The 58,870-nt window shown below is 39.3% G+C and overlaps 3 protein-coding genes across 9 annotated transcripts; all 3 read left to right on the plus strand.

Annotated features, from left to right (window-relative positions):
- The first annotated feature begins 4,278 nt into the window (after positions 1-4,278).
- On the plus strand, positions 4,279-20,162 carry p4ha2 (procollagen-proline, 2-oxoglutarate 4-dioxygenase (proline 4-hydroxylase), alpha polypeptide 2). Of its 7 annotated transcripts, none has more exons than XM_076979952.1 (16): positions 4,279-4,432; positions 4,724-4,838; positions 8,345-8,440; positions 9,330-9,426; positions 9,601-9,752; positions 11,976-12,131; positions 12,669-12,908; positions 12,999-13,198; positions 13,381-13,557; positions 14,751-14,821; positions 15,025-15,124; positions 15,502-15,555; positions 16,519-16,584; positions 18,567-18,635; positions 18,742-18,838; positions 19,397-20,162. In XM_076979952.1, the coding sequence occupies exons 3-16, from the start codon at positions 8,362-8,364 to the stop codon at positions 19,465-19,467; spliced, it is 1,629 nt and encodes a 542-aa protein (XP_076836067.1). In that variant the 5' UTR covers positions 4,279-4,432; positions 4,724-4,838; positions 8,345-8,361; the 3' UTR covers positions 19,468-20,162. The 7 variants fall into 7 exon arrangements, with proteins under 7 accessions (XP_076836067.1, XP_076836068.1, XP_076836070.1 ...); XM_076979955.1 differs by lacking the exons at positions 4,279-4,432; positions 4,724-4,838 and adding exons at positions 5,327-6,173; positions 16,396-16,455 and having other exon boundaries at positions 11,976-12,113; XM_076979953.1 differs by lacking the exons at positions 4,279-4,432; positions 4,724-4,838 and adding an exon at positions 5,150-5,284.
- A 680-nt stretch (positions 20,163-20,842) lies between these two features.
- On the plus strand, positions 20,843-28,408 carry LOC143481496 (prolyl 4-hydroxylase subunit alpha-1). The gene is made up of 13 exons (XM_076979541.1): positions 20,843-20,867; positions 21,773-21,880; positions 22,852-22,971; positions 23,116-23,355; positions 23,574-23,746; positions 24,127-24,303; positions 26,287-26,357; positions 26,683-26,782; positions 26,878-26,928; positions 27,095-27,154; positions 27,259-27,327; positions 27,435-27,531; positions 27,915-28,408. The coding sequence occupies exons 1-13, from the start codon at positions 20,843-20,845 to the stop codon at positions 27,983-27,985; spliced, it is 1,362 nt and encodes a 453-aa protein (XP_076835656.1). The 3' UTR covers positions 27,986-28,408.
- Positions 28,409-29,241: 833 nt separating this feature from the next.
- jakmip2 (janus kinase and microtubule interacting protein 2) lies at positions 29,242-55,906 on the plus strand. The gene is made up of 22 exons (XM_076980311.1): positions 29,242-29,364; positions 41,225-41,463; positions 42,900-43,418; positions 44,299-44,508; positions 44,829-44,927; positions 45,140-45,286; positions 46,613-46,753; positions 47,026-47,079; positions 47,186-47,308; positions 47,645-47,773; positions 48,007-48,090; positions 48,432-48,494; positions 48,813-48,911; positions 51,672-51,770; positions 51,861-51,914; positions 52,008-52,073; positions 52,223-52,291; positions 52,538-52,615; positions 53,090-53,293; positions 53,668-53,733; positions 54,120-54,193; positions 55,184-55,906. Exons 2-21 carry the CDS (start codon positions 41,335-41,337, stop codon positions 54,168-54,170), a joined length of 2,484 nt encoding a protein of 827 aa, XP_076836426.1. The 5' UTR covers positions 29,242-29,364; positions 41,225-41,334; the 3' UTR covers positions 54,171-54,193; positions 55,184-55,906.
- Positions 55,907-58,870: the final 2,964 nt, after the last annotated feature.

Below are 58,870 nucleotides of genomic sequence, written 5' to 3' on the forward strand. Positions count from 1 at the left end.
GAGTGCACTGTTGGCTATAATCATATCCGCAAAAACACAGTGACAGATGATGCTGACAGCACCTTTGGTGGGTATGTGCCAATGCCAAAGTTTTGGGAATGACACTGAGATGACAAATAAGCAATTCTACAAAATATCCACCTGGGGGAGTACTGCTACTTGTTGACAGTATTTTTTTCCCAACCTCAGTTATGAACAAAAATACTGAACAATGTTTGTTGTTTGAACTTTTTATGTTCACTAGTAGCGATGTGGATACATATATGGATAAATGAAAATATAAATACACACACAAAATTCTGCACTCACCCTGCCCTGGGTGGTTCTTTTTCTTCAGGCTCGGGTCCTCTACCAGAGGTTTGAGAACTAGAGGGTCCTGTGCCATATCTTAGCTGTTCCTAGGACTGCACTCTTCTGGACGGAGATCTCAGATGTAGTTCCTGGGATCTGCTAGAGCTATTCTCACAGTTTGGATTCTCACAGCCCATAGTTTTCACATTACCATTTCTACCTCTTATTTCAGCCCTTGGTGTTTCTCAAGCTTTTGTGTTCCTTGGTCCTGCTATTGCTATCACATGGGATTGCTACAACTATCACTACAGCACTCTTCTGCTGTCCATGTCACTTCTGGTTGGTCAGCCATTACCATTTTGTTAGTCTGTATCTTGAAGTTCCACAGGATCCCACTTTGACCTTAGAACTCGACACAGATATCTATATATGTATATAAACAATATTCGGTCACAGCTGACTGAATATGTTATTTATGGTCTTAAAGGCATATTAGCTAATGGTTTATGCTCAAATTTGCTTCTAAGACAAATATAAATATTTAACGTCGATGGCCTATATATGAATTATTTTCAAAAACAACAGTATGTAATATGAAATTAATTTAAATGAATTAATGAAATTTTAAATGAATTTTAATTGCCTTCTAAATAAACTCACAAATTAAACAAATTTAATTGGTTAAATCTATTATTATTTTGATACCTTCACTGCATGCATCATTTTTTTTAGGTACAGCATCATGCAGTTTGTTGTAAGATACTCAGCTGGTACGGTGTTCCAAGCCTCTTGGACAATTTGGAGCAGATCATCCGAGGACTTTGATTGTCTCACATGCTTCTGTCTCTGGAAGAAATACCAGACCGACTCAATAATGTTGAGATCAGGGTTTGGAGTCAGGCAATCTGTTGTAGGACTCCCCGTTCTTCATATTGTTCATTGTAGTTCATTGTGACCTTGGCCATATGTTTTAGGTCATGATCATGGTGGAGAATGAATGGCAATGCCAAAGCTGGAGTGGCTAATCGGGAGATTCGGGAGGATTCCAGATGGGCCGGCTCATGTTCTAGTTTGGGCCGATTGGGAAGGAAAAATAATTTTGGCCCAGATTTGGGCATGAAACTCCCAGGGTGAAAAAGGAGCCCACTCCGGCCCTGGACAATGTTCTACATTTCGTAAATGCACTGCAAATTCAGAAACTTTGATAATCCAGCCACAACACAATGGAAATGTTTCTAGAGGAGGAATGTAGATCCCATTAAAATGCCAGTGATGGTTTACAAACTACACAGTTATACTTTGATGAAAGAATACAGCTTGTTTTGGCAATTCACAACACTGCATGTTTTTGTGCATGTCATATGACTGTGCTATGGGAGATGTTCAACTTCACTTTCATGTTCATCAAATCAATCTTTCACTGGTCTTCCTGTGTGTATTTGTGCATCATCATCCTGATACACGGCACCACCTTCAGGATACAATGTTTGAATCATTGGATGTACATGGTTCTCCAGAATGGTTCGGTAGTCCTTGGTAGTGACGCACCCATCTAGCACAAGTATTGGGCCAAGGGAATGTCATGATATGGCAGCCCAAACCATCACTGATCCACCCCCATGCTTCACTCTGGACATGCAACAGTCTGGGTGGTTCGCTTCTTTGGGGCTTCTCCACACCAACACCCGGATGTGGGGAAAACAGTAAAGGTGGAGAGAACAAGAACAATACATGTTTCATATTGTCCACAGCACAAGATTTGCGCTCCTTGCACCATTGAAACCGATGTTTAGCATTGGCACGAGTGACCAAAGGTTTGGCTATAGCAGCTCGGCCGTGTATATTGACCCTGTTGCGCTCTCGATGGACAATTTTAGTGGAGGTGCTGACATTACCCTGGATACCGTGGCTCTTGATAAATCACAAGACTTGCAATCTTGGTCACAGATGCACCATCAAGACGTGCACCAACAATTTGTCCTCTTTTGAACTCTGGTATGTCACCCATAATGTTCTGTGCATTGCAATATTTTGAGCAAAACTGTGCTTACCCAGCTAATTGAACCTTCACACTGCTATCACTGGTGCAATGTGCAATTAATGAAGATCGACCACCAGGCTGGTCCAATTTAGCCATAAAACCTCCCACATTAAAATGACAGGTGTTTCAGTTTTATTGTCCAAACCCTTTATAGTAACAAGCATTATTCTGCGCATGAGCAAAATTAATAAATCAACAAAAAATGTTCCTCCATGTTCCTATTACTATTTTTTAATGCTGAGTTCTGTTTCAAATGCCAATTTGAAAGATGCACATGCATAACACATCAAGATTATTTGGCAACATATGAATATAATGAGTATATATGGAATTGTTACTATTATCCTGTTTTAAAAATTGGGTTTTAAGCATTCCTTCTTCAAGAGTTTTGAACTATGCAGCTCAAGTTTAAACTTAAGGTTCATGGGATAGTTCAGATCCTGTGGATATTTCAAGCCAATAAGAAAAACACAAGCATTTTGCATGAAAGACAATTCACATGTCTAAAGGTCAATGCACTACATTACATGATTTGAGATTGTTGTGACGGGCAGGTGTGAGCAACAAAAAGGAAGCGATCACGCCAAGTCTCAGGGAAAAAGGGTGGTTTAATATAAAGTGTGCAAACCTAAAACCCGTGCAATAGATCCAAATTAAGGATATAATGACCAGCGGTCAACTGGTACAAAGACAAGGCATATATAGACAGACAAACGACCATCAGGTGGGAACGGATCACGGGCTCCGCCCACCTGAGGGGCGTACACGACGTCACAAAACAACAACAACACAGCCGCTGTGGACAGAGGCGGCCGGTAGGGGGCCGCCTCACCGTGACAATTGTACAACAAAACTCACTTGAAGGCTCACCACGTACAGAAAGTTTTACATACAAAAATCTAAAAACGGTTTGTTGCATTTTATAAATATGTAATATTTAATATAATAATATAATACAATAATACTTTAATATAATAATAATATAAATACACAATATGTACTAGTATGAGCACTAGGAGCTCTGTTCTAATTAAAAATCTATCCAGCCTGCCCAGAGGACATCCATCAACAACAACCTTGATCGAATCTCTTCTTCTTAACTTTATCTTTCACTTCTCTTTCATTACTCTCTTCAGTGGCTGTGAGACTTTAAACCTCATCTTAAACCCCACTGAAGAAGAACTGGCTTTGGTATTTGTGCTGTCATGAACACTTTAATTAGATAGCTGAAACCAAATTCTAAAGTGCAGGAGACTATAAATTATAACATTTGAACTCCAGAGGTGGTCCCAAATGCTGTTGAAGACTGCTAGATTAACCACAACTGTTATCTGATGAATGGTTTACTTTGGAGCACAGTTGTAAGTTGCGGAAAGTGTATTGCAGGGATAAAAAAGGGATCAAGAATTACTGTCCATTATGGACAAAGTCATTTATATTTCCTGGTGTGGCAGGATGCTTACAGAGTTTTGATTTTTGAGAACTCAAAGAAGCCTGTTTGAGTTGGTGCAGTTTGCTAGTTGTAGCCAGTAAACCACAACTTGCTGATTGGGTTCTACTATACTATAAATTGTTATAAATTGTAAAACCTTGCACATGATAAAAATAATATTTTGGAAAATTATTTTCCAGCATTTTCTTTTTCTGACACAAATAGTCTATTTAAAGTCTATTTTTATGCTAAACTCTATATGCTAAACTCTAAGCAAAATGAATATACAGTATCTACAAAACATGCTCTTCCAAGTTAGTGGGCTTTTACTGATTTTCTGCCTCAAATATCTGTATGATACATATGCATAAGACATCAGGGATGGGAAAAAAACACGAAACTTCTATCACTTATTTTAGGACTTGACCAGGACACTATTTGTGTGGTTTACCACTTAGAACGTAAAGAGATGCCACATGTTCTAACGTTTCAGTTACCCACTTGCGAACGTGCAGTGTGTCATGGTGTCATTTACCGTAAATGCACGTCAGCGGTAGACTAGTTCTATTGCTCGCGCACAGCGTCGCTACCAGTCTACACCAAGCCTGTGACGATTCTCGTTATTGGTTTAATAGAAGCCTGGGTGATATTTTACATGTGAAGCAAAGGTTAGTATTCATCTAGTGATGCCTTATTTTATTTTCTAAAACGACGTTAGACCAGTACACATTTTTGAATGTTTGAGCGACTGTTCTTTGGTGTCAATAAGCACTTTCGCTCTAACAGACTGTATGAATACTACGATGTAATATTAGAAATGCTGTGCAATTATTTTAACGATTTATGTAGCCCACAAACAATTGTTACTGTTCTATACATGGTCTTGTTTTTATGTTGCCATGCATGCCAGGAACGACATTGCGCGTTTTTTAGAGGGTTTATGTGTTTCAATCCAACAGGCTGCAATGTGAGTGGCTCCGGTACGTGGCAGCCGAACAATCTGTGCACATTGTGAATCGTAGCGGAAGAATCCAAGTCTTTTAAAGAGACTTTTTTATTTTAAAAAAGAGAAAGGTAACCTCTCTTATTTGGTCACATCTTGCATTTTACTGAAACAGTTTCCTACTAATAGTAAAACAACAAACGTTGTTCACAGCTAATCTGACAGTTTATTTTCCATAGAACGTCTGGATAACGTTAAATGTTATGCGAGTGTTATAGATGATTTGATACGAGTACTATATGTAGACTGTAGACAAATGTACACAATGTAGACACAGCTTCTAAAGCTTTAAACAAAATTATTCTTGTATGAAATGTTTTCCTGAATGGCACGTAAACTGGTATTTCTGCTGAATACTAGTCTACAGTGATCTGGTCAGTTCTAGAAACATCCCCAGTGTTGCTGACGCCGCCCAAGTTCTACAACTTTCTCGAAAGGCGGATCGATCCTTGAAGTCTAGATGTTCAATGATCTAGCATCAGATACATCAGTGCAGTGTTTGCGTTTTGCGGTGCAGGTACGGCTAATGGATTATTCAAGTGGCGCTGCACTTGCTCCGAGGGATTAGAGAGTACAAATCCGTAAACTTAGTTGTCGGTAGTTGCCTTAAACAAAAACATGTTGCAAATAGTGTTTCTGTGCTTAAAAGTTTGATCCTTCTATGAGTTATTAAGTGTTTTCTCCTTCGCTTTTATTTACTAATTTCATTTCTAGTGATTTTGTCCTAATTACTCATTAGTCATGAACGCACATGAAGTTTTTGCGATTTGCTGTTTGTTGCAGTAATATAAGGATGTAGTAGGCTTTGTGTTCATTGAATGGTAAAGATTGAATCGCTAACAACGACTCTGTCGCGCTGAGTCGAAGTCTTGACTCGGCCTGACTAGTGTTCTGATAGAAGTGAGACTCCTGGACAATAAACGACATATTTGTGTGGGTGTAAGTGTGTCTGGAAAGATTCTAGGGAACTGCAGTGTACTGCACTAAAGATGTGGAGAGTCCTGACCTGACGTCATGGCAAATGTGTGTAGAATTTTCCAGTTGCGTTTAATTAGATAGAGCAGTTTTCATGGATGCAGTGACTCATGATATTTTAATGTTGAGGTAATTAGGTGTGAGGTGTTCCCATCCTTCAGTTTAGTTAATTTCTACCCTTACTGCATTTTCATTTCTCATAGAACTATTCCATTTGTGATGATTACTAGAAATACTACAAATATACTACAAATTGATGTTTGGTGTTTTATTTCAGTTCAATAATGGAGTTCTCACATTCAATGTCAGACTCATTGATGTTGGCTCAGCAAATCTCTCTACTACTTTTACATTCCTATATTTCATGCAATGAGATTTTTGATTGAACACTCAAAATGCGAATCTCCCATTTCTCATCATTCCATAAATGGGTAGGTGGATGCTGTCCAAGAACTTGTATTGCTTAAACTCCCTGTTCCTTCTCTCCTATTGGTAGGGGCTTTTTGGGGTGAAAAACTACCAACAAAGCTGTCACTACCAACAAAGGCAGAGTTGTAATGGAAGACATTTGGACATCAGCAACACAGATATCTTTGAACATTTGTTGAAGCTTGTTGGTTATGAAGACCCTGAAATGAAACTCTGTGTTAGTCTTGTCAAAGCCTAATCAAAGCATTTGAAGTCTTGGAACAAGGCAGGGTTAGTAGGACTAAGCTAACATTTTGTGGTTTGGCAAGAAGTCCCAATTCAGAAATGTCATTTGTGGTTTTGCAGTGGTGGAAGGAGGTATTCAGGTCCATATGATCTGCATGCCTCATTCACAAACCAGCTCAATCCCTCCATGCTTTCCTCCTTACACACCTCCTTACTCACTTATCTCACTGTGCCCTTGAGTCTACTGGATCTTGGTGGTATTAATTACATATTGTATCTATTTTGTGGTGTGTTATAATACAACACATTATTCCCTGCTAATATGTAAGAGCCATGCCGTTACCACATAGCATTTTCTTTTTTGAAACTGCAGGGACTGTAAGATAGGTTAATGCTCAGATTGATTTGTAACACTTTTTAGGAGGAAAAAGCCTTTTTTCATGAATCCTCCTTTATTTCCCTGTCCGAGAATAGCATACATGTGAGAAAACACCTGAAACTGGGGCTAAGTTAAGTCAAAGGGGCTTTGGGATAACACAAGCTTCTTCTGCTTACAAAATGTTGCTGTACCATTTGACCAATGAGTGCCTGGTGCAATGCATGAGAGCTTGTGGTCAAGCATTTGCAGATGTATCTAGTTAAGTATGTCAACTGTTTACTTTTGCTATTGCCTGTACAAATGCCTGTCCTACTTGCCTTCTTTGGGCTGTCAGTCACACCTGCTTGCTAACGCAAGCTGGTTGTTTGCTCAGGACTGCGGGACGTTGTGATGTGTATGTTACTGAGTCAGCGTCTGTCATTTCTTCTAATGCCTGATCACATCCATAAATTTAAATACTGAAATGGAAGACAGCTGTATGCTGGTTGTTTGGGTGTTCATTTTGTGGATGTGCAGTTGAACATGTGTTCAGCTGGCTCGGGTTGGGTAAATGGTATTTGAGGTTGTTTTCATGGTGGACCCACTTTAATTATTAATGAGTGCTCCCAGTTCTAAACATTAATCAGTTACATTTGAGTGTTTTGTAACTCATCTGCTGCCTCACAGGGTTTACACTCATTTATTAATTACGTTTAGATAATAAGGGCAGTGTCAGTAAACTAGTCATGTATGACATGCAGGGTTTACTGTGTTTGCCTCTAACTTTGCTCAGTTTCTAGCATCAATATGAAGCAGATGATTACTGAAACTGCTCTAAGGAAACACATCAAAGGATCTTTAAGGACTGTTTCTTGAGCTGATTTCTTGCACATTTCCTAATAGATCAACCTAAACAGCAATTCATTGGAAGCATTGGTCCTAGTTATTACGCTCAATAACCTTTGAACAACTGCAAATCTTAACTACTTGTTCAAGCTTGTTCACCATTGGTTGGCATTATTTTTGAAGCTGCTTGAATTCTTCTAATGAATAATTTTTCTTGAATTTCATTCTACTTCTGATATATTTCATGTAAGACTCTATGTTGATGTAGGCTGCTTTGTTATAGAAACAAAGGCTTTCCTCTGACTTTTGGATTTATATGTGACATGGCAGCTGTGCTTCATCTGACCCACAGGATTATTGTGTTTATGTCCATCCTCTTCCTTTTTATGTTGTTTGTACTGTATACGTGTGTGATAGGCTATTTTATGTATACTGTAAAGCCTTAGTACATTTTTAATATACTGCATCAATGAAACACATTATTTATTATACAAAATGTTTATTAATAGTCATTAGTCTTTTAGCAATGACCACATGTACACTGTACATACCTAGTAGAGTGAATCTGCATTTAGTTCTAACTAAATCTAGTTCATTTAGTTCAAACATCTGTGGTCCTTCTGACCAGCCTCTGGAAACTCTGACTGATATTTCTAAGAGCAGGGAAGCCTGAAGCTTTTTGGTGAAGCTTATGTTATTGCATGGTACGCAGCCCCCTCTATATATGCATTTCTTTTTTATCAGGAACGTCTCTCAGAAAGATGCACTTTCTGGCTGTGTCCATCTGGACAGTGTGCTGCCTCTGCTGTGGCGTACAGGCAGAGATCTTCTCATCAATTGGTAAACCTAAACATTTGATTTGTTTTAATTCCATTGTTTTTTTGTCTAATTATATTATTCATTATATAACTTCATAGGCAATAATAATAAAAAACAGGGAAATCTTATTTGAATCTTATGATTTAAGATCCAAATTTGGTTTTCTGCTATTTGTGTTTTTCTAATAAATAATCAGCACATCAAGTGGTTTAACCCCTGATCCTCAGATTTTAATCTGCCATTATTCTTTGCCAAATGTTTTCTCTTTTTAACCCATGTGGTCATCTGTTGTTTTAGAGAACTCTGATACAATAAACACAAGTACACATGTGTGTACATCTGTGTGCTTGTGTCTCTTTTGGAGAAAGCGGAAAGTTTTCCCTTTCTCTCGTGTTTTGAGACCAACAGCTGGAATAGCGATTTCCCATCTCAAAAACTTGTTGCAGACCCACATTCAGTGTGTGGAGGTAATTGTATGTCACCCAAAACTAGAAGTTGCTGGGTGGAGACCCAACGCCCATTTTTAGACACCATTTCCAAATATAGAACACAGCAGTATGTGACCTTTTTTCCTACTTCACTGATCAAGGAAATGTTAATTCTATGAAGAATATTAGTTTTAAAAATGTTGTAAAAGAAGCAAAAGAAAAAAGTCCCTCTTAACATGCACAAATGACTAATAACCCAACAATTTGTGCTGGAACATCATGTTACAGTTGCTGTTGTGGTCTGCTTTCCTCCAGAGATCTGCACTTTAGTTCTGGCCCACTTAGTTCTGGTGTAATATTGATACAAAACACGTTGGCCTGACATCGTTTCAACATTTCTATGATATACACACACCGATTAATGTTTGTTGTTGTTTTCTTTGTCTATTTGTTTTAAACCATTGTTTACCCCCATTGCTTAGGCCAGATGACTGACCTGATCTTTACTGAGAGGGAGCTGGTTCAATCCCTGAAGGAGTACATCCAAGCGGAAGAGTCTAAACTCGCAGCGGTGAAAAAGTATGTCCTTCTCCAAACCATATGGGACACATGGAGCTTCCCTGTTTGGTTCCGTAATCATCAGTCACAGTTGTGATTTATTTGAAATGCTGTATGGAGGGGAAGAATGTGTTGCATGTTAACAGCTTGCTGGTTTGCATGCTAATGTTGCTATTGTTCTCAACCCTCACACAGCTGGGCAAACAAGCTTGACATGCTGACCCGTACCTCCACCTCGGACCCAGAGGGTTTTCTGGCTCACCCGGTCAATGCATACAAGCTGGTGAAAAGACTGAACACTGAATGGTCAGAACTGGAGAGCCTGGTGCTGCATGACCCTTCTGATGGTAAAGAATAGCCTTGCTTAGTTTGCTAATAATTAAAAGAGCTGATTAACACTTTCTATACATTCTGTATAACTATATAGTTTATATTATTTAAATTATATGTAATTATATACATTCATGTGTAAATGTTTCTTTCCTTTTTACCAATGGCTAGACTTGTTGGGGGAATTGTTCGTTTACTTGTTGCATGTTGCTAATTGTCTTTTTAATTTTTAATTTAATTTTATTTTAGATTTAATATTATTTGACAGGAACTAGATGCACTACTGTTTTAACCAGGCTAAAAAGTCATGAATGGACGCTATGGATTCAGACAGACATCAGTGGCCTGTGCTCTAATGAAACTGATTTTAAATCTCAAACATTTCAGGGCAACATGTCTGTAACGTTTAGCTCCACCCCCTTTCTGGATATCTTGCTTTCATTCCCTCCTTAGTTTTCCTTTGGTTGAATTGTCTTTGGTTTGTCACATCCCTTTTGTTGATTCCTGCCCAATGTTATTCATATCAGCTGTTAAGTTATTTGGGTTGTGATTAGTTTGTAATATAGTCTGTGTGAGATCATGCCTTCATATGCGGGTCTATTGTTTGGTTGATACATGTTGTAAGTGTTTTTACGCTCAGCCCTTTGCTTCCCTGATATTTCTGTTCCTGGGGTTTCCATGATCAATCGTGTTTTGAGTTGCAGAAGTTTGTCTGTGCTCTTAGCTTGGTTATTTCTGTGTTATCTTTAGCTTACAGTCCTGTCTTTCAGTCCTGCCTGCGTTGTTTACTCATTCTCCGTGTAGACTATGTATATTTAGTTCAGTTATAATGTGCTTTCAGTCCTGCCTGTGTTGTTTACTCGTTCTCCGTGTAAACTATGTATATTTAGTTCAGTTCTTGTAATGTTAATGTATTTAGACAATTGTCCTATGCTTGGTCCAATCCTTGATATGTCAGTTCTCTGTAGCCTATGTATTACTTGTTAGTTCTCTGTAGATGTCATGTCTTGAATTCGTGTTACTCTTATTGCTTCTGTCTGAGTGATTGTAGCTGCCCAGTGGTCTGTTTGTCATCCTGTGTCTGCTTTGTGTGAATGTTTGATCGATATGCCACACCGAACCCGCATCTTACGTGTTGGCAAGGTTGAGATCACAGGAGTTAGTCCCGCCCCTGATCTAAATGTAGTTCTCTGCAGCGATTGTGTCCGTCTCCTGACTCCGCAGCCTTACAATGTTTTAAATGTTGTCAGCAATAAGCAAGGTCAGCTGCTCATTGTCTGTGTATTACATTTCTTGCATAGAAGAGAGCTTTCTGTGTACGTGACGCCCTTTGAGAAAACAAGCTGTTGCAACAAGAGAGGGGGGGGGGGGGGGGGGCATCTTCTCTGCCTGCCAGCTGGAGGGAGTTACCGTGGTGATGAGGGGAGCAAGCCGCCATTGACGATGTGCAGCTCTGCTCGCCTTCTGCTGAACGCTGGCCTCCATTTGAACTCCAGCTCCTGAGAGCATGTGCTCGCATGTTGCCACGTGGAGAGCTCGCATGCGCCTCAGGATGCGTTCTTTCACACGAATTGAAGGAGACAGAGAGAGCGAGTTCTGCTCATTTAGAGGACGAGGGAATGTGCTTTGTGATCTGGCATCTCAGTGTGGCGCAAGCACTTATCTGCCTGTCTCCTACGATCACAGTTTGGGTATTTGGCCATTTCACAAGAATGATGCAATGACAAAGGCAATACTGAAATAGACACCAAAATGGATGATTCCTGGGGAAGGTGATGTGTAACGCCACAGAGTTCCAAAATGTCACGAAGAGGAGCACATTCCAGTTCGTGCAACTACTGTTGCTGCTTTTTTTTGTCTTTTCAGAGAGGTCTCAGTTTCATCAGTGTATTTGGGAGAGACACCAGTTATGACTCAAATGCTGGGGATAAAGATCTGAAGATTATACTGTTGGTGGCTGGCAAAAACATATTCATATTAGTGTCCATGTTATGTGGGGCTGAATATTTTTAAGGAATTAAAAAAAAAAAAAAAAAAATTTAAGGTTGGTGGAGCATTAGTCTAGAATGTTTTGGGATAATTGAGGAAACTTACCTGGCCTGTTGATACCTAATTCAAATTGTCTTTTTAGGCAATACCATCTGTCTGGAAGGTGTTCCAGATAGATTGAGACACTCCGCACTGAGCCTAGGTTTGGTCTGTCTTCTCTTACCCTTATCTCTCATTGCATTGTTATCCAGGTTTCATCTCAAACATCTCGGTGCACAGACAGTACTTCCCTGATGAGGAGGATGAGAAGGGAGCAGCCAAGGCTCTGATGCGTCTTCAGGACACGTACCACCTGGACTCGGAGAGTTTCTCCAAAGGGAAACTTCCAGGTCAGGGGCACGACCCCGGTAACTGAACCCCCCCCCCAATTTAGGCAAATTACATTTTGTGTACTTAGAGGTTATAATTTCTAAGTGTTAAATTTATCTCTCTAGCATCTACAGCTTCAGCACATGTAGTTTAATTACATTTGCATCTTGAACAGGAATGTGAACTCAAATGGCTCTTCCCACAGTTTAATTAAGTTTCTAATCTAGACCTCCAACTCCTTAATATTCCGTGTTGAACATGAACAATGAAGTTAGCAGGAGAGTCAGGATGGGAGTTCACGAAACAAGCAAAAAAAATCAAACAAACAAAAAAAAGCTTAAGCTATATCCCAAACCGTTTACAAATAAAAGTAATGGTCAAAAATTATTTTTACAGGTTTTTAAGGCCTAATGCTATTACACCACTGATGTTTTCTTGTTGTCATGTGAAATCAAACAAAAAGTATGCATAAATGCATAAAAATGTTAGTCAAATGTAAACATTAACTGCTTTTCACAAGAAATTATAGCAGTTCAGTAATGTTAAAACACCAAACTCTTAATCTTGTTACACAGGAGTGCGCTACAATGCTTTCCTGACCGTAGATGACTGCTTTGACATGGGGAAAACTGCGTACAATGAGAATGACTACTATCACTCAGTGCTGTGGATGCAGCAGGCCCTCAGGCAGATGGATGCCGGAGAGGAATCCAAAATCTCTAAGGCAGAGGTCCTTGACTACCTCAGCTACTCCGTCTATCAGATGGGTGACCTGCGGCGTGCCATTGAACTTACCCGACGCCTCGTGTTCATTGGTAATCTTTCTTTAGAAGAGCAGCACTTAATTCAATTTTGTGGCTCCTCCACAAAATCATTTAACCCTTTATCTCTGTGCACTGACACAGATCCCAGCCACCAGAGGGCAGGAGGGAACCTGCGTTACTTCGAGCAGCTGCTCTCCAAGGAGTTGATGGAGCGGGGCCGTGACAACCAGGAGCCTGCCGACGAGAAGCCCATTCAGCTGGGAACCTATGAGCGTCCCAAAGATTACCTACCCGAGAGGGAGATCTATGAGTCGCTGTGCAGAGGGGAGGGTGTAAAACTGGTGAGCAAATATTAGAGAAGGGTGCGGTGGAGGTCTGAGATTTGCTTAATATGCCGTAGTGGTTTTTATAATACCATGCTGTCTTTGTAGCATGTATGTAACATGTAGCAACAAGGAAATTGAGTCAGTTGAGATTGACTGTTTGAAGCGTGAAATGCTAAGCTATCCGCGCACTCCTGCAGACTCCACAGAGGCTTAGCAGGCTGTTCTGCCGCTACCAAGATGGGAACAGGAACCCTCGTCTCCTTCTGAAGCCCATGAAGGAGGAGGATGAGTGGGACAATCCACACATCGTCCGCTATCTGGAGGCTCTCTCTGATGAAGAAATTGAGAAGATCAAAGAGCTGGCCAAACCCAGGGTAAGCCCAAGCAGTTGTTAACCCAAACTACGCATGAGAATTTCTGAAAGACACAACACAATAAAAGTTATGCTTATGAAATCAATTTATCTGTATTAGGGTCTTTGCCAAACTCCGAACGTGTTATCCCTATTGAACGATTTGTCTAAAGCACAGGTGTCAAACTCAAGGCCCGTGGGCCAAATGGGGCCCGCCGCGTCATTTTATGTGGCCCGCAAGAGCTTAAAAAGCCAAATTGTCAAAAAAAAAAAAAAAAGTAAAAGTGAGCAAAAACTACATTTCCCACAATTATGTTACCCGCGAAGTGACGGCATCTCGACACTGCAGTGTTTCCATATCAATGCGATTTTCCCAATAAGTGTAATTAAGAAATACAAATAATGGTTCCAAAATGTCCAGGAAGAGAAACATTGATGCAAATAGAAGGTTGTTTCAAGAAAGATGGGAAACTGGGAAAGTGATGTTTGCGCTTCAAAGAGAAATATACGGGTATAAAGCGGTGGCGGTTGTCAAAGAGTACAATATACGTCTGTATTTTGCGACCTAACACGGAGCTAAGTATGCCCAAATTAGCCATCAAGAAAAACGACAAATTGTCAAAGAATTAACAAGCAAACTGCGATCGCAACAGAATGTGTTCACCACAAACGAAACTGCAGTAAAAGCTGCTTTGTTGTGGCTAAAGAAATCGCCGTGCTTCAGTCTTTTTCAGAGGGGGCATTTTTGAAGCACAATTGCTATTTTCACAGTAATTTGATATTTAAAGTTTTGAACAAAGTAAATGTGATATATTTGATAATTTTTTTATACACTTGGATAGTTTGATCGTTAATTGATGGAGTAGTGTGGGTTTCATAACCTAACAAATTTAAAGGATTTATGTTATAATAACAGCAACAAGCAAACATTTTTTACATTTACGCAAATATATCTGTAATATTTGTAACTTGAATAAGTAATAAATTCAGAGTTATTTAACATTAAGGAGTAGGTACATTTATAAGTCTGTGGGTAACAATTATGCTGATGTGGCCTGCAGTGAAAATGAGTTTGACACCCCTGGTCTAAAGTGTCTTTTACACAACCGTCCTACAGCAGTATTAATGGTTGGTCCATGGAAATATTTCAAATGTCTTAATTGTCAAAAAATATTGATTTGATTGCTTCTCGCCTTGATTCATTTCTCTGCTTAGCTGGCGAGGGCCACTGTGCGAGACCCAAAAACAGGCGTCCTGACAACAGCACATTACAGAGTGTCCAAGAGGTGAGTCAGCAAGGACGAGAAACACTTTCTACATAAAACCCACTGTGTCCACTCTGCTAACCTGTCTCCACTTAAACATAGGCCTACACAAATATGCCACCAATATGTGACCATGAGAGTGTTTGACCAATGCTTTTAAATCAGAGGTTGAGACATGTAGACTGGGTGTTGCTGTTAAAGCCCTGTGTGTTTCTGACCTGCAGTGCTTGGTTGGAAGGAGAGGAGGACCCAGTCATTGCGCGTGTCAATCAAAGAATAGAAGATGTTACCGGTTTGTCAGTGGATACAGCTGAACTTCTGCAGGTGTTGAAACAATCTATACAACTACACTTAAAACATGTAGTTAGATACAGTTTGTTTTCTTTGGAGCTTTTGGTTGATGCATAGGCTCTATATTCTCTTTCTCTTATACCGCTCTTGAACTTTCTCCTATACTGCTCCATCATGTGTTGCGTCTCTGTATAACTCCCAAATAGATATGTCTAGAAAACAGGGTTAACCTTGTTGGTCTTGTAGCTTTGTTAGCCAAATAAACCAACATCTCTATAATGATTCTCAGTTGGCTGTTGATGACTGTTCAGATGCTGTTTTACTATCACTGGCTTCTTGTTTTGTCTCGTTGGTGTTACCTAAACAGATCTGTCATTTTTGCTTCTAACCTACCATGTCTTTTTATGCAGGTTGCTAACTATGGGGTCGGAGGTCAATATGAGCCACATTATGATTTCTCCAGGGTAAGCTCGTAGCACTGGCCTTGCACGTTTGTTCCAGCAAATCACTCTGTATTTGTAAAGCTGAGATCAGACCTGCCACAACACAGGATGTTCTAGTATTACATTATATATAATCATGTGTATTATTGGATGACACATTCTGTTTTGTACCAGAGCAGGTTCGTCGACAATTAGCAATTTAAATTATTGTCTTAACAGTGTTATACATTTCTATATTTACAGTTACATATTAATGTTTGCAGTTACTAAACAAAATCCATCCCCACTTTCTTACATGGATTGGTATATAAATTAATGGTAAATTGTGGACCATGTAGAAATTGTTAGTTCACACAAAAACTGTGCATTGGCATTTGAAGCTGCTACTTCTTAATGTTTAGCTCTCAATTACTGTTGGTTACATTGCAAATAATTCCTATTAAACCAGCTGTGTGCACAATTAATATACTGTATATTGAGTTTTCAAAGCTTTTATGGACGTATTGTGGCTTCATTATTTCTGATGGTTCATAATTTAGCATTAATTTTTTTCTCCTTAATTTTGCATGCACTTGAAAACCAGGGGGTGCAATGAAACCAAATATCTCACACAACTGAGATCAGCTGGAAAAGCAAGTCCCTTGCTTGGCATTTACTGTGTTTGCTCAGGACCACCCCCTGGCTTACTGGGTTACTCTTCTCAGTTCCATAGGAGTCTGAAACCCAGTGCATAGCTCTCTCTGTGTGTGTGTAGCTACTTTGCCCCTGTGTACGTTTTTTGTCAAGGCTCCCATGTTGTGTGGTGAGCGGCAGCCCCTGTGCAGTTCACTTTGGGTTTAAAGTTGCGAACGTCTGTTGCAGCGTCCTTTTGACAGCAACCTCAAGGTTGATGGAAATAGACTTGCCACCTATCTGAACTATGTAAGTACATGAGCGCTCTGAAACGAGCCCCCTGCCTTTTACTCTGAAATTTTATCTTCATAGAGAGATGAGCCAGAAGCTTTCAAATCATTAGGCACAGGAAATCGTGTGGCTACTTATTTAAATTATGTAAGTATGCACCCCCTGACCCTCTATGGTGTGAATGACACTTGTTTGCGGATTCCTTGTCATTGCTGGCTTATTTCACCAGTACACTCTCAGGAGTGGACGTCTATTGGCTGACATGGTAATTGCTTTCAGTAAGTTAATATGACTTAATGTCAAGTCAATTAGAATGTCCATTAGGAAGAGCAGTGCCCCTTATAACATGCTGGCTCATTTTATGCTACGCATCATTCATTTGCTTTAAATTTCTTCACAGCCCAGTTGCATAATATAAGGTCATCATAATATAAGGTGTTAGCTCCAGTGCAATATCAAGACATAAACAAACCTGAAATTGTATTTACCTTGGTATATATAAGGAATAAATTTTTTGTATTAACTTACTAAGTAAAAGAACACATTTTCATTGCCAATAATCTCAAGGCTTTGAGTGTTCACCATTGCTTTGTTCACAATTTTAGTCTGCTTGTTATAGGTAATGTCTCCTAATTCCAATATAGTCAAACATTTCATGTCTGTTTAACTATGATGTTGATGACTATGATGATGATAATACTTTATTGTCAGATCTGAAATGTGTCTTGCATACAAACAGTAGCTCTGTTAAGACATTAGCATCACAACATATAGGACACAAAGATTATACAATACATACACCATTTACTCATATTTCAATTAGGGATGCACCGAAAATTCGGCCACCGAAAATTTTCGGCCGAAATGGCTTAAATTTGCATTTTCGGTTTTCGGCCGAAATACTTTCATCACCGAAACAACACGGCCGAAACAGTGTGCTGTGATGACGCAAGCAAAAATCGCCACCTGCACGCGCTTATTTGGATAAAGCTAGCAAAAAAGTTTTCCAGTGATGGCGCCAAGGCAAAAGGACATTACACCAAAAATTATGGAACTCGTTGCCTTAGACGATCAGCCGTTCTCTGTCGTAGGGATTTCGTAGGCTAATAGAGCACATTGAGCCCCGTTATGTTTTGCCGAGCAGACGACATTTCTCAGAAGCGTGTTTACCTGAGCTGTTTAATGTTGTTGCAACTCACGTCACGTTTTTATGAGAGAATTTATATTTATCTTTCAGGCCAGTCAGTTATAATTAAATTTAACTCGTATAAAATACATATATTTATCCTCTCAGATAAAAACGGTCTGCAAGCGAGTTTAATTTAATTAGTGGTCGGCCGTTGTCAGCGGTATCGCTGTTAACGGCCCACCACTAATTTTACTTTATAATATGCTTTACTGTAATGTCAGTGCTAAATAAATATTTTCAAATCAAATTTTGTAGTTGATTTATTCTTTGAATAGCAATGCCTTGATTTTAGTGAGGTTAGCCATAAATCCAATGTTACTAATAATTGGCATAATGTATTTCGGTGTTTCGGTTTTCGGCTTTCGGCCTTGGTTTCCTCATTTTCGGTTTTCGGTTTCGGCTAAGAATTTTCATTTCGGTGCATCCCTAATTTCAATACCTTTTATAGTTATAGATTCAGTTCTTTGTTTAAGAAGGATTAAGGATTTACTGATATACAAAATAACTAATTGGTTGATTGACTCAATTTTAAGCAATAACAAGTTATCAATATAATGCAAAATTTCATGGCTTAATTCCATTGTGGCCCAAAACTGAAAATGAATCAGCATGATTGTTTAAGGAACAGCTGATTAACAAATTATTAATATTGATTATAATCTCAGATGCATTTGAGTCAATACTGTACATATCTTTAAAATCATATTATCTTTTTATATTTATAACATATAAACATTATATAATATATATGTAAACATATATAATGTATAATGAACATTTAAGGAAGGTCACGCAATATTCAATTCTATGTGTTATAGATTGAATTTAAATATAAATATATAATTGTCAATTTGTGTCAGATTGAGATTCTGATGCATGTAACCACCACGTGTAACGATGTTAAATGTACATTGAAACGTGTTTTTTCTGTTTATGGTAGATGAGTGATGTCGAAGCTGGTGGAGCCACCGTGTTCCCAGATTTTGGAGCTGCTATCAAGCCAATAAAGGTGAGATCCTCTCCACCCCTTTGACTCGCCCACACCTGCTGCTTTATTAGATGGTCAAAGAGATCATTAACATGCATGTGTCTCTCCAACCATGCTGTGCTGCCAGGGTACTGCAGTGTTCTGGTACAACCTATTCAGGAGTGGAGAGGGGGACTACCGGACCAGGCACGCTGCCTGTCCTGTTCTAGTGGGAAGTAAATGGGGTGAGTAGGAGAATCGCAATGCTGTTTGGATTAATAATAGAGATTCTTACTATGGTGAAATAAATATGATTAATGTTTGTGCTCAAGGCTGACCGTTAAAACCTAGTAAATGAACTGAAAATGTTCTGTTAAACAAACCTAGCAGTTATCAAGTCCCATCTGTTTTATGTAGCAACAATAGCAATAATATTGTGCAATTTTATAAAAAATCTAATTGCCTCTGCCAATTGTAGGGTATTATAAATTGGCTTAATCTCTCTCTCACACACACACACACGCACATACAGCATTTGAAATCCATGACATGTGATAGGCAAGCTCAGTACTTACCCAATGTGCGAATTTGAGACTGCATTTGAAGATGCATCATTATGAGAAAGATATGGTGTGCTCAGGATAATGGCATGATCCGTTGTGTATTTACTACAATTAAATATCTGTTTACATCTAAAAGCACATTTTGGGAGAAGATCCTTTAGCATGAATCAGCTTTTATTGCATTAGAGTATACACCCTTTGACATCCACATGTCACATTCACATCCTCTGCTTTTGACAGTATCCAACAAGTGGTTCCATGAGCGAGGTCAGGAGTTCAGGCGACCATGTGGCCTCACGGAGGTGGACTGAGGCAATCGCTCTGGTCATAAACAAGCACTCCGCTCCACCTGCGATACCTGTACTGTGACACACAACAAACCCACACATCACACTCTGAACTCTGGCACTCTGATCTTGGATGCAACAGTGTACTTTTTCACGCTGACTCAGATTTGGTAGCCATTTTGAACACTTGCGTTTTCAGAATCTGTGGTGATAAGGACACGGAGCCATCACAACTGCAGAGTGGAGTTTGTGAGGTGTCCCACATGCCTGGCCTTAGAGGGATTTCCTTTCTTTTTTTCCTTTTTTAATTGCCAATATTTCTTTTCTTTCTTTTATTTTCTTTTTTTTTTTTACAACATATACTGTTACTTAGCTACATGGGGAAGGGGGAGTACTGTGACAAGTATTTTGTTTCATCAGTAAAAGGGCTCAGCAAAGCTTTTGTCCTCTGTTGGAAGAGCCACATTTTGTGCCAAAATAGAAACTGCTGGCACAAGAGAGGAGATCGTTGGAATACAGATACACTCCGGGTTGACCGTAATCTCCGTTCATTGGCTAGAATTTATGGTTGCTCACTTCTTGCAGAAGGTCAAAATACTTTTTTTGTTTGTTTTTTATTTATAGAATGTATAAATTATTATACTGTTTTATGGAATTTCATGTTTTTATTACATATACAAATGCTGTATATGGTGCGCAATAAACAATGTCTCTTTAAATGGTGTGTTTTGGTATGTGTGTTTGCAACACTTAAGGCTGACATGGTTTATGGAATATTGACAATGACTGGGAAGGTTTCAGTGTTTTGATTTTTTTTCTCTTGCCATTAAATTATGGCCAGTTTGTCCTTTTTTGTAGAAGTTGCATCAACATTAATTGTATTTTTGCTGATATAGAATTCCGTTTTCACAAGAAACAAACACAAAGGTCAGTCTACATAAATGTTAAAAATGAGCTGTCAAAAGAAGTGATTACTTCAAAACCTTACACAGTTGTTTTCTTAAGACCGATGACCAAAGCTCTAACACAGAGCATTAGTGTGCTGTTGTTATTCGGTTATCCAAAATCCACCTAATTAGATATTGCGCTACTAAGCTGGCAAAAACACGTATTTCCCAACTGATTCTACTCCTACTGTCACCATTTCACAACATAATTACCTGCCACTACACTACCCAGCTTTCTTTTCACTGTTGTCTCATAACCTCATGGGGATTTTTGAGCCAGTGCTGGTTTTTGGACATATTAATTATGTTGGATTTTGCTTTGCCATCACATTTTGTCTGAACACCTGTAACGTGTCCACTACTGGGTTCTGTGTCCGTAACTACATTCAAGATAAAAGACAATGAGGTTGAAGGTGATTATAATAATGATATACTGGACTTATTCTGCTGGGATGGATGAGTTCTACTCATCAACAGGTAGGGCATACATTGACTTTTATATAAATTGTTTATTTAAAATTGCTATATATATTGAATTTCTTAAAGAGCATGTAGAGTTTTGCATTTGGCCTGTCTCATTGGAAAGTAGAATACTTAATGATCTAATCCAAAGAAATATAAAGCAGTAAACTCATTTTATAACTGCAATTGTGCCAGTTGTGTTCTCAATAACCCCAAACCGAACTTGACAAGTTTTTTAAAAGTGTGACATAATAATGGACAGTCATGTTCAACGGTTTAGATATGCTTACTTTGTTTTTGACCAAATGCTAAATTGTGTATGGCTGCTATATAACTCACTTTATATTGTCTGTTTTGTTTTTACACAATATATCTTCATGTCTTATTTGTTGTAGTGTCTTTGCAAATGTGAACTAAAAAAGGTGAACTAAAATACCTTGTTAAGACATAATATGCTTTACAGATCATATGACACAACTTATTCATTTAAAGAAGGATGTTTCTGAATGTCTTGAACACTACATAACAGCTTTGAAAAAACAGACAAATCTGCTAAAAAGGTAACCGTTACTTACTGATAATTATAACTACTCACCATCTAACTCTATGGTACTAAATGCTGTTTAGTCTTTCTGAAAAGATGCATAGCTTATGCTGAAGGAAAATATCTGTGAATTAGTTTTTCTACAATTGTCTTGTTACCTTAGAGTGTTGCTATTCCTTGGTTATTGGAAGTATTTCTTAAAGCAAATTATATTTAAAAAATACCCAACACCATAGTAAGTAAGTAAGTAAGTTTTACATTAAAGTGTTTACACATGATCAGCAACAGGAGCACATACCAAATTGTCTTGACAATTTCTTTGTTTCTAATAGAGCTTTTCGAGGCCTTGAGAGTGTTTCTATTGATTTCTCTGAAGACCCTGAAAGGTTTATCAGTAACCCGCTCACAGCATTCAGGCTTGTGAGACAGCTGAGGAATGCGGGCATAGCCATTGAAGATGTCGCCAGAAGAAACATCTCAGAGGGTCAGGTGACCTAAAACATAATAGTTAAAGAGCTAGTTAAACATCAGTGCATATGCCTAGAGCATCCAGAATTCATCAGCGTTTTCTGAACACTATATTGGCACATGACAGTTGGCCAGTTCGTTAAGTTTTCTGCCTTCCATAATGTCTGGTAGTAAACTTAAAATATGGCCACTGCTAAAGTTGTTGTGTTTTCATTCCTGTAACATGACTCGTCTATCTATCAAGTCCCACAGATTAGGTCATATTTTCTTTAGTTGCACCTACTGGATTTTGTGTTTATACCTTTGAAAGCCACATTCAGGTAGAATATAATTCCTCTCCTTTGTAATTCCACCATTTCGCAGGAGGAGACATTACCTTGTATCTGATCAATTAACATTAACTGTCTAGACTATCTTGGGCTCCATTTCTCATCTATCCTTAACCTGCAGTTTCAGCAGTTGATAGAGAATATTATATAATTTCCTCATATGCTGCTGCTGTTCTCTTTGTTGGCTAATCATATCTGTAATACAAATACTGCTCTTCATGAATCTGTGTTGCCTGTGTTTTCTGCGAAGCTTTCAAAGTAACCAGTGCAGCAAGAATGTGAAATCTAACACACCTCATAACATGCCTGAACTAGTAACCAAGCACTGAGTTCATGGCTGAGGTGTATTAGGGCAGGATTATCATAAGATGTGTCATAGCTGAGGACACTCAAAGAATGGCCTAGGAAGCAAGGGTTACTTGAAAGCAATGTCAAAATAGATTGCAATGATTATAAGATTGAGGTGCAATGCAGAGGCCTACTGTACTGTAGTTAACAATAATTTGTAGAAGATTTGTTAAGGTTCGTGTAGGTTTGGTTCTCCATTTAATCTCTGTAAAGCTGTATAATACATAATCATTTTCTGGAGGAGCAATGATTTTCCATCATCAGCATAACTCATTATGGCCTTATTCTTTTGCATTTCTCCTCTGCATAGATTTCAGTGCACTAAGGTCAAAAGCCGAGTTTCTCCCCAGTGACACAGATTTAGATGGGGTAGTAATAGCCCTGCTTAGACTACAGGACCTCTACAAACTAGATCCAAAGAACATGACTGGTAAGTCTCATGCTTACAGGTCATCCATTGTAAGTAAGTCATCCAAGTATTTTGCTCATGATGACCTGAGATACTTCTTCTGAAGAACTGAAGACCTACTGAGGTTTTCAGTTTTGTAAAATGTAACTATTTTGTGATTGTCAGGGTTGGCAAAGGCCTTGAACCTGAATCCGGATGAATGTTTCCACATAGCTATGGTGGCTAACCAGAAGAATCAGTTCCAGCATGCTGCTCTTTGGATGCAGGAAACCCTGAGGAAGCTTGATGAGGTTCCAGATGCTGTGGTAACCAAACAGGAAGTTCTGCAACGTCTTGCTTCTGTTCCATTTCCAGCAAGGAATTTGCCCATTGCCCTTGGACTAAGCCAGGTGTTACCACCTCATGGTAAATCTGTTTACATGTTTATTTTTTTTGTTCTCTAAATTCATCTTTGTGAATATGGAATATTTTCATATTTGGACCTGGTATGTTTTTATTTCGTGCCATTGCCTGGAGCAGACTAGATCAAAAACATGTGTGTGCAAATCACAAAATTCCTTATATAGCAATTACATGAAAGTTTTATTATAAAGTTAATAGTGCACCTGAACAATCCTCTGCAGTTGTCATGGATGTGAAGACTTTGCTCCAACTAGCACACTCCAGCAGGCTGGTAGAAAGCATTAAAGACTGGGATGAGGCACAACTCTCCATATCATCCTTTGACAATGCTCCTCAGGCTCATTCATGGCACAGTGACTACGAGGCCTTGTGTAGAGGAGAAGGGATCAAAATGGTAAGGTAACAAAGTGATGGACTGAAAAAGAACATGGATAAAGTATTACAAACAAGCATCACAAAGAAGGTCTTGCATCAGTATTTGCATATATAGATAATGTGAGTGGACAATAAATAAAAACAAGTAAACGTAAATGAATATAAATGAAACTATATTGTGCTAAAACAAAACATATTTCTATTGGGTTTCAATATTTTAGTGTGTAACACATGTTAGAGGGACTTTATCCCACAAAAAATTAGAAATTGATTCATGTATGACCAACCTTGTAATGTTTCTGGAATTGCTCAGTCTTGAAGCTTTCACCAATGGTATTCTATGAATAACTCCCTCTCTCTCTCTGTGTATATTAACATTGACATTATGTTTATGGGCAGACCCCTCAGAGACAGAGGAAGATGGTTTGTAGGTACACAACAGGGGGAGGAAACCCTCGGCTAATATATGCCCCTGCTAAGCAGGAGCAGGAGTGGGATCAACCTCTCATCCTCAGATTTCATGACTTTTTGACCATAAGTGAGATTAAAGTGATCAAAGAACTTTCCAGATCAAAGGTGAGCATAAAACCTTTTGAGTGAGTCTATAACTGAACACTATATATAGACACAGTATGCTTGGCATCATAATACAGTGGGGAAAATAAGTATTTAGTCAGTCACCAATTGTGCAAGTTCTCCCACTTAAAAAGATGAGAGAGGCCTGTAATTGACATCATAGGTAGACCTCAACTATGAGAGACAAAATGAAAAAAAATTGAGAAAATCATTTTGTCTGACTTTTAAAGAATTTATTTGCAAATAATGGTGGAAAATAAGTATTTGGTCACCTACAAACAAGCAAGATTTCTGGCTGTCACAGACCTGTAACTTCTTTTTTAAGAGGCTCCTCTTTCCCCCACTCATTACCTGTATTAATGGCACCTGTTTGAAGTCGTTAACAGTATAAAAGACACCTGCCCACAACCTCAGTCACACTCCAAACTTCACTATGGTGAAGACGAAAGAGCTGTCGGAGGACACCAGAAACCGAATTGTAGACCTGCACCAGGCTGGGAAGACTGAATCTGCAATAGGCAAGCAGCTTGGTGTGAAGAAATCTACTGTGGGAGCAATAATCAAAAAATGGAAGACCTACAAGACCACTACTAATCTCCCTCGATCTGGGGCTCCACGCAAGATCTCAGCCCGTGGGGTCAAAATGATCACAAGAACGGTGAGGAAAAATCCCAGAACCACAAGGGGGGATCTAGTGAATGACCTGCAGAAAGCTGGGACCAACGTTACAAAGGCTACCATCAGTAACACACTACGACGCCAGGGACTCAGATCTTGCAGTGCCAGACGTGTCCCCCTGCTTAAGCCAGTCCATATCCAGGCACATCTGAAGTTTGCTAGAGAGCATTTGGATGTTCCAGAAGAGTATTGGGAGAATGTCATATGGTCAGATGAAACCAAAGTAGAACTATTTGGTAAAAACACAACTCGTCGTGTTTGGAGGACAGTGAATGCTGAGTTGCATCCAAAGAACACTATACCAACTGTGAAGCATGGGGGTGGCAACATCATGCTTTGGGGCTGTTTCTCTGCAAAGGGACCAGGACGACTGGTCCGTGTACATGAAAGAATGAATGGGGCCATGTATTGTGAGATTTTGGGTGCAAACCTCCTTCCATCAGCAAGGGCAATGAAGATGAAACGTGGCTGGGTCTTTCAGCATGATAATGATCCCAAGCACACTGCCAGGGCAACAAAGGAGTGGCTTCGTAAGAAACATTTCAAAGTCCTGGAGTGGCCTAGCCAGTCTCCCGATCTCAACCCCATCGAAAACCTTTGGAGGGAGTTAAAAGTCTGTGTTGCCCGCCGACAGCCCCAAAACATCACTGCTCTAGAGGAGATCTGCATGGAGGAATGGGCCAACATACCAGCAACAGTGTGTGCCAACCTTGTGAAGACTTACAGAAAACGTTTGACCTCTATCATTGCCAACAGAGGATATACAACATTATTGAGATGAACTTTTGTTATTGACAAATACTTATTTTCCACCATTATTTGCAAATAAATTCTTTAAAAGTCAGACAAAATGATTTTCTCAATTTTTTTTTCACATTTTGTCTCTCATAGTTGAGGTCTACCTATGATGTCAATTACCGGCCTCTCTCATCTTTTTAAGTGGGAGAACCTGCACAATTGGTGACTGACTAAATACTTATTTTCCCCACTGTAACTATATGCTTTCAAGTGTAGATCTGTGCTTTTTCTTTTGTATTTTTTATGATGTCACAGGAGGAAAGACTTTGATCTAGGGAATTTGTTGTCTAGAAATGTTTGAGAGCAGCTTGCTTAAATTGTCAAAAAAAAATCAGATTTTTTATTGCAATGTTTTAAGATTTTTAAATGTTTTATACAATCCTTATGATGTTGATTGAAAACAATGGAACGTGTAAATAAAGTAGCTGTAATTATGATGCAATTATAGTAACAGTACACATAGTAGCTGCTTAGCTGTAATGCTGACACATTTATTTTTGTCTTTAGCTTGCCCGAGCTAAAGTTGTAGACCCAGTCACAGGAGAAAAGGTTTCCACCACAGTACGTGTGTCAAAAAGGTAAGCAGTGAAATTTACATAATACAAGAGGAAGTCAAGAGGAAGTTAAGCGCCTTGGGAATCTGGAAAGGCGCTATATAAATCGAACATTCATTCATTCATTCATTCATTCATTCATATGAGAAATGCAAAGAGTATTTCAGAAGTATATTTGAAATAACAGTTTTTTGGAATTAAAAGTTAAAAACAGGTTTCCACATGATGTCTGATTTACTAGGGATCCTATTTTCCTCTCTGTACACTGAAGTGAATTTTTAAATGGGATGAATTTCTGACAAAGCTGTAAATATGACTCTTTCTTTCTTTCTTTCTTTCTTTCTTTCAGTGCCTGGTTGTCTGAAGATGAGAGTCCAGTGGTTGCACGTGTCAATCAAAGAATAGGTGATGTCACAGGGCTGGACATGGAAACAGCAGAGGACCTCCAGGTTAAGTTATTAAAATTAATAAAGCTGGACTGACTTACCACTTAGCGAGCCATGATTCATGTTCACACAGCTGAATGTGTTTTTTTTTCTTTCAGATTGCAAACTATGGAATTGGAGGACAATATGAACCACACTATGACTCAGCGGTGGGCAACTGCTGATTATTTTTCATGCTATAACACATGATTTTAGTGGGCATATACTAATATACATTAACATTATATATATATATATATATATATATATATATATATATATATATATATATATATATATATATATATATATAAATTTATTTTTATCTCTCTGCAGCTTGTGAATGATTCTTATGTTGAACTTCAAGGAAGGAGGATTGCAACTGTCTTGGTCTATGTAAGACCTGTTTGAAGGACTTTCTCTGAGCACAGATTCAGTTTACACCACACAATGTCAGGTTCATCATTAAACTCATTAACCTGTCTACTACTTTGTCTCAGATGAGTGATGTGGAAGTTGGCGGTTCCACTGTGTTTCCAAGCGTTGGTGCGGCACTTCGACCCAAAATGGTCGGTGAGCCTCTCGGTCCCTCTTGCATTTGAAAGCAACTGCTAGAGCAGCAAGAATGTAAATGTCTTCACATTTAAGCAGAAGGGTGCTCACGTCTGTGCTGCAGGGCTCAGCGGTGGTGTGGTTCAACCTGTTGAAGAGTGGAGAGGAGGACGCTCGTACCCTGCACGCTGCTTGCCCTGTTTTTCTAGGCAGCAAGTGGGGTCAGTATCCAAAATAAACATTACCACATAGATTGTTCTGCTCTACTGAATAAGAATTAATATAATGAGTTTCATACTTTCAAACAAACCCTGTGTTAAGTGACACCAAACAAAGACTCTAGGGGTTTAGCATTATTAATATTGGGCCAACTGCTGCTTCATTGTACACAAACCACCCAGGAAATTGATAATAAAACGGAAACATGCTGAAAGAACATGTCTACAGTAAATATTTGATTGATCAGAGTCTAGAGTCTAGATCAACAGTGTAATATTTTCCATCAAAGATTAGATATTTGCTACCATTTAAATTTAAAATGATGTTTGATGAGAGATACTTTACAAAAATGCTCAAATGTGTTTCTTATCAAATTTTGATGCAGTTGCCAATAAGTGGATCCGCTCCTTGGGACAAGAATTCAGGAGGAAGTGCTCTCTGTCCAGCACTGAATGAGTCCAAGAATGTCAAGCATTTGGGAAAACAAGCATTTTCCAAAGATATGATGATTTTTCAAGATATTTTTCCCAGTGTGGTGGTCTTGCTTCTTATGCCAGAAACCCAAATCAGAAATACTTTAGGACTAAGAGGTCTGACCAGTACTGTGTCAAAGAAGCTGAGCTGAGTTGTAATACCTGTGACAGAATCCATCATCTGTGGTTTTTACTTAATTGTTCAATAAGAAAAAATTACAAATGCATTTTTTCTTGGTTTCAGCTATGTTCTCAGTAGATAAAAAAATTACTGTATGGTACTGAGGTATACTGTAGAACTGACACACAAGGAAATAATTTTTGAATTTATTTTATTTTATGATATATTACAAAAATGTGTAATATGTATTGATATTTAATCTGATAAATAAACAGTGGTTTGTTTGTTACAGTGAAGACATTATGGTTGTAGTCTTTTCAAATGCACAGATACATACTTTACTGCTCACATAACTTCAGCATGTGACTGACATCAAACTGACCTGTTTGTTTTATTAAATGGACCTTTTATTTAGATTCAACATGGAAAAATGGAAATGAAATTCAAAGTTTTTTTTCTGTGCACACACATAACAGCCTGTAAATGGGGCAAATGTGCAAAGAGACACTCGATGAGTAGTTCTTCACTGCGCCATAAGATGGCAGTCAGAGGATGGAAAGATGGAGTAAAGAAATAAAAATATAAGAATATATGTCCTTGGCTCGTTGGTAGGGTCGAACTACATCTTTTCTGTGGAAAGTTATCCGTAACCTATATTAATTGTAAATCCGTCCAAAATTCAGGGGTGAAAAGCTCGAAATCTTTGTAGACCAGTCACTTACATCAAATACATTATTATCAATCTAACAGTCTTCAAAATTGTAATACCTCGTACATGGTGTAGCATTAAACGAAGAACAAAACGTACAGCCAGCGTAGCCAAATCTGGCCGATGTGAAATTCTTTCTTGAATCGTGGTAAATACGCTTTGCATCCCGCGGTAGAGAAAAAATATATTTTATGGAAGTTTAACAACGCCTACAGAACTGTTAAACGGCAGACATGACCGACTGAAACATTTAGCTCAAAATTATGAAGAGATGGCTCTGGAGACAGGCTGTGGAAAATGCCTTTACACCGAAGAGATCGCACTATGATGGCCAAGGAGACTGCAGTCCCTGTTTCAGCGAATGTGGTGAGCTCATTCTCGCTGTACAAAGAGGGCGGGGCCAGGAAGCATCATCGGTGCCGTCGTTGCATTGTACTGTTGCTGATGCTGAGGGGTATCGAAAAAAATGTAAGACTATGGGAACGGACCTGAGGGTAGTAGGCCTTGATTCGTCGACAAGACATATTTTTTGGTAAGCATCGATCTATATTTCAGCTTGTTTGATGGAAATTCACTCTCCGATGATTATATCTGTACGTTGTTGTACGAAATATGCGCGTTCAAAACCGAATTTCAGAGGCAATAAGGCATGGCTTATACGTGGCTTGGGCTAAGTAGACATTTAACGCAGCGTACTGCCGTCACTACACCACTACGCCAGGCAGAATATAGATATAAAATGTGTGGTTATTCGATAATGCATGCTTGATATATATAAATATATATTTGTATTATGTATGAGTCAGTTGGAGCCGGCGTGTCCGGGCTGCGCATTGAGACGCACAGCATCCAACCTTGTGAAGATAACGAGCATCGCTGATGGCCGCTCATTATTATCAAGGCCATATTACAAAATAAAATTATCTGTTACGTTGTATAGTCTGTAGGCCTATACATGTTTTATGTTTTCGGTTTTGTTTTCATATAAAGCTGCCTGAATACTAAAGACAGGCCCACATGCATTGAGAGCCAGGTGTCAGTTATGGTAGTGGTAAAATAAGCGATAACCATCGTTCATAGATACCTAGAGTTTCCCCAAAAGCATTATATGAATATTTTGGTCGACCTGTATATTAGACGTGAATATTGACGTAAATGTTGTCCATATTACGTCTCTAATATTATGCAGTGTAAAAGAGGAAAGGCATCTCAGCATCTAATATAGAACCCATCAGTTTATTTCTCCTGCATAATGCAATAGTACCGTAAAACATTTAATTTATGGGTTCAGTGAATCCTGTGTAGGCTATACAGTTGTGGCGAGTATATAAATGATACAGTTTACGTAGCGTTTACATTCTTAGATTGAGATCGCAAATTTGAATAAATGTTGGTTGTCGCCAGGTGTGAGATAACTGCAATTTTGTTTTATTGGTTTCTAAAACCAGATAAACATGAATCACATATTTGAATAAAACACAAGTTGCTTACGTTAACCTGTCATTTAGGTTGCCTGTTACTACAGATGAGTATTGTGTGTACTGTGGTTTTGGAAACATAACAGCTCACATCTATACAAGTACAATACAGTAAGTGATGCTAGGCATTTAAGGCCAGTATTTTCATTTGCTAAGAAAGAGAGTATACATTTATAAAAATGTTGAAAATTGAATTACATGAATTCAACATTTAAATGTATGTACAGAAATATTAGATATATATTGTCATAATTCATTTTATGCTTCCAAGAATTCAGCAATCGATTACATTCAGCAATAGATTACACCTTTACATTCTCAGCCTTGATGATATGGAGAGATTTGGAACAACTATTCTAGCAGCCACATAAATTGCATAACACAGAATAGGCCTGTATCTGCCTCCTGCAGAAACCCAGCATACTGAAAATCTCATTTGACCCACAGGAAATGATAGGGGTAACCCAGACTGGGAGGAGTGTAAGTTCAGCATTAATATTACATCACATCCTTTCCACAAGATTCTGTGAGTGGTGGGGAAATATGGAGGATCTCGCCCCAACACCTTCATTCTTATTTGAAATGATCCGACAATAAAACGTGAAGCTGAGTTGGAACTATTGTATTAAAACAAATGTAGAATCATGTGGATTTGGACCCCAGTCTGAAGAAACAGAATTTGCAATGTACTTCTTAAATTACCGATCCTAAGCTCACGGTTAAGGTCCTTGCTTTTATGGTTGGTGGTTTTAGTGACCCACAGTCTAGTAGTCCAGTGACAGTTGCTGTGGTCCAGTTTAATTATCAAAATTTACTCAAAAGACGGTAAACAATCTCTTCAATCATTTTGGCACTGTAATTATTTTACAATATTAGTATGCATAATATGATTAAAGCTGCTGAGCTTTTTTATAAGTAGCATTATGGAAGCAGTGATAGCAAAGATTCAATTTTGAATTTCAGTAAATATTGGCAGGTTTTCATTCATGGTTTCCTGAAATTGGGTTTGAGTATCATAAGGGTTACTTCACATGCTCTCTGGATAGCAACCTAAGTTTTGACTCAGCCAAGAAGTGTCATAAAGAAACAGTCAGAGTTTGTCAAAGTTTGATTAAGACAAAACTGGGTCACCAGTGTGCTTGTGATGCATTCGCCTCACGCAGGTTTACTGGGATGTGGGCCATTGCAGCTGGTGGGAAACATGAGCCCCTTTTCACATATGTTTCCTGGGTGCTGCTTATCCATCTGGAGTGAGATTCTTTTGCCTTTGTTATTTCTATTAATAGCTTAGTCCATTTTTTCAAGCTAAATGATGCATATTTTCTTTTAAAATGTGATGCAACCTTTCACTTGAGCCTTTTTCTTTTATGACCTCAAATAGCAAATATTGAATTATTCTGTGAGATTAAGATTAAATAGTTTCAAATGCTTAAAGTGGCCACCTTAAATCCTAGATAAGGGTGCTGGTAAGGCTTACCTTATTTAATTAATTTATTGCTAAATATGCACTTGTGGTTTCCATGGTGCCACAACCACCCAGCCGTCTGTTTAAAGCTGTCATTCTTTTTTATTTAAAAAGATCTGTCATCTGTGATGGCTGGTATGGTCTCTCTGTGTCTCAGTGCCATTTTTGCATTTTGCTTTATAGCTTCTAATTTCACTGTAAATAATCATCGGAACCAGGGTTTGAAAATTCTTGTGCGTAAGCTAAAATAAATGCCAGTGGTAATTGCCATGTTACGGCACTGTTGTGGTTGAATTGAGTTGGAGGTTTGTAGCAAAGCAGATAAGCATCATATGAGGCAATGTGTAAAATTGTACAATTAACAATGTCAGAACGCACGCAAGCAAGGGTATCGGTAGCATGAATGAAATGAAAAGCTTTCAGGTTCCCAGTTGGGGTGTGACTAGGCTGGACTCTTGCTTGATGTTTGCTGCTTTTATGAGAAAGCAAAGCATATGGACTAAGAGCAAATGTGGCCCACCACTCACTTATCCCAGATAAACACCTGCTAAAAATGGCAACCAGAGTGGCATATGGGCATAGCTGGGCTGTCTGTCTAGTGAGGGACGATGCAGCCACAAGACCAGACCTTGACTCTGTGTGTCTTTTCCTGTACTGACTCCCTGCTTTGACTAAGGCTTTAGCTTGTTGGTATACAGACTCTAGCTTAGTTGTACTATGATAAAATGCATTTGTCATGGAGACAAGAAAACATTTCTGTAAACTGCCCAGGACAAGTGTGTCTGCTAAACAGTATAAATGTAAATGTAAGAAAGAAGAATTGGGGCAGTTGTAATCAGATTGTGGTTTGGCACAAATAAACATTTAATGACTGGCATCCAGCAGCTACTGCAGACTCATTTGTTTCTGGGTTAATACAGCATTAGGTCCAGAGACCTATGCGTGACACGGCCCAGGCCACATTCATGCCCAGATGAGAGTCATAGCCCAGAATCAAAGCACAGAATCAGAGCTCAGGGGGCTGACCTGAAATCCAGTTTCCTCCTTGTCGTCTTTTTTCCGCAGTTGCCATGATGATCCAAGGAGCAAAATGGATGTATTGATGTTGCAGGTGAATCTTGTGAAAATATCGATGAGATCACAGGATTGTTGATTTGTTGGAATATTCCCAAATATCTTTGTAGAACAGGGTGCAGGCTGAAGGTTGTCCCTGGGTGCAGAGTTTGTATTTGGAGGAGCAAAAGGAAGCATGACACACAACAGTGGCGTCTCTGGGTTAACAGGGACAATGGCACCACTGCGATACTATAGAGAAGCAGAGAATCAACTGGTGAGAATTTACATTTTTATAATGTAAATTTTACATTTTATGTGATTAAATATTTTGTTTGGAGCAGCTTATGATATTCTATGCAAAACCTTAGACAGCTTATAGGTTATAGGTTAGGACACAAAAATATATTATATCAGAATGTAAGGTTAGTTTGTCACATGGGGACTTAATCAGGTGCTTAGCTCATTATCCTGTTCATTTGATAAAATGCACATAGACGTTAACTATTTGCCCAATAGTAATTTCAATAAAGTGAATTAGATTAATGCATGATGTTGCAGTGCAGTATAATGGAGAGTGAGGCCATATAAATTGATATTGCATTAAGGTAAAAACTACAGGTCCCATAGTGTATTGCTTTAACAATGCTAAGTGAATAGTTTATGTAATGGTGCTAACAATTCCATTTGAGCAGTGGATGAAGCATTCGAAAGGAAGGAGTTGAAATGCACAGCAGAAATACACAGACTTGGTGGTTGAGGCAAGAGAATATGGATGACAGGCCTATATAAGGCCAGGAGAGATTGGTGCTAGGCCTATATAAGGCCAAGAGAGATTGGTGCTAGGCGATTTGTAGCTAACTCTACCACATCCTTGCTTGTGGAATTTGGTTTTAGAGGCTGTAAGCTATGAAGGGTTGCTATGAAGGAATTACCTAAAGTAGATGAAAGGGCTGTTACAGGTTATGTACAGGAAATGAATGATAAAGATGGAATGGCTGAGCCGTTTGGTACTTTAGGTATGTCAGGCTTGGATATGTGATGTTTTGTATATGATTGGCTTAAAAGTGATCCAGACATCATTGTTGAGCATACTGGAGGTGTTGTGGGTGTAATTCAGTGAAAAACAGATGAAGGGAGGTGCTTGATGACCTCTGTAAAGAGCTTGTGTGTTTGTCTACTGTGAAGAGAGAGTGGCCTATGTGCATGTCTAGTGATCTGGCACAGGTATTTGACATATTGCCCTGTGTATAATTACATCAGTGGAGTGTCTTTTTACAATCTTTGTAGTAATTAACTTGATGTTTCTGTATGTTTGATCATATCTTGTGAATCTACCATGAAGAGATCAGCCCCGTAAATGCAATGTGAGCTCTGGACAGCTCCACTAAGTAGTAGGATCACATTGCAATAAGTCTAATTAGTCATTTGATTTTACCTTGCATCAATTACAGTAACGTTTCCGTTTGACCTGACTGAGGAAGGACAAGTATTTGGTTTGGAAAGTGAGAGTCACATGAGGTTGCTGTCAAATGAGGACTGATGTATGTCTGGTATTGATCTCAGAGCTCTTTTGAATCAGAACTGTCTAATCAGATTTAGCGACCTCCAGGTGATTTGTTTGTTTTATAAATACTAGAAGAAAAGGGGTTCCAAATGGCTTGGAAAGAGATGTATTTTTTGTATTTGTTTTTTGTGTTAGTGTATTAGTGTATTTGTGTTTGTTTCCGACATTTTGTTGGTCATTTTGTAGGTAATTGTTGTAATATTTTTTAAAAAGCTCAGAGCTCAGAGCTCTTCCTCTTGCTTCTGTATCGGTGAGGTTCAATGACCTTTTTATCTAAACTCTACAAGGTCAGATACAGACATTAGAACCTAGAGGTCTGTAACTTTAATGATTATTTCTGTGGTTTACCAAGCTGGGATCTGATGGCCAATGGTAATGATAGTGAGCCATTCTACCACAGTGCTCTCACATGCCAGATCCTTCAGATTCTTTATGTTAGGATCCAATCAGAAGGCAAACATTTTTTAGATGTGTAATGATGTAGACAAACCAACGCTGCCAGTAGATGATTTGATGCTGTTATATCGGAAACAACCCACCCACCATGGATCCACAGGAGTAACTGAGGCTTCCACATCTACACTGAAGTGGCTACTTGGATAGACTAAAAATAGCATAATAAAGTATGGACTTGTTACCTGCTGGGCAATGGTTGGAGGATGGGTTCCCTTTTGAATCTTGATCCTCCTGAGGTTTCTTCCTTAATTCCGCCAAGGAGTTTTTCCTTTTTGTTCATCAGGAGATCTGAAACCATACATTTGGAAATGTGATTTATGATGTGTTGTAAAAAGCACCATAAAAATTGTTTTTTACTTAATGAGAGCTTCACAATCACGTCAAGAAGAATTTAAGAAATGTAGTTCTTTTTCTCCCTAAACATAGCTAGCTCTTCCACTGCTGACGTTTATGCATAATTGTTTCTGGCCTGGCCTAACAGATGTCCTGGTTAGCTAGCATTGCTTTGTCATTGACAAAAAGAGAACTAAACCTTTCATCCAACCAATGACAGTCTAAATGTCACGGTGAGGCGGCCCCCTACCGGCCGCCTCCGTTCACAGCGGCTGTTGTTGTTGTTGTTTGGTGACGTCATGTGCGTCCCTCAGGTGGGCGGAGCCCGTGATCCGTCTCACCTGAGGGTCGTTTGTTTGCCTATATATGTCTTGTCTTTGTATCAGTTGACCGCTGGTCATTATATCCTTAATTTGGATCTTTTGCACGGGTTTTGGTTTGCACACTTTCTATTAAACCATCCTTTTTCCCTGAGACTTGGCGTGATCGCTTCCTTTTCAGTTGCTCACACCGCCCGTCACACTAAAGTGTTTCACATCTGGGCTCAGTGATTCACATCTGTTTCTGAATACAGATAGGAGTGATGTGATTGCTAAACCATTAAGCTTTAAAATTAGTTGGCTTTTCAGAATCTTTTTTTTTTACCATTTTTTTAATTCACATGACAAGAACTGTTTAAAGAACTGTAGTTCTTAGTAAACCATACTGTAGTATTTAGTAAACCAGCATCATAACTCTTGGACAAACTTGTGAGGGCTGTGATTCCCTTGTGGTTGGAATGACAATTAAGCCAAGTAGCGCCTCAGCAGCACAGGACATGAAAACTGTACAGGTGAATAACATCCGATGATAGTATGAACACTGTACAGGTGATTAAAATCTGATGGTTGTATGGACACTATACATGTGAATAGCATCTGATGGTAGTATGAACACTGTACAGGTGAATAACATCTGATGGAAGTATGTTGGAGGAGAAGCACTTCACTGGATTACTGTGCCAATCCCTGAGATGAAATATTAAATCTAGTCCCTAGGCTGTGACCGAGGGAAACGAAGTGCTGAGTAAGGTCATATGTCCACAAACGTCCTTATAAGCTGAGGGCTGGAAGGAGGACATATTGTTTTCAGAATTCTTGGCATGTTTTATATATGATGTCCTTTAATACTGAGGCCAGTTTTCCTGTTTCATATGTGGATTTATTTTAACTTATTTTAATTAATTTTAGATAACAAATTGTACCATCTTTGCTAGACTTGCTGCTAGGTCTGAACTATCCTTGCCCCTTTTCAAGTTTTCATTTTTCCCCCATTTATTTATTTTTTCATATAGTAATTTCATTTACAGCATTTGAGAGATCTTATACAGAGTGACCTAAATCTTTTATTAGTATGACAGTATTTCTGCTCCCTGGTAATCAAACATATAACCTTGTTGCTCCTTGCATTTTGCCCTTCCTGCTTTAACAGAGCTATTGGCTTATTTGTATGAATTTATTTATATGCATTATCTATGGTGCCTAATTCTAACTATGGCAGGAGGTTCAGCACTGGTTTGTTATGTTGTGGTGTTAAGCAAATAACATTTAGAAGCATAAATGTGAAAAGGCTTGGTCCTGATAATGGTTCTACATTGTATCATTTTTGCAAAATAGAGTATTTATTTTAAACGATTAAATTGAATTGATTGTTAAGTCTGTCAGTCTATATCAACTTGTTGCTTGATATCGTGAATCCAGGAACCTTGAAAACCTACTATGGCAGTTCCATGGTCATGTGTGGTTGAGGTAGGTGTAGCCAACTAGCCATGGGGAAATAATTGAACTGTGACTGCAAGATGGGTGGAGACTTAGAGGTGAGGAGGACTGGTGCACCCTAGGGGTTGTAGTTTCTTATTTACAAGGTAGTACATTCTGGTTGTGGTTCAGTCACCTTTCCTACTTTTGGGATCCTATGTCCTAAAGGCTTAACGATTTACAAGTAATGCTGAATTTCTAGGTCTACTGCTTTAGTCCGTTACTGTAGTGTAACTTAGCAAAAAATAGAAGCAAAATATTTTATTCCCCAAACCCAAAGGTTAAGGCTAAAACTGTGATACTTATCTAGTTAGCAAGCTATACCATATTTGACAAAGTCGCACAGAAGCAACAAGTAACTGTAAAATGTGGGTCTGTAGCAGACTCACAAGGTAGATATTGACAATGTTAGCCTTGCTGGACCAGTTACCTAGCTGGATAACTTCATCTCATATTGTGGTCCAGCTCCAGTTCATTTTCAGCATGGACAAAATGCACTTGTGAGAACATTTAGCACTAATCATTGGAAATGAAAACAGGTTGGAAATGAAGATTCTTCTGCAGAATCTTTTGGTAGCAGCTGGACCAACTATGATGAATCTGCTATAAACCATTTTTATTAAGAATGGCTTAAGAATGTTTAAGAATTAAATAAATTCTATTGCCAGAGAGATAAAGTCTAATCATCACTCCAATAATCTAAGTTCAGTGTAAGCGTAGAAATGAGTCTTTAAGAAATGCAGGCCAATGTTAGGGCTGATTTGTTTTTTTCCAGATCTGAAACATCAACGGTAAATGACTGGATCATTCAGGAAGTGCCTTTGATCTAACCCAGATGCATCATGGATCGGGTTGGACTATGCTTTTCACTTGGCTCCATTCTCTTGTCCTATTAAAATTTTATATAAGTTGTATGTGGTGCAGTTATGATAACACATATCCATTCAATGTGAACTGCCTACAGTAGGCCTACAGGAGTAAACTACATTTCTAACACTGCTCCATTTCACTGCCCATACATTTAAATTCCAATATGGGAAAAAAATGACTCATTTGAATTATTTGCTTAATCTATCATTCTAACATTTACAAAGGTTTGAGTGTATTCATTTAAAAACAAACATAAAGCAATTAAAAATATATTCTAAAAATCTAACAGTGGAGTATATGTACCCGTAAATGAGTATAAGAAAATGCATGTTGTCAGTTTCTCAACGATTAATAAACTGGTTTGAACCATATTTCATGTCGGTGAGTAAGTAGTTAAGTGTTGCAGTGTCTTTTCTCCACATCTGCAGTATTAGCTGATCTTTCTAAAGGACAATCAGTATCAACCTCAGAAACATTTCTACATAACATTTCTAATACATAACATCACAATTATGTTGGTCATATCTACAATCAGGGGCGTAGCAGCAAATTCTGGGCCCTCTAAATGTCACTCTTAATGTCAGTGGGCCCCTATAAATGTCAGTAAACGAGGCACATGAGCAAAATGGGCCCCTCTCCCTACTCGTGCCCTGGGTAGTCAGGTCCACCCCCCCCACCCCCCCCACTATCATAAACGATCAGTTTACTTGTTTTTGTCGTGTAAGCTGTTTTTGCCAATTAATATGGGCAAGTTTATCATTGATGGTGGCTTTTTATCTGCCATTACTTTTGCAAAGCTCCTGAAGCCACTGAATATGCTTGACCGAGTGAGAACGTGCACATGCACAAGCAGTGACTAACACAAACAGCTCTCCTGACTCTGATTGGCTGTTTTGATTTGGGCGTGGTGGATTCTTTCAGACGGCATTAGGAAGACTAAGTGGGCCCTAAAGAACCTGATTTATCTTTTGATAATTCAGATGATCTGTCTCATGTACTACTGTCAGGACAGTGACTGCTGCATTATGTATTACCTGGAACACAAAGACATCCAACAAAAAGTGTCACTTTGTACTTATGATTTGTACTTGGGACACACTTGGCACAGAGCCATAAAACCTGTATGACCATAATGGATGCAGCCCTGTTATCCAGCGTCTGGGTCTCCATTTTTCATATCTCTTACACTGACACACGCTGCAGCCCATACGCATCGACCATGTGATGTTCAATAAGAATCTACCCTGCCTGTTTTGAGCATAACATTGGTGTGTTTGTGGTAGTGTTGTGGTTGTGTTGCCACATTTGCTGTTGTATTTCTTTGGTTTGCTGTTGGAATATCTGATCTGTTAAAGTATTTTGAACTTCCAGCCCACCGTAACAAACTGGTCAGTGAATCAAGTAATTTTAACAGGATTAGGAAGTTTGGCCAAATCTAACATGTTCCATCCGACTTGGCAAATGAGATTCAAGCGAAAAAGTCATGGACAATCTCCACTGCATAAAGAGAAATTCAAGACAGACTTCAAGACGCTTGCATGTTACCATTGGCAGGAGAGAAGAGGTTAATACCTGAGCTTCCACGATGGAACGGAAGACACATATGTCACATATGACACATATGTCCTCTTCCATATCTGCGATGATCTTGTGCCTAGTGCCCCCCTGATTAGTAAAGAGGAGCTGCGAGATTTAAGTAAAGAGGAGGGCCTAGACTTAAGTAAAGGGTTAAGTAACGAGTAGGTGCTAAACGTTTGTGAGCTTTGCTGCTGAGTGCATCTCGGCTTTGAGCTGGTGGGCGAGGCCGACATGGGCTATTACTGTTTGTTGTAGTCAGCAGGACGGGGGAGGGGCACCACACATCCCTCCTCGAATGCAGCATGTGCGTGGGAGACTGCTGCACTGCACGTGTTGTCAAGGCAACGAGCAACCATGCTGCCTGCCTCTCCCCATGGGCTATCCTACTGTCTGTTGTGTCCAAAGGCAGCCCATGCACACTTACAATAAAATACTGAATACTGAATCATACTGAATCGCACACAGACTTCAGATAATCCAACAGGTATTTATTTTGGAGCAGATGTCAAACACAGACTTAAACAAACTAAAATAGGACATATAGAAATAGAATGGAAAAAGAGGTTTATTGTGTTTACACAATACAAAACTAATATATAAGATCTACAAGTAGTACCACATCCAGCAAAAGCAGCACAGAATGTTACCAGTTTTATTGGGCAAAGTAATCCCTTAATACTCTGCTCTGTAGCTCATGAGATGAGTTGCTTTCTTCAAAGCAGCTAGTCACCAAAATGATGTGTGCTGCATGCTTCCTCTGCTAATGATGCAAACTGTGGATTAACTTCTGTGGGCACCACTCTTCTCCTGTTCAAATGAGTTCAGTCGTTCTGCACAGAGACGTGATGAGCCATGCTGGACGTGCTGGCTACACAGCAGCTCAGTAACAGTTAGGAGTAATCCTCGCTAAGACCAAGCCATGACCCCTGACAGCATGAGTGCAGATAATTGTGTTCCTCCCTGTTATTGTTAGGGTTAAGCTGTTCTCGGAGTGCAGGCTAGTGAAAAATGAAGCACTATTTTTCACTAATTGAGGTCTTTGAAGGACTGTTCCTAGAAGCCATTATTGTAAATAATTGCTTTTGCAGTGATTTAACTGTTTAAGTTCCCTATAATGCTTTTTGTTGTTGTTGTTGTTATTGTTGTTGTTATTGTTTAATCTGGACAGTTGATGATTAAAAGAACAACTATTAAATATTTTGAAATTTAATTAAAATATGATTTTAAAATGATACTATAAATAAATATTATTTGATTTTGTAAGTTTTACCTAGTAACTTAGGATCACAGAAAACCTAATATGTTATGGAGTTTGAAATACATACTTGAGCAATGTACCGTCAAGAAATTGAAGATGTTTATCGATGAATACCAGGTCATTTTGGTACTTTCAGATAAGGTATGTTTGAAAAATAAGAAAATTGAACATTGACTTAGGAGTTTTTTTGCTAGCTAAATTAGTTACCATGTGTACTGACAAATTTGTGAAGCTGTAAATATTCCTTAAAATGATCTCATGTCTCTTTGTATTATTCTAAAATTACAATATAAAATTTCAGGTTTAGTGGGAGTTAAACTTAGCTATGAGCATACCTTTAAAAAATGAGGTGTTTAGGCATGCATGTGAGATTTTAGTTTTGTGGGTTTAAATAGAACACATTTGAAGACATTGTTTGCCAATTAAGAGTCTGAGGTAGCTAAGGTGTGAGACAGTGAGTGAGAGTCAGATTCAATTTGTTTATTTTCCATTATATTTGTATTCTTATCCTCATCTTCTTATCATCACTCACCCACAGGTCTTCTGTCTGGCAGAATAATGAGGAAGAGACGGCACTGGACACTTCGGTTTAAAGTTTTGAAGCAATGGAGAAGTGAGAGCATCTGAGGACATATAGCACTTGATCCAATGGCAAAGAAAGGGCGCCCCAAAGGCGAGAAGCCTGAAGCCCTCATCTCTGCCTTACAGGCAGCAAATGAAGATCTCAGGTCCAAATTAACTGACATTCAAATAGAATTACACCAAGAAAAATGCAAGGTGGGTTATCAACTTTCTTATATAGAAAGCAATGTAATATATATATATATATATATATATATATATATATATATATATATAAATTTTGCAAGCTCTTAATGCGGATGTTAGTTGGCACAGGTGGATTGCTCTTTGTTTTAATGACATTGGTTGTTCTGTGTCTTCTGTGCCAACTTCATAAATGTCATTGTATTACCCCCAGAATGTTGGTGGTTGTCCAAGATCTTCATTTACACAGATTTTCTAAATGGCACTTATGTTGAAATCAATTTAAAAAATGTAAGGATTCTGATAAAAGTCTACGCCTTCCTGTGCTTGAAAGGTTATGTCTGCATGACTAGTCTTTTAGGCTTGTTGTGAAAGTATATGGAATTGGAGGATTAGATGTCTTATTCTTAACATTATGCATGATCTCTGGTAGGCTCAGAGACAGTGACTGAATTCTAGAACCATAACTGAATATGAACCGGTCCATATAAGGTTACAACTGAGTGGCTTCCTGCGTGGCACCCTTGTCTAAGGTTTTGTTCCTGTCATTTGAAGGTCGTACAAGTTTGAATCCTGACTATGGCACTGCCATCTGTGGCCGGAAGTCCATGAGAGCATAAATGTCCTTGCTCTCTGGGTGAGAATAATGACCTAGTTCTCATCTCTGTGCCAAGACACAGCAGCGCGAGCTGATCGCAGACGTCTGTGAGGCCATGTTAGTGCTCTCCTCTGAGTGGCTTGCAATGCTGGATGGCCTCTCCACGTATCACAGAACTAGTCCTAACCTTTCTAGAGTAATACCTATCAAGTGAAAAGTCAGATCTATCTAAGACAGGAATTCACTATTAATAATATGATAGAAACATATATAGTTTAATACATTTCTTAATTTACAGTCACAGCTGGGAAATAGGGCTGACCTTTGCAATTGGTCAGGATGGCCAACCCTGTTTATATGTGTACCTGTTACCAGTGGCGGAGCCAAAGGGGGCCAACAGAGCCCTTGCCACCCCTAGTGCCACCCAGAGGCGGTCTTTGCATAGAGGCGTGGCTAGGCAACTGCCTTGGGCCCCTCCCACTGCAGCCCACTGTAGGGGCCCCCTGATTAGCTAAATTATTTCTCGCATATTAATGTTGATGGGCCCCCTAGCTAAATTCGCCTTGAGCCCCCAAATTGCTAAGTCCGCCACTGGTGCCACCCCACTGGAAATGGTAATTTTAAGAGAAAATATGTGTTTCCTTTCGTTCATCATTTGTATATGGACCCCTCTGATAAAGCCTTGGTCACCCCTTGAAAAAAAGTCAAGCTCCGCCACTGCCTGTTACATCTAACAAGTTCACTGTAGGCCTTTCAATGTCTGTTGAGACAGCCCACACCATTATGATCTTTAGCTGTAAGCACATATCATGAGTCTGCTGACTCCCTGGCACCGTGTGTGTCTCCACAGGTGAACAAGCTGGAGCGAGACAAGACGCAGGAGGCCAAGCGCATCCGCGAGCAGGAGCAGCACCGGCACACGGCCACGCTGACGGAGCAGCGAGCCCGCTGGCACGAGGAGAAGATGAAGGAGCAGGCGGCCTTGCGAGAGTCACTGACACGCCAGCATGAGCAGGAGCTGGCCCGCACGGCAAAGATCAAGGACGGCGAGATCCAGCGGCTGCGCACGGCGATGGCCGCGCTGCGTGACGGCAGCGGCGGTGGTGGAAGCAGCAGCGGCGAGAAGGTGCGCACGGCCCTGGCGCTGGAGGCGCGCGAGGAGGCGCGACGCTTCTTCGACCAGGAGCGCGTCAAGCTGCTGCAGGAGATCTCCGAACTGAAGGCGACCAAGAAGCAGACGGACGAGGCGCTCACCACCATGATCCAGGCAGACAAGATGAAGGCGGGTGACCTGCGCACTGAGCACCAGGCGCACCAGGAGCAGATCAGCAAGATCAAGTGGGACTGCGAGCGGGACATTCGGCGCCTGGTAAGGGGCTAGCGCTAGTGCCTTCTAATGGTCAACTTTCTAATGGGTTTGTTGGCTGAGCTAAAATATTTGTAGCGGTTGGGTGTATATGTCTGTGTTCTGCTCTGCAATGTATAATGGTAATTCCATTCCCTTTACCATTTAGTATAACTAAATCACTAATAAGCAGTATGGCATACATTTATACCACTGCCTGAATAGTATAAAAAAATGTTATAAATCTGTGTTTAAAATCTGTGGTAGCTTTTTAAATAGATTACCATTGGTGTTATGGACACGCAGTATGCATATACTTGCATATTTCCAATGTCTATGTACGCATGTATTCCCCTTTTCTTGCAAATTGTGCAATTTCTTGCACAGTTCTGGGCACAGTTCTGGTGCAACCCTTTTCCCCAATTGTCATTATCCCATTCGTTTCTTCTTAAAAGACTTATCTGGCTAGAGTTTTTGTAAAGAGGGATGGCAATCAAGTGCATTCATCAGAACTTTAGAACCAGGCCAAGTGTCTTCAGATAGGTCTGATCAGGAAATTCACATGACTGTAAGCAGTTTAACAGATGTTTTATTTATTTAATGTTGTATGTCATTCTCCCTGTAAGTACAAACTCAAACTTTTGCATCATTTTCAGTGTATAAAACATAATATAGTGTACTAAAAAGCACTGAACAAAGATCATTTGACTGTAATATACTGTAATACCAAACAGCTTTGTACATCAGACTTTTTTTTTACAAAACCTTGAACTAGATCTTTTATACTTTAACTTTCAAGGAACTCTGAAAAATGGCATCGGGGAACCTGAACAAATTCTCCTGACAGTCAAGAGCGAGACATTATTGCCACAGTGTTCTGTGTAAACTGTGCTCAACCTTCCAGGTAGATGAAATCAAAGCAAAAGACAGAACGATTTTTTCCCTGGAGAAAGAGCTGGAGACCACGACAGGCTTCCTGCAGAAGCTGCAACTTCAAAAGGATGCACTCGATGAGCAGCTTTTCCTTGTCAAGGAAGCAGAATGTAACCTGGGCAGCCCCAAAAGAGAGATCCCGGGCCGGGCTGGCGATGGAGCAGAGCACTGTGGGAGTCCGGTAAACAAACACCAGCTAGATCCAGCTGCTCCAACACCATTTATAAAAGATTTATAAATTATCAGACCTTTTACAGAACACTTATGTCTTAGAGAGATTTTTAAAGAAACAGATAGATTTATGTTGTCGTACATAAATTAACTTTTCATGATAAAATTAGGAGTATTTCTAACATTGATAAAATGTTACACATAGTAATGTAATTTTAAAAGTATAATAATACCCTTAAATCGATAGGTGCAGATGAGAAATGTGTGTGTGTGTGTGTGTGTGTGTGTGTGTGTGTGTGTGTGTGTGTGTGTGTGTGTGTGTCTGAATAGGATATGAGGAGGAACCAGAGACGTATTGGTGAATTGAATTCAACTATACGCAAACTGGAGGACCGTAACACATTGCTGGTTGATGAAAGAAATGAGTTGGTATGTCTGTAAATTTGAAAAATATATGTATATGAGGAAATGCAGGCACAAAGCAGTAACCAGCTGAAGGTTCATTACTTTATTCTTTTTTATGAGTAGCTCTTATGGGGCTTATAGGATGCATTAATGAAACTAAAAGACAAATACATTAGTTATTTAATGTAATGTACTCTTAAAAGATTGAATAAAGGTGTGATTCATTGTTCTCTCAGCTAAAGCGAGTGCGAGAGACGGAGAAACAGTGTAAGCCACTGTTAGAAAAAAACAAGCTGTTGAATAAGAAGAATGATGAACTAACTCAGTCTCTTCAACGCACGGAGGACAAACTCAAGAACTTGAACAAGGAAAACATGGAGATGGTGGGTGGCTACTTTCCTGGTACACATTCACAACTAACTACATACCTTACCCCATACCTATGTACCTAACTATATACCTCACTACATACCCAACTACGTACCCAACTAAATACCTAACTACATACCTTACCCCATACCTATGTACCTAACTATATACCTCACTACATACCCAACTACGTACCCAACTAAATACCTAACTACATACCTTACCCCATACCTATGTACCTAACTATATACCTCACTACATACCCAACTACGTACCCAACTAAATACCTAACTACATAAATATCTTCATACCTAACCTTCCTCTTGTGCTAGCTTTCAGTTACTATTTCTTACGTTAACAGGTCTGTTTTGATCCGTGCCTCAAATCAGCCATTAGATACCCTAAAAACAAATTAGGTATCAGTCATTTATCAGTTATCAGTCGTTTCTTATCTCATTGGGTACGTTGCTAGGCTTTCTTAACCATGAAAGCATTAGCTTTTATATGTTTGTTGTGGCCCCCTGGGCCTTTCTGTTGACAGCATTCACAACAGTATACACAACTCCAAATTGATTTGGCCTTGCATGTCTGGAAATGTCTGCCTTTCCTTGTTTTGTGAAAAAGGTAAAGATAGAAGCCCCTGACGGAAGATCAAATGGTTGGAGGAAGAGTTGGCTGTGGGCTGTTGGTATATAGTGTGTTTATGATTTCAGTTTTGGCAGTTATTATTGTTTTCTAATTATACCTGGGTCGAAACTGACTGTAACAGAAAGGTCAAATTTAACACGAGCATTTTATAATTCATTTTTTAAATGTAATTTTGTTTACATAGAAGTCTTGATGTCTTGATGCAATAAACAAATTTAGTACTTGTATACATTTAAAACATATGAATGGGTCGGTCACAACCCTAACACTGTTTTAGACAGTTCTAACCACCGCGGGGTTTAAACATAAATGGGGTGAATCCACATGCCAAACCACAAAATAAATGGGAAACTAAAACCTCTGCCAAAACAATGTGGAAGAAAAAAAACGTACACGGAATGGGAAAAAACAGTAAACAGAAATGACGCTAAAACCTCAACGTCAAAAAAACAAAGAAACAACTGAAGACATCAGGGGAAGTAGCTGGCTCTCTAAAGCCAGTTACATGTAAATGAAAACCCTTCCCAAAATAACCAACAAAAGCTAGATCCAGGGCACTATAAAATCACTGGAATGTAGCAGATCCTGAAGGAATGCATAAATCATAAATGGGCACATGTAATAAATTTAGATGTACAGAGTTTTAGTCACAGTACTAAACTGTCTCAATTTCTCTTTCACTTTCTGTTTAGAAAGAGAAAATTAGTTCTCATCCTCCACTGAAAAAGCTGAAGTCCTTGAATGACTTAGACCAGGCTCATGATGACCAGGAGATTGAATTCCTCAAGCTGCAGGTTCTGGAGCAACAGAGTATGATTGACGAGCTGACGAGAGTGAGTGAGCAGTTATACCAGAGCTTTGGTCACTTCATCATCTTAAAAGCACCTTGTGCTTCAGTGAAGGGTATTTTTTAATGCTTTCTGCATATGATGTACTATGAGAAAGCCCTTTGCGTTGTTGAAGTTCTATAGAACTGTGAACGCTGTTAGTAAGTGTTTTCTCTTCTCTCCTCTTTATCATCATGTCCATGCTGTATGCTCATAATATCATCTCATTCTGGGCTTTAATGTCATATAACTAATTTCACTGACTCTCATGTCCATAGGACAGAGAAAAGCTCTTGAGAAAGAAGCGGCATAAACGAAGCAGACCTATCAAGGTTTGATGGCTTGACCTTCTTCTTAGTCTTCTTTGCAGTGGTTCATTACATTCAGTTTGAGCCCATACCATACCCATGTTTACTAAACTGTTTGCACCCTGTGCAGAGACATATTGTTGTCGATACATTCTTTGGGTATGACGAGGAGTCAATGGACTCCGAGACCTCATCTGTGGCCTCTTTACGCATGGATCGTACTCCAGCAACACCAGACGAAGATCCGGATGAGGTAAGATTCAGCATACAGGTTGATGTGGTCTTGAAGGAGTTTGAATGGCATTTAGAAAATCTCTCCATCTGTGTCCATTCTCCTAACCCTGGTTTTACCTTCTCTTTCATTTCCTTTTCCCAGTTACTGATGTAATACACACTCTTCCCACCTTCCCATTTGGTTTGCTCTTATTCTCTCTTTCGACTCTGATCTCTCGTCTCACTCATTTTACCTATTTTCTACTCTTATCTTTATGCTTCCTCTAAAAAGACATCATGTATATCTCTACACCTCCTGTTCACTTATTCTTTGGCTGCGTAATGCCCTCAGCTCTCCCTCTGGCCATGTCTGCAGGGGCTGGCTGCCGAGGAGTCTGAGCTCCGCTTTAGGCAACTGACGAGGGAGTACCAGGCCCTGCAGAGAGCCTACGCCCTGCTCCAGGAGCAGAAGGGTGGTGTCCTTGATGCCGAGATGGAGGCCAAGGTAGGGCTGAAACTGGCCTGAGAAACAATGGGGCCAGGGAGATTATTGATAATGATGGTTCATTGGTGTAGTCTCAACCTTGGAAGATCAATATCAACAAAAAAATCAACTGAATACATTCCTTTCAAAAGCTTTCCAAAAACCCAGATGACATGTTGTCAGTTGATACATTCACAGTGCCTTTCCTTACATTATGAATGGAGTCAATTCATAGAGTTGCCTAATTTTCACAGGCTCACGAGCAGCTCCAGTCTGATGTGCAGAGATACAAGGCCAAAATTGAGGACCTAGAGAAAGAGCTCACACACAAAGGACAAGTAAGTAGTTTACAGGCATTAAATTAACATTGAGGTTTAAGAATAAATGTGACACAAACCAACAAATCCATCCATACAGCCTTAGAAAGAATCTGGTTCATTTTTACCTAAAAGTAATTCAAAATGTTATTGCTACCCTCCATCAATACTCATGTCCTGGTCCTTTTACTCATGATGGGATTCTTAAGCAGTGGACACTGGACTCCTGCCAGCTGTCTGACCATGTATGCTCCACCGTTCTTGACGTCTGCACTAGTGGAGCTCCATTTAGATGCAAAGCAGTCCTGGTTCAGGCCAACATGGAAAGGCCCTGATTCATCCACTCTTTCTCTCCCTGGCAGGACTCCAAATGGGTAGAAGAGAAGCAGCTGTTCCTCAGGCGCAACCAGGAGCTCCTGGAGAAGGTTCCTACATGAATACACTATTGTTGCCTGTAGACTGATTTTGGGGTCATTATATCATTTTGGGGGGATGTTGGTCACATCAGAGGCACTGAAAAATGTTTCACCTGTTTAGTTTCGAGAACTGTATGTTACAATAAGATAATGCTACGCTACAGTGAGTGAAGTTTTGGCTGTTGTATTGGTTAGTACTAATAGATCCTGACAGTGTAACAAATTGAGACGTAATTGACATGGTATGCATAAAGACCAGTGTTGGTGCTGGTATGTTCTTCGTACCCTGTGCTCTGTTATTTGAGCTGTTCATTGTGTCTCTGGCAGGTGGAGAAGCTGGACAATGAAAGTTCACGACTGCAGCAAGAGCTGCAAGACTCTAAAGACCAGAATGAGCTACTCGAGTTTCGCATACTTGAACTGGAGGTTGGACCCACTTTCTCCCCCCCTCTTCTTAAAGGCTCATTTTATAATTTCAGAGCAGCACATTTGACCAGCTCAGAGTGGACAGCGAGACATTATGTGCAGTATCCAGATTACGCCTGTAAAGCCTCCTGGCTGTGATTGTTTATTACATTTCTAAACTCATGACCTTCAGTGGTTTTTTGTTTGTTTTCTTCTAGCTTTCAAAAAGAATTAGCTTCTGTGGTCAAAAAAAAGCAAAGCTACAAAATTCCATCTGATTTACGCTAGACTGTCAACTAACCCTATTTCCATAATAATTCCAATTTCCCACATATTCTGCAGTTTTTCTTTGGGATATGTATAGCACAGAAAATGGACATTTATTCATCAACCATGCAAGCAACGTGTTTCTGAAGTTCAAGGAGGTGGAAAAAGGTGGTAGGTGAAACTTCAGTAACACTTTGTATGCACAACTGATGATGGACCTCTACGTTCCACCTCCTAGAACTTCAGAAGCACTTCATTTGCATGGCTGATGAATAAATGCACAGCTGATGGAGGACCTCAGTCTGAAATGTCCTGTTTCTCTGGAAACCTCATTTACTTGCAATTGTGACATCTATATGTTTTACTAGAGTTCTCTGCAGATAAAGAAGACTACAGCTTATGATTGCAGTGTATAGAGAGAGAGAGAGAGAGAGAGAGAAAGAAAGAGAGGGAAAGAGAGAGAGAGTAATATAAAATATATATTGGGAGGTAAATTTGTGATGGCTGAGGTCTGAGGTATTCGAGGCAAAAACATATTCTGCTTTGTCATACAGACACAGTTTTTGTATGTCTTTGTGTCACAAGATAACAAAGTACGGCATGGACGTAATTTGGGGGGGGGGGACTTTTTCAAAAGTCCCCTCCAGTTTTTACGGTTAAAACCAAATATTTATATAGCGACGAATCCATGTCCCCCCCACTTTTGAAATCAAAATTACGTCCATGAAGTACGGCAACACATAGAATGACTGAAACAAAAAAGATTCTGGAAATTAAACAATGATGAAGCTAACAAGTCTAACTAAAAATGAGACTTTCTGGGATGTGGATACAAACAATAAAAGCTGTACACAAGCGTCCACTGCACCAGCGGTACTCATGCAGAGGGAAACAGTGGCAGGCAAAGCAATTTATAACATAGATTGTATATATAGTATAACCAAAAAAATCTTCACAATGGTTATAATAGAAAATGTCATACAAGTACTTTACACTCTCTACATTCAATTTTGGCTTTATGTAGAAGCCTCCATTTGTTAAGATGATATTGATGTTTACTTTGACTTTGATGATTACATTAGCCTGTTGTATTTAGCCCACAGATGTTTAAGCTTACTTCAAAAGTCTTGTATGGAAACATTTAGCGACATGAAACAACCTACCATTTAAGGTTAATTGGATGTTAGGTTTACTTAGCTAGTTAGCATTTTACCCAATGTGGCTAACACACTGTAGCAAACATAACGTACAAAGTGCCAAAGAAACAATTTCAATTGGATGCATGTTTGAGTTTAATGGAGAGGGTGAATGAGTTCCAATAGGAAACCCCTGTCTCCTCATTCTCCAAGTATAGGTCTCTGCAGACTAGAGGTGTGGACATGACAAAAGGTGGGCGAGTTAAAAGGTGATAGTGGTTATAACAAAAGTTGTTATAACAAAAAGGTGATAACAAAATGTTACTTTTATTAGTTGAAAAATGCTGTCACACAATTAGTGATGTGCCAAATTCCAAGTCCACAGCAGAATCGAATATTACTTTTAATGATATTTACTTTTAATGATAAGAAAGTATGAAAGCTCCCAAGGAATCATCTTCATTACCTTTAATTAACATGTGAAACATAAATTCAGTATTTCAGTATTTCAGTGTTTAAAAATTACGGTATATTGGTCTTACTTTGAATTAAATGCAATGCCTGACTAGGAAAATGAATAGCAACAAGTTACCATAGGTAGTCAATGAACAGCTGAACTAATACAGTACTGATTGTACAAAGTAGAACTAATATGTTAATGCTTAAATTAAAAATACAGTATTCAATTTGCCCTTGTAAGAACTTGCTTGCAGCTTGCTCATTAGAGGCTTGCAAGTGCAGCATTGGGTCCTGTGTCCTTAGAGAAGGCTGGGTCTGTACAGAAGACTGGGTTCTTAGAGAAGGCTGGGTCTGTACAGAAGACTGGGTTCTTAGGGAAGGCTGGGTCTGTACAGAAGACTGGGTTCTTAGAGACTCAGACTGGGTCTGTACAGAAGACTGGGTTCTTAGAGAAGGCTGGGTCAAGTCCACCTTTTGACACTCCCACTGCCCTTTCATGGGCCCAACAAACTCCAACCTGTAGAGACTCATCTGCTGCATTTCCTCCACTTTCACAGGCGACTATATAGAGAGGAACACAGACAGAAATAAATAGAAGTGCAGTTTACCACTTCTAAATGCAACTGTTTTGTTTGTCTTGACCATAGTGTGCATGTTGTTGAAGTTGCCTAGACTTTAAACAAGGCCAAAATGCTTGTTCATACTGTTTTACTTAGCTGAACAGAACCCAATAGATGGATAATCATCATGACAGAGAGCATATATGGCTCCATCTAGTGGTGGAACTATACAACAGCATGGATGCTTTATGAACATATTCTAAGTTTTGGAAATCACTGCATTATAACAAGGCTTGCCTGCTCTGTGCACTAACATTGTGGTGATTGTGACTGACACTATGTGTCTCGTGATTTGACAGGAGCGAGAAAGGAGGTCACCACCATTCACTCTTTCCATCCACCCTTTTTCAGAGGGAGTGAGTGCCCTCCAGATCTACTGTATAAAGGAAGGAGTGAAGGTAAACAGTGGGTTGATGTCGTAACATGGTGTCTGTGGAGCACTTGTTACTGATGTGTGGGTCATGTGTGGTCATATTCTTCCCCAACAGGATGTCTGCATACCTGATCTCATCAAATTGTTAGATATTTTGGGAGATAATGGGGTGAGTATATTTAATGTTCTGTTCCTCTTTTAATATTATGCTTAAAAATGTTCATGACTAATCACCATGGTCCCCACAACCACCATTTGACAGAATTTAAGAAATGAAGAACAAGTGGCCATTATCCAAGCAAGTACTGTCTTGTCTCTAGCAGAGAAGGTAAATATCTTGGCCGCTGTATTTTGCATGTTACGTGCTTCATAGCATCTTCAAAAACTGCTGCAAACTATAAAAGTGGTTATTGGCAAACTAGTAAAGCAATGCATCTACAATGCAGTTTTCTGATTTTTGCTTTTGCTGCCACCTAGTGGATCCAGCAGATTGAGGGCACAGAAGCAGCGCTCCATCAAAAGATGATGGACTTGGAGCTAGAGATGGTATGTCAAACTTTCAGACTTTTTTCAGACTTTTTCAGACTTTAAGAGATAACATATGAAGTGTTCATAAACTAACATTTCTAAAAAGACTCTGTATCTGTATCTGACTGATACACTTTTTATTATACCGCATTACATAAATTAAAGCAATATGTTACTGACTTAACTGCTCTGTGATTTGTAAACCATTTTGTTGATCATTAGATTTGAATATCTTGAATGGCTTGATAACATTGTCATCTATAGGAGATGTTCTGCAAGCAAAAAGGCTATTTAGAGGAGGAGTTGGACTACAGGAAGCAGGCGCTGGATCAGGCCTATATGGTACTCTCTCATTATAGCCTACACTTGAGCCACTAAAAGTCTCACCCAGTAATGCTATCCATATGAAAACTAAATGAAAAAAGAGTAGTAACCTTTAAACACGACTAGCATCAAATAGGCTGTCATTCCTAAATTTAAAGCATCCTTCACCTGGATGATGTCATCAGCATCCTTCACCTAGATGATGTCATCAGCATCCTTCACCTGGATGATGTCATCAGCATCCTTCATTATTAGTTTAAAGTTAAAGCTTGCCCACCATTGCAGTTCTTCTTGCGAGGTGTACAAACCACATTCTTGCAACGCCGTGCCATGAACTCAGTGTAGACAGATTGCACTTCAGCTTGGATTCCAGGTGAGAGCTGAACATGTGTGTGTGTGTGTGTGTGTGTGTGTGTGTGTGTGTGTGTGTGTGTGTGTGTGTGTCTGTGTGTGTATGTGTGTGTGCGTGCGTGCGCGCGCGCGCTCCAACAGCAAATCCAGGAGCTGGAGGCCACACTGTACAATGCACTGCAGCAGGACAAGGTGATCAAATACGGTGAGCCGCTCAGTGAGCTGCAGAGGGATGAGCTGCGCACCGCCGTGGAGAAGCTCCGGCGACAGATGCTCCGCAAGAGCCGCGAGTACGACTGCCAGGTGCTTCAAGAGCGCATGGAGCTGCTCCACCAGGCTCACCAGGTACCACCACCTCGAATACTAAACCTCAGTCTTATACAGTCTAAATATAAACATCCCCGTTGCTCCATCCCTATTATTAATGTAATTTTTTATTGTAAAAGTATTAATTTGATTAATATTTGTTAATTGTAGAAGATATTAGTAATAATGATCACACAAATATCTAAGATATCAATAAGTATACCTAAGTATCAAGTATTCATGTATTCTTCTCTTGCTACTATTAGCACCCACTCTACACTTTTTGCTTGCAGTATCACACATCTCCACCAGGGGGAGGTAGATCGTATGGTCTACAAATTCTCCTCTGCACAGTGAAACATTTACTGGAAATGTATTTAGTTTTATGTTATACTTTTTTCTCTTTGTTGCAGAGAATAAGAGACTTGGAGGATAAGACAGACATCCAGAGAAGACAAATTAAAGATCTGGAGGAGAAGGTGAGATCATTTTCATTTCTTGCCTTTGTCTCTCTCTTGATTTCCAGCTGTCACAGGACTGTACTGCCAAAATAATGTTTAATGTCATTATTTCTAGTTTACATAAAGCTAAACATTATGGATTATGAATTATTACAAATAAATGTAAACTAAAGGGGCTAGAAAAAGGCATTCTTAAACATAATAGCTGAAAAAGATGATATTATAAACTGAGTTACTACATATTAACATGAATATCAGCAGTTTGTGAATTCTAATAAAATCCCTGTCTCTGTATCTGTCTTTTTGTATACCTCTCTCTCTGTGTCTCTGTGTGTGTGTGTCTCTCTCTGTATCTATCTGTCCGTCTGTCTCTCTTCTTTCTCTTCCATGTTTGTTCCCTGCAGTTTTTGTTTCTGTTTCTATTTTTTTCTCTTGCTTTTATCCTTTGGCCTTGATGTCTGTGACATCACCTGCTGAGGTGAGCATGGGACACGTAGCCTCTCTATTGCCCCACATCATTTCTGTGCAAAATCAAGAAAGGCTGCTTTTTAATGCTGAACATAGAATGCTATTTTTTATATTACCAAATACTTCTTAGATCATTTTTAGCTTTTGGAATTTAGCAATCATGGAAAAGTATATGATGACAGTTTCACTTTTTTTTTTTGGTTGATGAGTTTACCTAAGTAGGGTCGAGGGTACAGAGTAATGGAGGAAGTGAAAGAGAGGTAAAGAAGAGAGTGCAGGCAGGGTGGTGTGGATGGCATAAAGTGTCTGGGGTGATCTGTGATAGAAGGGTGTCAGCTAGAATGAAAGGAAAGATCTATAGGACAGTAGTGAGACCTGCTATGTTGTATGGACTGGAGACAGTGGCACTGACAAAGAGACAGGTGAGGGAGATGGAGGTGTCTGAGATGAAGATGTTGAGATTCTCATTTGGAGTGACGAGGAAGGATAGGATCAGAAATGAGTTTATTAGAGGATCAGCACATGTAGAATGTTTTGGAGATAAAGTTAGAGAATCGAGATTGAGATGGTTTGGACATGTACAGAGGAGGGAGGAGAGGTATATTGGTAGGAGGGTCTTGAGGATGGAACTTCCATGCAAGAGGAGGAGAGGTAGACCTAATAGGAGGTTTATGGATGCAGTGGTAGAGGATAGGAGAGTGACTGGTGTGTCAGTGGAGGACACTCAGGACAGGGCCAGATGGAGGAGTTTGATCCGCTGTGGCGACCCCTAAACAGGAATTGCCGAAAGAAGAAGAAGTTTCACTTTTTACAAGAATTGTAAATATATATATATATAAAGAATATATTTTATATTCTTATTCATTATGTATTATCTAAAGTAAAAATGTATGTGTTGAGCAGATATGTTTGCCATTTAAATGTTCTTTAAATATAAATATACAACTTGACTTAATGAGTTTCTCTGCAGATTATATCAGTTCTGCTTTTGTTCCTGCAGACTCTGAGGCAGCCTCGAAGTCTTGCAAGCAACAGCAGTTTTCCTCTGGTGAAGACAAGAACTGTGCTAGTGGCCACTTTTTGTTGTGTGTGGGTGGACGTGGGAAATGTAGTGCTGTGCTAATGGATTTTAGACACCGGTCTTTTCTCGTTGAGGCTCATCAGCAAAGTTGCACTGGACCCTCCATATCAAAGAGGCTCTTACTTGTGTGGATTACCTGACAAAATCTCAAAACCTGAAATAACATGCACAGGAGCACACACACACACAGACACACACACACACACACACATGCACACACACACACAAACTGACATAAAATCAAAATTAGATTGTAAGTTACTAAAATGTTTGAAAAATACACACACACGCACACACACACACACACACACACACACACACACACACACACTGCATTAACAAAGAGCAGGCAAAGTGAACCAAAGTCTGGAGGATTTACTGTTTATCTCTGCCATGCAGGGGATTTTCCATGCCACCTGCCAGCACCTGCCTACTGCACCAATTGCATCCCAGAGCAGAAATACTGTCCTTTATCAGACTACCAGTCAGAGCCCATCACATATCTCTCTCTCTTGGTTTCTCAAGTGGATTGGACACACACACACACACACACACACACACACACACACACATATACACACACACACACACACACACACACACACACACACACACACACACACACACACACACACACACACACAGGAGTAACTCAACCTGACTCAAGGTGACAGCCTTGTCTTTGCTGCCAGGACCCCTTATGTGAGGTGTCCCTCTCTCTGCCTGAAACAAGAGAAAATGATCAAAAGAAGTCATCCACTGCTAACCCATTGCTCCACCCCTCCCCTCAAGAGGATCTTCCCACCAACAATTCTCCCCCACATACTAACAGAACTTTGAAGAGTATTTTTTGTATCGTCTCCATGAGCCCCTTATGTACCAGTACATTCCTGTCGATAATCAGAAGTACCCTTCAGTTAGTGCTGTGTAAGATACATTTGTTGGTATGTACATGTGTCTGGAATGATTCTGCCCTTCGTCCCAACTGTGAATAATCCCACTCTGCAGCTTGAGCAGTAGAATTCTCTTGCAATTTATCATTTATGGATGACTATAAATTGCACTGTTTATTGTGGTGACAGCTGCAAATGAAACACAAAAGTATTCCCCTTCCTTCAATTCTTCCCGTATCTGCCAAACCTGTGGTCGATTTTTCCTCTCTTTTCCCTTGCATATAATGGCTGTCCATCTGTCTTTTCTACTACTTTGAAGAGGAACAACAGGAGCTTACCGACCTCCCGACCGTTTATATGGAATGGCCTTCCCAGCTGCCCGTTACGTCTACCATGATATGCTTGTAAATATGTGTCTGGGACGTTTCGCACCTGCGCTGGGTTCGGGCTGATCTTATTTCATTAAAGTCTAAATACCTCTTCAGCATTGATGTCGGACTCTCTCTGTTCTGGTTCTATTGTTTATACCACAAAGACTGAACTTGAGGAGGTTACCAATAATGCAATGTGTACTTAGAAATACATAAAATTTTAAATGTCAGCTTTTAAAGGTCAGCATTTTTTGCTGATTTATTCAAATTGTGTAGCCATCAGAGTCTAAACTGGTCTAGGTTCTACTTTCCTTAATATGAGTGTGCTCTATGGAATGAATGAATCATTAAAGAATCTTTGTTCTTTTTGGATTAAAGTGCCCTATTTCTTGTATATAAGCCAAACCAAAAGTCTTCCCTCATTGGGCTATTTCTTTTACTTTGACCACCTCTGCATTGCTGTGAGCCATCGTTTTACCTGGAAGTGAATATGGCCCTGATGTGTTCCGGCAGTTCCTTTACCCACTGGTACTCTTTTGGTGATGTTATGGCACTGTGGACAGAATCTTCTGAGCATAATAAACACAATCTTATCCAAATTTCCTTCTTAAATGTATGTATCCTATTTATCTACATCTAAGCCGTTAGATCTGTAGTGTGACAATAGACGTCCATGTCCACATCTTTTTCCAGCTGCATCCTTGGAGAGCTCCACCTTGATACCATGGAGACCTGATATGGCTCATCATCATTCTGAACAAATGTGCTCAAGCTGAAATGGTTTGTTTATGACAAGTAAGAAATTGGTGAATAAATGATTTAATAATACATTTAAGCAGATTGCATGAATGTTTTGCATTGAGTTTGACTTTAATGTCCAAATTCATACTAGTTATAAATTGTTACACAACGGTTGTGTAAATATAAAGCTGATGCAAGTCTTTTCTCTTCTACAAGTATTATTTTTCTCATGTAAAATACATTGCAATGAAAGGGAAATGCCCTGTAATTTAAGTTGCGTGTAAAAAAAAAAAAAAAAAAAAAACTGGTGAGACCTGTAGCTGTGGTTAAAAGTAGTGGTCAGCTACAGCTGAGCGGTGTGTCATGTTTGTAATTGGAGCCAACGCTGACCTGAGCAGCATTGCTGTAATCAGAGAAAGTCGGTGCAACCGACACCTGTTCCTCTTCTCTTCTTTCCCCCTGCACAGGTCCTCCTGTCCTGCAATATTAACAGTCTGCTTTTCACATCTGCTCCCCTGAGCAGTCGTAACCTCAACCAGGCCTTTCCCAGGTACCCATGAATAAGAACTATCTATTTACATAACCCCACGGCAACTTCTGCATTATGACATGATATGCCTGCAAGCCATCTGATTATCAGCAGCAATGTCATAGTTTCATCAACGGTCACAGAATGAGTCAGTATATTGAAAACAATCTGAACTATAGGGTGTCTTACTGTAAAGTGACATTTTCTTTTGTGCGATTCGTGAAACATTTAATTTATGCTATATTTCTATCTCCCCCACTGCCCCAATAATAAGAAAGTTTGCTGAACTTAAAAGCAGATAGTTACACTGCTCTTTGTTCTTGTTTGAGGTATTTATACACCTGAGTTCTTCCTCTCCTTTACTTTCTAAAATGTTCCTTTTTTCATGTCCTTCAAATCTTTTAAAGGATCCTCACTTATGTTTGTCTCATGTTTATCTTCCTCATCTTGTCTTTCCTACATCTGTATGTGTAATGTTTAGTGAAGAGAATTATCTTGGAAGGAAAGAGTTGTACATTGTGTCTAGAGTTATACAATGTGTCTACACTTTATATCCAAGCATCAGTCATGGCAGATTTTAATCTGAATTCACCTTCCACTATGTGCCACAAAGGTCAGAGAGGCCATCACTCATAGGCAAAAACCCACTGAGGGATTTATAGTAATAAACATTTTGGCCTGTGCCAACACTGTATACTGTGAAGTACCGGTAATTTTCTCAAATCCCTGTGTTTCCTGAGTTCAAATTTGAGCTTGAAAGGTACTTAGTATTGGGAAACATTTAACTGATTCAAGAATAATATTTTCTTGTATATAGTGTTAATTGCATCTCTGGTCTGATGCAGAGTGTACAGGAGGATTATAACACTTGTGACTGATATTGTCAGCTATGAGGAGGTATTACAAAAATTCTGAAAGGATGATAATTTTGAAAATCACCAATGCATTTTCTTTTTGCTATAAGTTATTGTTTAATCTCCCCCATTATTATCTTATGACATGGACAGCACAGAGGAGGTGAGAGGTGTGGAAACACTTTGAGAATGTTAACTCTTTGTTCTGATCTCAAAGC

The sequence above is a fragment of the Brachyhypopomus gauderio genome, chromosome 18 (assembly GCF_052324685.1).
Source record: "Brachyhypopomus gauderio isolate BG-103 chromosome 18, BGAUD_0.2, whole genome shotgun sequence".
NCBI classification, from domain to species: Eukaryota; Metazoa; Chordata; class Actinopteri; order Gymnotiformes; family Hypopomidae; genus Brachyhypopomus; species Brachyhypopomus gauderio.

Excerpts from the sequence above, each read along its gene's own strand:
- p4ha2 (XM_076979955.1), top strand. Across the intron at positions 8,441-9,329 it reads AGAGATCTTCTCATCAATTG|GCCAGATGACTGACCTGATC; the intron begins GTAAACCTAAAC and ends CCCATTGCTTAG. Across the intron at positions 18,636-18,741 it reads CTGCTATCAAGCCAATAAAG|GGTACTGCAGTGTTCTGGTA; the intron begins GTGAGATCCTCT and ends CTGTGCTGCCAG.
- LOC143481496 (XM_076979541.1), top strand. The coding sequence starts at position 20,843 with ATGGATGAGTTCTACTCATCAACAG. Across the intron at positions 22,972-23,115 it reads AGATCCAAAGAACATGACTG|GGTTGGCAAAGGCCTTGAAC; the intron begins GTAAGTCTCATG and ends TGTGATTGTCAG. Across the intron at positions 24,304-26,286 it reads AAGAACTTTCCAGATCAAAG|CTTGCCCGAGCTAAAGTTGT; the intron begins GTGAGCATAAAA and ends TTTTGTCTTTAG.
- jakmip2 (XM_076980311.1), top strand. The coding sequence starts at position 41,335 with ATGGCAAAGAAAGGGCGCCCCAAAGGCGAGAAGCCTGAAGCCCTCATC. Across the intron at positions 51,915-52,007 it reads ATATTTTGGGAGATAATGGG|AATTTAAGAAATGAAGAACA; the intron begins GTGAGTATATTT and ends ACCATTTGACAG. Across the intron at positions 52,616-53,089 it reads CGCTGGATCAGGCCTATATG|CAAATCCAGGAGCTGGAGGC; the intron begins GTACTCTCTCAT and ends GCGCTCCAACAG.